Here is a 70,092-nt window from a genome sequence, read left to right as displayed (position 1 = left end):
TTGCATTTGTACTTGTTAGAATGGCCGTTCTGATAACAGAGACTTCAGAAAGAAGAAAATGCCAAGGCGAAGGTGGAATATGCATAGACATATATTTATTTATTTTCTAACAGCAGCACAGGTATGGCAGCAAACCATAGGTGAAACCTAACCAGCAACAACAGCAGATTTAAAATTGGCCCCCTTTGATACTGCGTTCTGGTAGGTGTGATTGGGTGCATACATCCCCATGTGTTCCTAAACATACATTCATAAGCATAATTGACTTATATAAAAAAAAAAATGTGAATACTATATTTAACCAAAATATTTAAAATAACCTGCCTGCTGTAACCTAAACCCCAACACAAACACCATAAATATAATTACAATTAAAGCTGCAAGCAGATGATCAAAAGTTATAAAAGACTTTTCTCTAAGTTAAAGGGCGTGGCCTCTGTGGCCCGCCAAAGTTTGGTGGCGTTTCATGAATTTGCCATGACATTTTGAATAGCTCTCACGTCCACATACTTTATCCAAACATCTTCAAAATTTATGAGCATGATCAGGGCTCTGCCCTGAACACCTCCATATGTCAAACTCCCACCTTACTCGTGGCGTCCCCTGCTGGTAACAGGAAATGACCTATTTTTACTCTGAAGTGTACTGCTCCTTAATAGTTGACACCATCGGCTTGGTTTCTGCTCTACAACCTTCCCAACTACTTGGTGAAGCTACATTATAAAGGCCGTGAAGCTGGGTGCAATGGCATCTGTGTGGCGGCGCAGCAACTGTCGATCCCTCGCCGTGAAATTACGTTTGTATTTGTAATGACCTTAACGACCTCCTATGATCATAAAAATTCATACACACGTTCTTGGGGGCTGGTCCTACACTCTGATGGGGTTTTTGTAATTGGGCGGGGCAAAATGGCTCAACGGCGCCCCCTTGAAGATTTAAAATACCCCTCTCCATATGGGTTTTTTTGGAGTACAAAGATGAAAATCAGTACACATAAAGAACACTTCCGGACGCACAAAAAAGTCTCTTGACACCATGACCTCAACCCAGCAGGAAGTCGGCCATTTTGTTTTTGGCGGCCAAATTTCAGTGCTTTCCACCATTGGTATGCGGATGAACTCGTGCTAGGGATTTCACCCAATCAACTTCATATCTGGTGGACCTCACCTCAAGACCATGATGATCAAAAGTTATAACAGGCTTTTCTCTAAGTTAAAGGGCGTGGTCTCTGTGGCCCGCCAAAGTTAGGTGGCGTTTCGTGAATTTGCCATGACATTTTGAATAGCTCTCATGTCCACATACTTTATCCAAACATCTTCAAACTTTATGAGCATGATCAGGCCTCGGCCCTGAACACCTCCATATGTCAAACTCCCACCTTACTCGTGGCGTCCCCTGCTGGTAACAGGAAATGACCTATTTTTACTCTGAAGTGTACTGCTCCTTAATAGTTGACACCATCGGCTTGGTTTCTGCTCTACAACCTTCCCAACTACTTGGTGAAGCTACATTATAAAGGCCGTGAAGCTGGGTGCAATGGCATCTGTGTGGCGGCGCGGCAACTGTCGATCCCTCGCCGTGAAATTACGTTTGGATTTTTAATTACCTTAACGACCTCCTATGATCATAAAAATTCATACACACGTTCTTGGGGGCTGGTGCTAGACTCTGATGGGGTTTTTGTAAGTGGGCGGTGCAAAATGGCTCAACGGCGCCCCCTTGAAGATTTAAAATACCCCTCTCCATATGGGTTTTTTTGGAGTACGAAGATGAAAATCGGTACACATAAAGAACACTTCAGGACGCACAAAAAAGTCTCTTGACACCATGACCTCAACCCAACAGGAAGTCGGCCATTTTGTTTTTGGCGGCCAAATTTCAGTGCTTTCCACCATTGGTATGCGGATGAACTCGTGCTAGGGATTTCACCCGATCAACTTCATATCTGGTGGACCTCACCTCAAGACCATGATGATCAAAAGTTATAACAGGCTTTTCTTTAAGTTAAAGGGCGTGGCCTCTGTGGCCCACCAAAGTTTGGTGGCGTTTCGTGAATTTGCCATGACATTTTGAATAGCTCTCATGTCCACATACTTTATCCAAACATCTTCAAACTTTATGAGCATGATCAGGCCTCGGCCCTGAACACCTCCATATGTCAAACTCCCACCTTACTCGTGGCGTCCCCTGCTGGTAACAGGAAATGACCTACTTTTACTCTGAAGTGTACTGCTCCTTAATAGTTGACACCATCGGCTTGGTTTCTGCTCTACAACCTTCCCAACTACTTGGTGAAGCTACATTATAAAGGCCGTGAAGCTGGGTGCAATGGCATCTGTGTGGCGGCGCAGCAACTGTCGATCCCTCGCCGTGAAATTACGTTTGGATTTTTAATGACCTTAACGACCTCCTATGATCATAAAAATTCATACACACGTTCTTGGGGGCTGGTGCTAGACTCTGATGGGGTTTTTGTAAGTGGGCGGTGCAAAATGGCTCAACGGCGCCCCCTTGAAGATTTAAAATACCCCTCTCCATATGGGTTTTTTTGGAGTACGAAGATGAAAATCGGTACACATAAAGAACACTTCAGGACGCACAAAAAAGTCTCTTGACACCATGACCTCAACCCAACAGGAAGTCGGCCATTTTGTTTTTGGCGGCCAAATTTCAGTGCTTTCCACCATTGGTATGCGGATGAACTCGTGCTAGGGGTTTCACCCGATCCACTTCATATCTGGTGGACCTCACCTCAAGACCATGATGATCAAAAGTTATAACAGAGTTTTCTCTAAGTTAAAGGGCGTGGCCTCTGTGGCCCGCCAAAGTTTGGTGGCGTTTGGTGAATTTGCCATGACATTTTGAATGGCTCTCACGTCCACATACTTTATCCAAACATCTTCAAAATTTATGAGCATGATCAGGGCTCTGCCCTGAACACCTCCATATGTCAAACTCCCACCTTACTCGTGGCGTCCCCTGCTGGTAACAGGAAATGACCTATTTTTACTCTGAAGTGTACTGCTCCTTAATAGTTGAAACCATCGGCTTCGTTTCTGCTCTACAACCTTCCCAACTACTTGGTGAAGCTACATTATAAAGGCCGTGAAGCTGGGTGCAATGGCATCTGTGTGGCGGCGCAGCAACTGTCGATCCCTCGCCGTGAAATTACGTTTGGATTTTTAATGACCTTAACGACCTCCTATGATCATAAAAATTCATACACACATTCTTGGGGGCTGGTCCTAGACTCTGATGGGGTTTTTGTAATTGGGCGGGGCAAAATGGCTCAACGGCGCCCCCTTGAAGATTTAAAATACCCCTCTCCATATGGGTTTTTTTGGAGTACGAAGATGAAAATCGGTACACATAAAGAACACTTCTGGACGCACAAAAAAGTCTCTTGACACCATGACCTCAACCCAGCAGGAAGTCGGCCATTTTGTTTTTGGCGGCCAAATTTCAGTGCTTTCCACCATTGGTATGCGGATGAACTCTCGGATTTCACCCGATCAACTTCATATCTGGTGGACCTCACCTCAAGACCATGATGATCAAACGTTATAACAGGCTTTTCTCTAAGTTAAAGGGCGTGGTCTCTGTGGCCCGCCAAAGTTAGGTGGCGTTTCGTGAATTTGACATGACATTTTGAATGGCTCTCATGTCCACATACTTTATTCAAACATCTTCAAACTTTATGAGCGTGATGAGGGCTCCACCCTCAATGCCTCAATATGTCAAACTCTCATTTTACTCGTGGCGCATAAAGTGGTTGACGACATGCTTTACTATGACATTTTTTATGACTTTTTGAGGCCATACTAAAGTATAGTATGTATAGCATGTTATAGTATGTCGTCAAAATCGGCCAAAAAAAGTCAAACATTTTTTTGACCTCAAAAAGTCATAAAAAACGTCATAGTATAGTATGTCGCCAAATCGGCCAAAAAAAGTCAAAAAATTTTTTGACCTCAAAAAGTCATAAAAAACGTCATAGTATAGTATGTTGTCAAATTAGGCCAAAAAAGTCAACGTTTTTTTAACCTCAAAAAGTCATAAAAAACGTCATAGTATAGTATGTCGTCAAAATCGGCCAAAAAAAGTCATACTTTGGTACGGCCTCGAAAAGCCATAAAAAACGTCATAGTATAGTATGTCGTCCAAATTGGTCAAAAAAAGTCATACTTTAGTATGGCCTCAAAAAGTCATAAAAAACGTCATAGTATAGTATGTCGTCAAAATTGGCCAAAAAAAGTCAAAATTTTTTTTGACCTCAAAAAGTGCCAAAAAACGTCATAGTGTAGTATGTCGTCAAAATCGGCCAAAAAAAGTCAAATTTTTTTTTGATCTCAAAAAGTCATAAAAAACGTCATAGTAAAGTAAGGCGTCAAAATCGGCAAAAAAAGTCATACTTTAGTATGGCCCCAAAAAGTCATAAAAAACATTATAGTATAGTATGTCGTCAAAATTGGCCAAAAAAGTCAAAATTTTTTTTGACCTCAAAAAGTGCCAAAAAACATCATATAGTATGTCGTCAAAATCGGCCAAAAAAAGTCAAAAAAATTTTTGACCTCAAAATGTCATAAAAAACGTCATAGTATAGTAAGGCGTCAAAATCGGCCAAAAGTCAAAATTTTTTTGACCTCAAAATGTCATAAAAAACGTCATAGTATAGTAAGGCGTCAAAATCGGCCAAAAGTTTGGATAAAGTATGTGGACGTGAGAGCCATTCAAAATGTCATGTCAAATTCACGAAACGCCACCGAACTTTGGCGAGCCACAGAGGCCACGCCCTTTAACTTAGAGAAAAGCCTGTTATAGCGTTTGATCATCATGGTCTTGAGGTGAGGTCCACCAGATATGAAGTTGATCGGGTGAAATCCCTAGCACGAGTTCATCCGCATACCAATGGTGGAAAGCACTGAAATTTGGCCGCCAAAAACAAAATGGCCGACTTCCTGCTGGGTTGAGGTCATGGTGTCAAGAGACTTTTTTGTGCGTCCAGAAGTGTTCTTTATGTGTACCGATTTTCATCTTTGTACTCCAAAAAAACCCATATGGAGAGGGGTATTTTAAATCTTCAAGGGGGCGCCGTAGGTCATTTCCTGTTACCAGCAGGGGGCGACACGAGTAAGGCAGGAGTTTGACATATGAAGGTGTTCAGGGCAGAGCCCTGATCATGCTCATAAAGTTTGAAGATGTTTGGATAAAGTATGTGGACGTGAGAACCATTCAAAATGTCATGGCAAATTCACAAAACGCCACCAAACTTTGGCGGGCCACAGAGGCCACGCCCTTTAAAGAGAAAAGTCTGTTATAACTTTTGATCATCATGGTCTTGAGGTGAGGTCCACCAAATATGAAGTCGATCAGGTGAAATGCCTAGCACGAGTTCGTCCGCATACCAATGGTGTAATTCGCCAAAATCGCCAAATGCAGACCACAATGGCGGACTTCCTGTTGGGTTGAGGTCATGGTGTCAAGAGACTTTTTGGTGTGTCTCGGTATGATCAACATGTGTACCAATTTTCATGCACCTATGACAAACTAAGCCCAATGAGAGGGGGGTTTTGAAAATTTCAAGGGGGCGCTGGGGGCGCCTTCGCACCACTTGGTGCTCGGGCCCTAATAATAAACATTAGAAAAACAATAGGGCCTTCGCACCACTCGGTGCTCGGGCCCTAATAATAATAATAATAATAATAAACATTAGAAAAACAATAGGGCCTTCGCACCACTCGGTGCTCGGGCCCTAATTAGAAAAACAACAGGGCCTTCGCACCACTCGGTGCTCGAGCCCTAATAATAATAATAATAAACATTAGAAAAACAATAGGGCCTTCGCACCACTCGGTGCTCGGGCCCTAATAAATATATACATAAGGCGATTTCCAGACTCCCTCCTTTCTTGTCCTGCCACTTGGTCGAACCCGGAACGTTCTTAACACGGTCCGCTGACCTACGGGACTCTTTTCAGCAAAGCACCCCAGAGCGAACACAAGACAGGTAAAGGTAAGTGTTAACCATAACTTAAACAATGTCTGTTCTGGCACTTGCACTAGTTTCATCATCGTTCACATAACTGCTTGAATATATGTTTCACAAAACTGCATTTACTCCGGTGTCCATCATGTAATAAAGTGAATAATATCCTCAGGTTGTGCAAACGCAGGTTTGGTACCTTGGTTCAGGTCTTCGTGCAGAGAACCGTGACTGGGGCTGGATGGAGCTCCATCACAGGGACGGTCTCCGTTTGGGGTCAGAGAGATGTGGCAGTTCCAGCCCGTCTCTAAACCCATCTTCTCAGCAAAAACCTGCACAGACACAAAATGAGCCACATAAACACATACTCTCAAAATGACTGTTTCTTTTTTACAAGGACACATTGTTCTATTGCTAACAGTGATTTTAGTTTTAGTTTTTATTGTCATTTTGCTCTAATGACAACAACAAAAATCACCCAGTCACCCAGTGTGGACTAGAATCATCAGATATGTCACCAGAGGGCGGTGGTCGGTTTTGTGGACTGGTGTGAGCTGAACCACCTGCAGCTCAGCATCAGCATTCAACATTTACTTCTGACAAATTCATCTGTTCAATTAAGCTATTTAAAGTAGTTTCTCTGATTAGCTGATGTTTCCTTGGTCTCTGCAAACATTAGCAAGTTAAGGTGCAGAGCAAGACGTGTCCATGTCTGTAGATTTCTCTCTTCTAGGTACTGACTGTTTCTTACAGGGCAGCACAGGGCATGTGATTTCCAGAGCAGATATGCAGAAAATTTAACTTTAGTTAGACTTTAAGAAAAAAATCATATGTAATCCCACCAAACAATACTGTTATTGTATGATGAGTAAGCAGGTGTTACATCAAGTCCTGTCATGTATTATCTTTCTGACAAGAGCAGTAAATTTCTGCTCCTGTCATTTTTTTTCCAATTATGGCTCACTTGCAGTTCAGCCAGGTGCAGTACTCCCACACCAGTCCATCAATCCAACATAGCAGCAACTTGCTTGTAGCCTTAATTTATCACGAAGACCATGTGAGAAATAGATCTTCTCAGTGTATCACAGCCTGCACTTCCAACATTCACCCTAGCACTCTCTCTCTCTCACTCACACACACACACACACAGAAATTAATGCATGCATGTGTAGAAATACTAAACAAAGTTAACCAACAGGCAACGTCTCACCTGGTCTCTCATGGCCCTCCAAATAAGCTCTGCCATCCTGCAAGAGAAACAAACACAGAAATTAATGCATGCATATGTGTAGAAACACTGACCAACATGCTCTCTCTCACCTTGTTTCTCATGGTCCTCTGGATCAGCTCCTCCATCCTGCACAGGACAAACACACTCTACATCAGATCCAGGTACAAACAGTCAAACCTATTTGAAACATTCTGCTACACTTCCACATTCAGCAGGGGGCGTACCTGAGCTCCACCCTGGATATGGCCTCATCCAAGTTGGAGCCCCACTCAGCCACACGCAGCTGGAAAGAGAGAGACATTAATGGATATGTGTAAAAACACTGAACATTTGTCACTCTATCACATCTGGGTTTAAACTCAGCCTGGCGTCCACACACCACAGTCTAAAAGTCACAGTGCCAAACTCTAACATACGTGTGGTCATACCAAACAAGTCAAACATATAAAGCCAACTATTACACACATCTACTTATTTAATTCATGTCTAAAGTCAAAGTGGTACAGCTAACAGTTACCCATAGGTCTTACTATTGCATCCAACAGCTAATAGTTTAAACTCTTATACTGTGGCACCCAGACACCACAGGCCAACAGCCAAAGCACACAGCTCTCTAACATAGGTTTGGTCTGTTTAAACCAAGAGTTTGTCAAACTGTCAAGTCTAAGTGGTGCATCTAACACCTCACAGGTTAAAGTCTGAGAATCTGACATCCACACAGCACAGCCTGCACTGTTTCATCAGCCTATTAACTATTGGTCTAAAAATTTTCTGTTACCTTCAACTGAAAATATTACAACTACATTCACACTCTGACAGTCCTCACAGATGACTCTAGCCACTTAAAGAATGAACTAAAAGTCCTAAACCTAAGGTTGAAATGTTAAAGTGTGGAGCCAGTCAACAAGTTTAAACACAGCACATTCTCCAAACTCCATGCAGCCTTCAAATCAGTTTGTACATCACAAAATAAGCACAGCCAACAAACAGACAACTGCCACTGGGTACAAATCAAACCTTTATTTGCAAACACACCCTCCACAAACCCACCAGGAGACAAAGCTCTATACAATTCATCCTCTTCATGGCCCAGGACACACACCAACTGCCTCTGATCCAATGCTTCCTGAATTCAACACAGAAACAGAGACAGTGAGACACACATGAACCCTTAAAGGTTTAAAACAAAACAAGACTGAGCGATACTGACCAACATGATTGCTCTTACCTTGTCTCTCGTGGTCCTCTCCATCAGCTGCTCCATCCTGCACAATGCACAAAGAAACTAAACATGAGCCACAGGAAGAAAGAAAGTCTAACCTTGCATTTTCAAACATTTTGCAAAATGTCCAGATGCAGCAGGAGGCCTACCTGAGCTCCACTTTGACTGTGACCTCCTCCATGAGCATAATTCCCCAAAATTAAAATGGAAAAAACGGAATTTGGGGAAAAAATAAAACAGATTTTATAGGGCCCTATATATGCTTCCACCTACAAACGACACTGACACAAGCACAAAGACTCTAAACCTACACCGACCTCAAAGCTTTTCACACACACTGAATCCATCCACAACTGAGCCCTGACAATACTCAGCCAGACCCAAACTCCAATGCACCTGGATACAGAACAAAGCCCATCTAAACTGAGCTGAAGACAGGCCTGCACTTCCAACACTCACACACTCAAAAGAGAGACAGACACACACACAGAAATTAATGCATCTCAACCGAGCTAAAGACACAAGCCTGCATTTGCAACACTCAGATCTCACACATACACACACAAGTGTAGAGCCGATGAGCGAAGCCAAGCTCGGTGCTTTCTCCCAAATGGTCTCGGCTGCTCCGCTGGATCCCTTCGTCCGTCCTGCGGAAACCCGGCACATAATCAAACATGTTATCCTCTGGTCACAAATCAACTCAAGCTCTGCATTTTAAACGTTCTGTGTGGGCCTTACCTGGCCTCCACGTCCGCCATTTTTCCTCTGGATTGCTCCGGATACGTGGACTTCCTGTCTCGGGCTCACGCAGAAGTTCCAGCTCCACTAGGCCTGAATCGTCTCTCTGCTCTCAGCCACAGCTTTCACTGTACACCAGAAAGTACAATAACAAATAACCCGTTAAACATGAACACACAGACTTCCTCTGTCTATAGGTAACGAGTTCAGTTCGCTCCACTTAACAGAAAAAAAATTGGACAAAGCTGAACGTTACCGAGGCATCCCGTATTCCACGGGAGACTCGAGCCAGCGTCTCCCCGCACCTGCAAATGAAATTCTGCCCTGCTATTGGCTGAGCCCCTCTCCTCCCCCTCACTTTCATTCTGACTCCATGGCTTTATGCATTAAAGACTTCAATCAGAATCAGTTTTATTGGCCAGATTTATGCATACACCCAAGGAATCTGACTTTGGTTTCCCTTTGCTCTCAGGCACTACAGAACGACAACACAACCAACAGAACAACTGCTTTTTTTCCCCCACAAATACCAATAGTGCAATGGTGTAATGGGTCAGTCTGAATCTGGATAATGCAAACTATGTATGTCATATAAGGTGTGTTCAAAAGCAAACATAGTCAACCAGTGAATCTGCTGTCAATTATCTTCCAATATGAAGACAATATTAAGACTACAGTATGAAGTTTACCAAAAGTTCCCTACTTCAAACGGGCCACAGTGAATTTCTTTCAAAGGTGTGTGTCACCTGTGGCCTTCCCAGTTAAGAGATATCAAAAGAGGCAACACAACAGAGTTTATTTGGACTTTTACACACATAGTAAAGAGTTCAAAACAAATCAAAGCTCATTAAAAAACATCAAACATAGGTGACAACAAGCCACAGACACAGAAAGTGACCCTGCCCAACAGAATTTAACTGACATAAGATAAGATAAGATAAGATAAGACTTTATTGATCCGACAGCAGGGAAATTCACTTGTTAGGCAGCTCACAAGCACAAACAGGAGAAAAGAAAAGGATAAAGTGCAGAAATGTGCATGCGATTCAAGTATAAGGAACAATGTGCAAAAAAAAATAGTATTTACAATCTAAAGAAAAAAGAAAGTAAAGTTACAAAAAACCAGTACACAAAATACAAAAACAGTAAAAACTAGTAAAAACTGGCAATATACAAATTTACATGATGATGGAGGGGTGAAGAGTAGGATCCTGTGGGAGAGAGGAAAAAAATTAGATAGATAGATAGATAGATAGAGAGAGAGAGAGAGAGAGAGAGAGAGAGAGAGAGAGAGAGAGAGATAGACAGATAGATATGCACAGTCCCACATGGACCACACAGTCTGACAGCAGAGGGAATGAAGGACCTGCGGTCACGCTCCTTCCCCATTGTGGATCTCTAAGTCTGCCGCTGAAGGAGCTGCTCAGCACTTCCACAGTCTGGTGCAGGGGGTGAGAGGTGTTGTCCACAATGGATGCCATCTTGACTAACATCCTCCTCTAACAATTGATGTTCAGCTCCTGCCACTCCAAGTGTAGCGCTTGAGTAGATGAAATGTGTTCCTTTCCACCACTGATTAAAGTTTCTAGATTTATTCACTGCATTGTTTTTATATCCATAATGTCCTTTACACTTCATCAACAATTAAACACTACTGTCAGATGTAGTATCTAATACTGAATATAGTTTTTCACAGTGTGGTTACTGTGTGACCATGAACCACACTCTCAGTATCAGTGGGGACTTCTCTAATGAAACTTCAGACTCCAGAAAAGACGCTGCTCACCCAAACCAGTTTGATTCATATTTTTATTGTTGAAAAAATAATGATCATCAGGTCTGTAGCTGCAGAGGGACTTTGAATGGTCAGGAGTTCCTCTCCTTATGTTCACTCATGATCTTTTCTCTTCTGTTTCAGGCTCATTTTATAAGACATGTTTAATCCAGTATATATATATCAAAATTCTCTCCAAAGGTTTCCGTCACATGGCTCCACAGGGCAGATCGGGTCCGGGTTGGACACCTCCTTTTGGGAGGAGGAGTCCCGACAACTGCAGAGAAGCTGAACCTGCAGGTTGTGTTTTCAGGATGACAAAGCAACAACAGCAGCGCCTGGCATTCACACCACGTGACACGGCATTCCACACTAACTGTGCATCTGCACCTTAAGGTTTGACATCAGGCGTCACATGAAGACACTTAAGTGGATCTGAAGTCATCGCCTGGAAGGAAAAGGCCTCAGGGTATCTCAGCCAATCAGAACGCAAGGGAAAGCAAATGATTGATTCTGATTGGCTGAGAAGACACTATTGTCTCTTTAAAGCCCTGTTACTTTTTCCCTTTTTCTTCCTGGATCCCATTAAAGAACCATACAGCTGGTTTTTGCATATTTTACCCCATTAATTAGATTTACATCACTGATGTTTATATTTCAAAGCATCCAATGAGGTTTGAGATTGGAGTCAAATCTTCCAGGCAACAGCAGCAGGTTGCTGGTTTCAGTGTGAGGTGAGAATTCACTCACGTTTACTTTTCTGATTTTCTTTTGCATCTCTTCATTGTTGAGTTTTAATCATCATAAAATGGTAAATATCAACAATTTTAAGTTGAATTTAAATGTTTCAGTGTCCAGTTTACAGCAGGGAGGAGGAAAGAAGAATTGATTTCATGTAACTGATGAGGAGAAGTTTTACAGAGCAGTGATGCACAGTCACACATCATGTGTGGTTAATGGTCTAACACCTGTCAAACCAGCTCTGTGGTTCTTTAATGCAAGAGCGACTGGTTACTTTGTCGACGTTACAGGAGTTATGAACTGGATCTGCGGTGCATTGCACGACAAAGCCAACAACCTCAAGTCCCCGGAGTTAAAGAATATATTGTAAAGACTGGTGTTCCGACCTCTGACTGACACTGGAGTGTAAACAAACGCTTTCGAGCTGACTGAGCTTTCATCTCCACCGACCACAGCTGGACTGACGCAGCACAGAGTCACGCTGTGTGTCCACGAGTCGGTGAAATGTCCTACAACTTGACTCCAGGTGCCACACTTTAGTCCTGGTGTCAGTGTTTATTTCCAGTACAGGCTTAAATTTAAAAAAAAAAAAAAAAAAGGTGCATCCAGAGATTATCCTGCGACATTCTGAGGCAGTGCAGAGGTGACTCCTCCCCCCTAACTTCCCATCATGCAACATAGTGTCTGTCCATTACACTGTGATCCATCCCAGTGAGCCTGGAGTGTTTAATTACAGTCAATTCATAAATTATTCTTTTATCCTTTATTTTATATTGATTTGCATAATAAGTGTATTAGAAAACTCAGAGTATCATTAATGATTCTCTGTCCTTATTCTGTCCTTAAATGACTGAATGAATGCGCTGACATTTACAGTCAGCAGCAGGAGCTCTGACTGGTCAGATTTCTGCCAACACAACAACAACCCCAATCCCAGGCTAATGAATGAATGAATGAATGAATAAAAACTGTAAATGAAATGTTAGAGTGGAACCCTGTCCATTAAAATTCATGTTCCGGTTTCATCTTTACCTCCAACCATTATGACATAATTTAATGACAGAATAAAGTATCAGGACCATTAATTAGCAAATGATTTTTTTTCACTTTAATTTTTATATTAAACCATTTAAATGAAAATGTTATTAATCTGTTTGGAATAGTTCTTTTAAAATTGATCGTTTTACTAATTGATATAATTATATTTTATTATTACATAAATATAAGACTATAAAAGCCTGTAATTAGTCCAGTGTCCACCTCCTGGCTCCACACTGAGCATCATGTCTGCCTTTATCTCTGTTATCTTTCTGTATTCTGTCTTCAGTGATTGTAATTCACTGATTCAGTAAGAGAGGGAATAATCAGTGACCACTGGGATGGACCTGTCGTCCCTCAGCTGTCCCTCACTGGCTGGCTGGCTGACTGACTGACTGAAGCTTCGCTGTGAGTCGATTTAAACCCAGTTCGGATCAACAAATGCCCCATATGCAAATGCATGATATGCTTTTTGTTAGTGAGTTAGCCATAACACAACAGGCTAGAAACACAGAGTGGAGATTCACAAAGCTGCCGGAATCATCAATAATCCATACTGAAAAACAAAACAAAACACAGAGACAACACAGAGACATGAACAGAAAATAAGGCAGTGATTAAAAAAAAAAAAAAGTAAAAGACTCCTGAACTTTCACATTGATTATTTCAAACTAATGATTTAGTTTAAAAAAGGGAAGAAAAAAACGAGATAATATGATAATATGATACTCTAATAGTTACTTTTGGTTTCGATTAAAATCATAATACAAGTGATGAGAATTCCATATTGTTGGTGATATTCATATATGACGTGCTGAAGAGGCCTGTGCATATTATTTTAGCGTTGGGGGCAGTGGGGGTTTAGCCTTACAGCTTAGAGCAGCTCCACCCACACAGTGGCACAGATGCAGAGCTGACTCTCTCCAGCTGAGCTGTCCAATTGTTTTGTCCTAGAGTGTGAAGACAGAGAGCTCAGAGACGTTTCCTGTCCTTACACTAGACAGTAGGGTCAGACATCTTTCCAGATGTTCATCTGTTGTGCTTTACAGGTGCATATTACTGAGCATATCTGGACTTTTTTAAATTCTCCTACGCGGGAGTAAAAAATTAATAAAATAATTCCTGCAAACCAGGGAATCTGGGGCCTTATTGTCAGAGTGACAAGCTTCCCATCCTTTTGCAAACTCAAGATCATAATGTCAATAAATATTTGCACACCCTAACAGAATTTAAGCTTGAAAGTTCAACAAAAAAGTGGAAAAAATTTAAAAGGTCTACTTACTAGGTTTTGTTCAGCCACATCCTGTGTACACGCACGAGACGGCGTGACCACGTGGCCTGTGGCTGAATTCTTCCAGGATATGGACGAGGCTTACAGCTATGGGAGTTTGATTGGGGAGTGCTGGTCTTTACACAGTTTCACTAAACCTTTAACACACCTGGTCTGAGAATATTAGAATCAGCGTTACACAGAGAATCAGCCTGTATCAGAGTAAAAAAAAAACAAAAAACCCAAAAACCCCACATCAATCAATCAATTAAAAAAAAAAGTTAACCAGTTAAACGGTTGGCTCCAAAAATAAAACGTCATCAACCCATAAACCATTCAATCGCTGTCCTTCTCTTTAGCTGTGAGTTAGTCCGACTCTCATTAAAGCAGCATGTCTCAAATATCTTTTTACGACAATCTTAAAAAATCCTTAGAGAAGTTAAATCATATTAGCTAATATGATGTTAACCAATCACAGCACATTAACATGTTGCTTCTGTCAACCCCCTGCTCCCCCACCCAAAAAAAAAAAAAAAAAAAAAAAACCCACATCCTGATCCAGACTTTGGGAGGGAAATGGTGGGATTTTTCCAATTGTTTCCCCAGTTCTAAAATCAAATGGTGATATTACAGTAACTCCAGGTTAATATGTGAACGCTCGACGCGATGGCACTGAAGTTCACAGCAAACGGCAAAAGAGCGCAGACTTCTCGGAAAGAAGAGGGAGTTTGGCAGCCGAACATGTACAACAACAATTAAAGTAGCCGTGGTAAAAGACAACACAACGTCTGTGTGCGTGTGTGTGTGTAAGATCACCGTGAGGTTAAGAGGTCAAAGGTCAACATCGATGAGATAAGGTCAATCATGAGATAAGACTATATAAAACAATCATTTGGAGCTGAACGACCAGACAGCATGAGGATCACCTTGTAGGACAATAGTAGTAATATTAAACTTTTTTTTTTCCTTTCAGTAAATTTTCCTGAGTTAGATAACCTGTAGACAGTGGTTCGAACAAAAACACAAAAAAAATGACAACCCGACTTAAACCCCAACACTCTCCAGGCTTCTGGATTTACGTGATGCTCGCAGACTCCCGGCGAATTGCCGGGATGAGAGAAAAGGTCTGAGCGCAGCAGCAGCAGCAGCAGAACAAAGCTTCAGCTGTGCTATGTGTAACAGCTGCTGTAGTTTAGGTACTTTTCTAAAACAAAAAAAATAAGGTGTACTGCTTTATCTTAACCAAAATACACTGACTTCACGTGAGTGGACAGTGCGATTGCTGGTAATGATGCTTTCCGCTCAGACTCTGAGCCCAACAGGATTGAATGCACCAGCATCCTGTAAAGTAGTGGCTGCAGAGGCCGCTGCTTAGCAAACAGTTAGGTAGTGTTGCTTTAATCGAAGCGTTGCATGGATATGGATGAAACTATTTCAGCTACTGATCTGAAACACCCAGAATTATTAAAGGGACAGTTATTCTGGTATAAAATGATACAGACAAATCAAATTCCTTTCATCTCACTTTCAAATTTCCTACCTCCAGTTTCAGATGTACTGATATAAAGTATTTTAAATGGACTGAACGTCAGGCAACGAGGAGCATCAGTGAATCGTGCAGCTGAGGATGTTGTGTTTAAGTACGGGGTTGTAATGCCTTCATGGATTTATTAGTGCATGTAGTGCCGCTGAGCACTGGGAAACCAGCTGTCAGCCTCTACCGCCTCCACTCTGCTCGCACACAGACAGACACACACATGCACAAACACAGACGCACACATGACCGATGGAACCATCGCGATCAGGTGAGATGAAGATGATGATGACGACGACAATGATGGTTCAGTTTTAATATTCACTTCTTTGATTCTTCCCTCTCTGCTCTGAAGGCGTCTGTCCTTTGAGAAGAAAGAAGGAGGGTGGGCGAGGGAGGAGATGGAGGTCAGCTCGGAGCAGGCTGAGAGGTTGAGAGGTTCGGAGGAGGTGGGGGAGGAGGTGGGAGCTCTAGGCGTCGTCGCAGAGGATCTGCTCCAGCACCGTCAGCAGGTGTTTGAGGCCGTAGATGTAGCCGTGATCGTGGCTCTCGCTGGAGAAAACGTGGGCAAAGTCGATCATCCTGACCTCCACCTCCGTCTCTCTTCCGCTCCCCTCTGTGGCGTCGTCTCCTTTCAGCTCCTCTTCCTCCCTCCTCGTCCTGCCGTGGTTCTCCCTCTCTCCTTCCTCAACCTTCCTTTCCAGTTGTGATTTGTTTCCGTTTCCGTTTGGCGGCTCCTGTGACTCGCCCCTTCGTTTCCACGCGGAGTTGTCTTCCTGACACAGTACTGAGGTGTTATCTCCAGAAACCGAGCACGCCGTCGTCTGCACGGCCTCGCTGGCGCCGCCTTTGCCGTGAAGATGACCCTTGGCGCAGTGGTGGTGGCCATGTTTCCTGTGGTTGGTGTAAATGGTGGACAGGCTGTAGTCCCAGGGCACCGCCACCTGAATGTTGTTATTGTTGTACTCGGCCAGCTCCTCTTCCTGCCCTTCCCCTTCCTGTCTCGCTTTCCCCTCTCCCCTCTGACAGCTGTCGCCCGTTGATGACAGCGTGGCAGTTTTTGCCACAGTCGGGCTGACCGACGGGGTGCTGAGGAGGGAAGACAGGGAGGATGAGGAGGAAGATGAGGGGAGACCCTCATAGACAAAGAGAAGGGAGCTGGCGTAGAAGGCCAGCTGGTGCTGAGACTCGAACCAGCGGAGGATTTGCTGCACCCTGTGGATACTGGCTGACACTGCATCCTTTCTCAGACAAACGCCGTTGTGGAAGAATTTAGCCAGGCCTGGAGGAGGGGAGGGGAGAGGAGAGGAGAGGAGAGGAGAGGAAAGGTTAGGGGAGGACAGGAGAGGAAAAAAGAGGGGAAAGGAGAGGAGAGGAAACAAGAGGAGAGGTCACGAGAGGAGAGAAAACAAAAGGAGAGGAGAGGGGAGGAGAGCAGAGGTCATGAAAGGAGAGGAGAGGGGAGGAGAGCAGAGGTCATGAAAGGAGAGGAGAGGAGAGGAAACAAGAGGAGAGGTCAGGAGAGGACAGAAAACAAGATCAGAGGAGACGAGGAGAGGAGAGGAGACAAAAAGAGAGGAGAGATGTTTTTAGTCTTTTTTTGGGAGGTAAAATATCAGGATACATCAGATAATATTCTACATGTTTCTGTCTCCAGACCCACTGAAAGCAGGTCATCAAAATTCCTCTGACTTAGAGGCTCAGTGAGTGTCGCAGAGAAAAGTCTCTTACACTGTACATGTTATCTGAAGGATTGTTTATCATTCAGTAGGAGACTTCTGTAGTGTACCAAACTCTTCAGATTCATTTTTCTCTGATGTTTCCTCGCCTACTCGGGGGCCTCGTTTTTCTTCGTGCTCCACATTACTTTCCTTTTTGTTTCCATTTCAGGAATTTTCCTATTATATCACCTCTATTTATTTTAGCTGTCTCACAACTAAAATGAGCTTTTGGTAAATGTAGGGCCCGTCCTTGAGTCTGACTGGCTGTTCTTCACAGCGCACTGATTTACATAACATATGACTGTAATCACTGGTGAATTATTTCGAAAGGTTCTTCCTACACTTCACTGTCAGTGCTGGTGAAAACTCATCACACACACACACATACATACCATCTTTAATAGTATCCTTAACCAGTCCCCTTCCATAGTGCTGGTCATAGGAGTCAAACGTGTCACTGCACACCTTATATACCTGAAACACAAGAAAATACATTATGTTAAACGGTGTGTAGGTCCTGGTCTCTAAAACACAAAATATGGTAATAGTTGTTTGTTTACCTACACATCTCCTGTGCCATGTGGTGTTCATGATAGCAAAGAACGCCGCTCAGCGAAGCCCCTCATTCAGCACCATATTGTTTTCATTTATAAACAAGAGCTAAATTCATACTGAAGAGACCAGGAACCACAGCTAAAGTGCTGGTTCCCTCGAACACTTCCTCCACCTAGTGGTTCACTGCTACACTCACACCTGCCTCCATCAAACCAAACACTGCAACACGCTGCAGATTTAATGACCGAGATGTTTGACAGAAATTTACATACGTCAGCTCATTTCCATTTTCTAAGGTTTATAACAAAAGCATGTTGATGCGATTACGATTTTAGACTAGAAGATGCTTGAATCTAGCTTGAATATAACTGCAATCACATGATCAGCACTCAGCCAGTCATATGGATACTGATCATGGTTTCAAATCTCTACTCATTTTGCCTTTATTTCAAAATAAGAGTGCACAGTTATTCGAGGCAACTCAAGTGGGATCAGCAAGTCAGTCTCCGCACTGCTTTCAAAGAACCAAATTAGCTGCATGAGAACGTCTGAAGAACCGGCCTCTCGATGCAGGGTGAGGGGCTTCAAGGTATTAGATCAGGAAGACTCTCTCCTCAGCCCTGCTCTTAATCACTTCTTCTTTTTTTTTTTTTTTTTTTTTTTTTTAACCGTCCCCACCCCCTCTATCACTCCATCAGGAAGATCATTACCACTAATTAGTCTCCCCTCTATCTAAACAAACATAGCAGAGATTAGTATGGAAATGTCCCCACCTCAGTGCCAGGCACATTCTGTACTAAACCTTCTTGCTCTAAGTTACATAATAGAGCAACTTTACAGAATTCTCTCTGTTTTTTCCCAGCATCTGATTAAACTGCAGCTTGGGCTGGTACTACACACACACACACACACACACAAAAAAAAAAAAAAAAAAAACACTGGCTGCCTTTGAAAACCTCTGCATCTCCCTTCAAACCCACTTCTGGGCCTGTTTTCAAAAAAAAAAACAACTGAACTGTGCTGGCAACATAACTCCAACCCTCAGAACTCGATCTACTGAAGACCTCAAACTCCTCAAAGACACCAACTGATGTAAGGCAGGATAACGTGTACATCGCTGAAGCATTGCTCAAACACTGTCCTTACAGCTGAGATAAAATTGTGATATGGTTGTGAGGGCTCTGATTAACGCTTCATGGCCAAAGGGGACAGCATATGGCAAATTAATTTAAAATCAACATATGAAGTTGATTCTTAACTGTTTCCTGTCCTTCCTAAATGCTCCACTATGTTCACCGGCTAGTCAAATGTCCGTTGAGCGGAGAGAAACGGCAAAGTAGGTGATAATTTATTTATTTATTATGTTACATTCCATGTAACTCTGTCACTTTTCAGCCTATGGTGCAGTAACATCCATCAAAACATCAAACAAGGCTATCTCCTGTTAATTAACCTCCTCTGCTCTTCAGATCATACGAGCAAACATCAGAGGTCTAAGCTAAAGTCCACAGGTGTGCAGTACATTTATGGCTGCTTTACAAAGGGTGGGGACATGCTGCCATAAAGCTGCCGTCCCAACAGCGACTGTCATTTACCATGAGGAGCCGGTAAGAGGAACAACAATCAGGCCTTTCAGGAGAAACCATCAATCAATGGCCTGTTACATCCTGTGAGTGAAGGCTGGCAGTTCAAATATATCACTCATTTCCTCATAACACAGTTCATGACCTGCCCTTACTCTGAATCACACCCAGCCTCTCCCTCTGCTGTTCCCTCTGTCCCTTTTACCATAAGATTATAGTAAGTTATGTGTAGAGCCTGACTGATATGTCCATCGTACTGGTCTATTGCCGATATATATTGCATCAGCATGTATGTTGTCATATATGTGCTGATATGAATGAAAACCTTTGAAACTGTCTCTCAACTTTGTTTCTATTATATTTCATTTTAAGTACAGAAAACAGTTCATTCATGTCATTGATCGTCTTTGGTGGGTTTCTTGCTACAGGGCAGGAAAAAAACCCCAAACCAGGACACTTACTGACGACACCGACTGTAGGTCGTAATGGAAACTGATCGAACTGATAAAGGTTTCGCTATTTGGCTCTCTTCCTTTCCAGAAGATAAGAAGTTCTCTCTCTCTCTCTCTTTCCTGTTATCTGTCTATCTCAGACATGTGGACAAAAATAATGAGACAGGGCAGGATGTGTTTTGTGTGTGTACTCAAACAAGAGAGGCTGAATTTTGTGCTGCACAGCTCAGTCAACACATATTTCACATATCACGCAGGTTGTTCAACAACACCTCATGTTATGATCAGCTGCTTCTAATATTGTGTTACTAGTGCTGGGCTAATATTAATAAAATTTGATAGAATTTTGAAATCATTATATTTGTAGATGAAAGATCCTCCGCAGCAGCAGCACAGCAGGTCAGACTCACCCTCATGCCAAGGACCAGGAAGCCAATCTCCTCCATCAGCGGGTATTTTCTGATCTGCTGCTCCCGTTTCTCCTGCGAGGCGAAGGGATCGTAGCTCCGCTGGCCCAGCTTCACGTCCATGATGCACGGCTTGACGAAGCGACGAGTCACGTCCTCCAGCTTCAGGTACAGGTCTGAGTGAGAATTGATGTCATGAATTAAAAATTATATGAACAAGTCAGTATTGCCTGCAACGTGCTTCTTATATGAGGTTCTTACTAGGCTGTTCTCGACTACTGGCTGTATATATATATTTTTTTATTTATTTTATTTTTTAATGTCTTGACCAGAAATGTACAGAGAGATGTGGGAGGACTTTGCTCAACCGTTTGCAGCAAAAACCTCCTTCGCATCACATAAATATCCCATAACATTCAGAGGAAGAAGAATCATTTAGAACTCTCATCAGCAGCAGAGCCGATGTTAGCTTACTGTAGATCATAAGAAACGTCAGGACAGAAAGGCTGAACGAGGTTTGAGTTTGTCCACTGGAGCGTCAAAATATTTTGCAGGATGCATCTTGGTCACAAAGGTTGTGAGAGACACAAAAACTAGCTTCACACAGTCCTCTTACCATTGGGGCTGTCCGGAGAGGACCAGGTGCCATAGTACTTGGGAAGGTGGTTCTGGAGCTCCAGGAGACACGGATCACAGCAGTCCTCTGCATACACCTGTGAGACACAACATATACATTGTCATGCTACACTGCTCATAGAGGTAGATCCTATTTATCTGGTGTCTAACCAATCGTATCATTACAATTTAAATATTTTTTTCTTTCTGAGGCTTTTCCTTTGGAAACTATACAACTAGAATTTAATAGCATCAAACTAGTAAAGGTTCAGCAGAAACAGTTTTAGTGTATCATGACAGCCCATATTGTTCATCCAGCCATGTGCAGGAAGCCAGGTCACTGTGACATGTGTGTGTGTGTGTGTTGCTGGGACTGAGTTCGACTGGTTTAGTCAAGAGACTGACGGACGCGATGCCATGACTCACTCCTGTTTGTATGAGAGTTGCTGAGACTGACAGCACTGCTAAGCTCTTAGACAAACACTGAGGCTCTGAAGCAACAGACCCGTGTTCCTCTGTGTGATCAGACGGGCGCGTTTAAATGTCTGGTATCTGTTCCAATTGTTAAGATATTATTTTGTCAATATTTTACATTTATTTTTGATGACGGATCTGATCTTCCTGTTCATTCAGGTCAGAGGTCACAGTTTTCACTTTGTTCTTCTTTAAAAGCTCTTGTGTAATTGTCTCCAGTGTGTTCAGGATCACTGTCATGTTGGAAAATTCCTCTCCTGCTCCCTGAGACTGGGACTCGTCTTTTCATTCAGTATTTGGATACAAACCTGTCCTCACTGCATCATCTGTAAACATCATCTCTTTCCTACACCTTTAGCTCTGCTGCAGCTCCACATCAGCACACTCCCTCCTCCATGTTTCGCAGTCAGCACTGTGCAGTCACGGTGGTGGTCCTGGTCTGGTCCACATCAACCGTGCTGGACTCAACCTGATCTGAAACCGATTCAGTGTCCTTCACTCTGTCTGACCAGTCGCTGAAACATTTTCGAGGACGTCCACTGTTTGGCTCTTCCTGTACGCCTGCTGATGCTCTTGTTACTAATGTTCCTCCTCTTCCATCTTCATGAAGACCCACAATCTGGTTCAGGCAGCTCCTCACCATGTGGAGCCATGTGTCATTAGACACTGCTTATTTTACAACCTTATTCATGCATCTATCTTTAATTAGAAATCACAGGTATAATCACTTTTGTTGCAGTGATCAGTCTGTCTAACCTGCAATGTGATGCTGAAAAATGGATTAGAGTCAGCTTGTACTAAAAGGATTACTCGATTAGTTAGCTGACAAACAAAATGTGGTATTAGATTATATTTAAAGCTCTTTTTATTAGTCAGCTGCAGTAACTACAGAAATGTTTTTTCAGCAAATTGTATTGTTATGATTTGATTTTCACTTCAATTTTGAACAAATTTAAACAGTTTATTCAAAATAAATAAGGAATCTTATAAATATGTAAACACTGCTTTTGATATTTAAGACATATAGAGTCAGCATTGGTATATTTCAGACTGTTGTGCCCCCCCCCCCCCCCCCCCCCTTCTGTTTGTTCATGTGTGAGAGAAGAAAGGTTGTGAAATGCATTATGAATGTGTTACCTTGCTGTAGAACTCCATCTCTCGTGGACCTCTTGGTGGAGGCTGAAGCTGCTTCAGGACTGTTCCATCTGGATGCTGCAAAATACCTGCAACAAACAGAAAGAAGGCACTGAAAAGCAAAGCAAAGCAAAGCAAAGCAAAGCAGTCATCTAGCTTCAAGTCTCGTTTTAGCATTTCAGTGTTACAGTACTGGAGTACAATAAAATGATGATTTTTCAGACACCTCAGTTTCATGGTTATTAATCTCTTTGTGGGAAATATACCTGCTCCATCAACAAGTTCACACTTGTAGCTGTGTGTTACCGAGTGAAACCAGATACAAACAAGCAGCGTATACAGCTCGAATGAAATTAGATGAATCAATTGTATTAGTGTCAACACTGGACGTGGACATCAAATGACTAGAATCATTTCAAACAGCCGAGTCAAATTTCCTTCCTTAGCTTTAAGCATGGCTCCTGAAGGATTCTGAAATGATGAATAGAGCCTGTATCACATATCTGCCCATATCACATATCTGCTTTTGTGATTTTATTATGAACACAGGCTGTTATGTTTGAGCAGGCAACACCGCATTCTGTTATGTGAGCCTCAGCCATAATCTGACCATCACCTGAATTAGACTAAATTAGACTAAACTAATTTGCTCATCGTTGATTTGCTTTGTGTTTTAGCAGAAAGTTAAATTTGGAGCAGGGGAATGGTTTGGCTCCCTTTTTCATGTCCTACTTCCAGTGTAGAAAGAAAGCTGATGAGTCTCCTGTTACATCATCGCATGCTGACCACAGCTGATTACAGACAGACCGAATGGACACGCGGCGGAGAGGATTAGTCTGCTCTTTGGCTGATCACTAGATTCTTCAAAGAACGCAAAGACGCACACAACACGCAAAATGCAAAAACCTACAAACACACGTAAAAATAACCAGCACACAAAGGGGTGTGGGGGGGGGAGAGACTGTAGGTTGGACATCTGTCCTGTGTCTGTGAGGTCGTGCGTCTCGATCCTGAGATGAAGCAGGAGGCAGCGTCATCCCTTCACTCTGCAGCTACTTTCCCACTTCTTCTTCTAAAGACAGCAAAAGATTAAAACCTGCTTTGTGTGAAAACTACTTATCTACACCATGTGCAACAACACCTGAGTGTGTCGCCGTCTTTTGACAGCACTCAGCCCAGTACACAATCGGAGTAGCATAAAAGGAGACCTTTAGTTGCGGGTTACATGCTCACAGCACGAGTGAAATCTGTTCCGAGACCTGCGTAGACAGCTGGATTGATTAAAATAGCAGCGCATCTGTTCCGCCCAATGTGTCCGAGACACACAGCTGAACACAGCCGAAAGGCCTGCTGTGCAGACAATCGCTATCCTGGCTACCTTACGTTTTCATACTGGTTTAGAGGCTTTTATAAAAATTCAAAAATGTAAAAAATATAAAATGTAAAGATGTACAAAAACACACGAATATTGAATATTTAAGGAGTTCATATGTAAGAAGGATCTGTATAGAATTAATAACTGTGCAGATCTTTGTGATCTATGTGAACAGCTTTCAGAAGAGTTGAGTTTCACTATGAGTCCCCTCTGATGCTTCAGCATGAAAGACAGAGGGGACGGCGTGTTGATGTGTGTCATGTGAGCATCATATACGAGACTGGTACGGACTGAACTTCTTGGTCAATCCATCAGTCTGCTGACCAGCCAACCACCGAGTCTGTCACTCTGTGAAAATATCCGATCACCATGTGTGTCCGTGCAGCCTGATTAGGCTGTGGGTTAGAGATGTGTCATTTGTGTAAGAGACCAAATGATTTACGAACACACCACCCCACACACACGCACACAGACACAGACACACACACACACACACACACACACACACACACACACACACACACACACAGTCAGATGACCTTAGACACTGAACTTGCCTCATGGAAAGATGGTGTGAAAGAGAGACAGAATGAGAAAAGTGGAAGTCAAAAGAAAAAAAAGGGAAGACATGTATTATATCTAGCCCTGTGATTGACTGGCGTCCAGTCCAGGGTGTACCCCGCCTCTCGCCCATAGTCAGCTGGGATAGGCTCCAGCTCCCCCGCGACCCTGACAGAGGATTAAGCGGTAGAAAATGAATGAATGAATGAATGTATTATATCTAGTATATCAGTGTAACATAGGATAATTAAACTGAAGGTACAGTCAAGTGTAACCGAACCATAATGAGATGTTAACTAATGTTGATGGAATTGCTTTAACTTATTACCAGTACAAATTTATGACTACTTGAAAACCTTGTTTTCAGCAGCTCTATTCCTCTCAAACCATAGTGACCACCCCCCCCCCCCCCCCCCCCCTCGGTTTTATAACACAGAACTGACTGGCAATCAGACTGAAAGTTGTAGCCTTCAGTGTTTGAGTGCTGCCCTGCCTTTAACATGAGGCACCAACACGGAGCAGCTGACAGGGGAGGTCTGCTGCTGAATAACACAGCTGGACTTTCACCTTTGCTTTTCTGTCTTGCATCAGACACTGGAACTACATTATGATCTCAGCACACGCGCACACTCACACACACCACCAGAGCTCTTCTGGAAAATAACTCAAATTTGCATGAACAATTTCATGTTTCCTGACAGTGTCAAGTGAGTTTCATAACCCTTTCTTCTTCCTTATCAAAAACAAACATATAAGCATTCTTCTCTTTTGTGCTATAGAATGCAGGTTTGCTTATGGTTCCCAGAATCTCTGAAAGTAAAATGGGAGGCCGAGCCTTTAGCTATCAGGCCCCTCTCCTGTGGAACCAACTGCCAGTTTGGGTTCGGGAAGCAGACACCCTCTCTAATTTTAAAATGAAGCTTAAAAGCTTGTTGTTTGACAGAGTTTGTAATTAGTTGTAGTTAGAGTAAGTTTTAGTTATTATGATTAAACCTATTGTCACAATTATCTCTATAGACACTGTTACAGTTAAGGATAAAGCCCAAAGTAAGGCTGGCTCAGGCAACTGAACCATCCATCCCTTAGTTATGCTGCTATAGGCCTAGGCTGCTGGGGGACTTCCCATGATCCTCTGCGCACCTCTTTTCTTCTCTCTTTCTCTCCTCAGACCCACTCTCACATTTATTAACCTTTATTACCTGTATCCCACAGCAAGATCAGTTAAACCCAGCTATCTGTGAGTTTAACACATGACATATACTTGTGAGGAACAGATCAGAACTTAGCTGTGCAAGTACTCACCCCAGATCAGATCACTGCAAATAACAAAAGTATGACCACTATCACCTTTTATTAGAAAAAAAAATCCACCAGCTGTTAATTAGCGCAGCATTTCTTTTGCCAGCCGTTCTTTACACTATGTATTTTTGTTCTCTGCTCAGGCATCTCTTAAAACAAAACGCACCAAAATGTCACTAGTCACACTGAAAATGTCGACCATACTTAAAAAAGACATATATAATTACTCTCACTTATTTATAGCCTTAGGCTTATCGTATGTAGGCTATTTTACCTCATTTCATTTCATATTTTTTACATGATCATGTAAAAAAAAATTCCCCACGGGTATCACTGTTTCATCTCATGCCATATTAAGCACTCCAGTCATAGTTCTACTGATGCTGCAGGCAGCTGGCTTGTCATTAAGAAACACTTCATGTGACCACAGTCAGAGCTGGACTCAAACAGTTTACTAACTATTGATGAGTTCACTAAGCCAGCTGATAACCCAGTGACAGTACTTATGCAGTGCTACAAACCAAGAGAGAGATTATGATTCACAACCCAGAGCTAACACTCAAAGCCTGTCTATGCTTGACAAATTACAGCTATTATAGCCCAGCGGATAATGTTATCAATATACAGGAGTCTTTAAAAAAAAATTACATAACAATACATCATCTAGAAAACAGATGACTACATCAGATCACTTGTATGAGAGAAACCACCTGTTTTAGTCAGTGAAGCACATAGCTGCCCGTACACTAACTCTGATGGTGGAGGAGCAGACTGGAGGCCTCAGGGAACGGTGGGAGGAGTGAGCAGGGTCATTGTCAGTCAGCAGCAGTATAAGCTGAACAGGATTCCACTGCTTCTTCTACAACTGCTGTGGAGACCGCTGGTTGAGTCTAGGTACTGTGCCAACGCTTGGCAGCTAGTTTTGAACTCATGTGGCCCTGTGTTAATGATTATTCACTACCAAACCCAAAGGAGGGACTGAGATAAGATTATTCCACATTACTGTCACATATACTTGATCACTGCTTCACTGTATGCTTCTCTGTGCTGTCACTTGGAAGTGGACACAACACAACTATTTTGCAGGATGCATTACAGACATGGACGCCTTCGCCACACTGCACACATTTAGTTTCCATTATTGATGGCTTATAAAAATCGATACTTTCTTAATTCCTTTATCATTGCTTTTGAAATAATATGAGTCCACACACATTTAAAGCTGTCATGTCTTTTTCCATGATGTGACAAATAAGCAGCTTTAAAAGACATGAAAACAACAAAAAAGCATTCATAAAATGCGTTAATTAACCAGTGGAATTCTGAAACTAAATGGGCTAAATGGCTCCAACTAAAAATTATTTTCATTATTAATTCATCTATCAATTATTATTGTATTTATCAATCATTTACTTTATGGAAAGCAAGAGTGAAAAATGCCCGTCTGAGAGCCCAAGGTGATGTTAAGTGACCCCTTCGATAATACACTGTTGCCCATAAAGTTGGAATAAAATATATTTTATCTCTTCTCATGAAATAATTGAGACAATGTGGTTGATTCTTGATAGATAAAGTGTATATCTTCTCAAAACTTTATTGATCAGTCTCTTTCAATGTGATTACTGATGTGTATAAATAGGAATAAAAAGAGGAATGTGTCTGAAAACAAAGTGATTCCAACTTTATGGGCAACAATGTATAAGTGAGTTCCACACAGAGAGGGACACAGAATTTAAATTAGGGAAAACAGAATTAAACCTCTTGGTTCACCTATATAAGAATGCACATTACAGTGATAAGAAACAATATAGGAAAGCTCTGCTCCTAAGCTACCAGTTTCTTTCTCAATTAATCAGAAATAAAGACAAACATATAAATATAAATGAAAATGCCCAAGTGACATCTTCAGATTGCTTGTTTTGTCTGACCAACAGCCCAAAACCCAAAGATATTCAGCTTACTGTGGTAAAAGGCAAGAGAAAGGCAGCCCGTCCTCACAGCCCAGAACCTGAAACTAGATAATGTTTTGCATTTTTGCTTGAAAAATAATGATTTATTTTCAGCCCATCACCTATTTGATTAATTAACTTACAATTTTAGCTCTAGGGGGAAAAAAAAACAAACTTTATTGCCTTTTACGTTCTGCCCCATTTTGTGTTCACACTGTAATAGCTGATTAAGAACATTATTAGCTGAGCCTGAAACTGGAGCTCATGTATCATGAATAATGATACGTGTAGAAACAGCACTAAAACGAGGCGTCTTCCAGTGTCATATCAGCAGAGAACAAGTCAATGTGTGCTCACTACATCTCACCCAGTTTCTCCTGAGGAACTGGAACAAATAAACGGTAACATGAAATACGACAAAAGGTCAACACACACCTGTGTCACAGCTGACACGTATACGTTACACTTATTTCTGAGTTATCTTGCATGATAATACAGAATGTGTTGCTAATTCAGGTCACCTGAGATCACTTCTGTAGCAGATCATGATCAGCAGATGGATTAACGAGTAGTTTAGCTTTTGGAATACATGCTAAATAAAACGTAACAAAAACATAAATAGTACTATCACACCATGCTGAAGGCAGACCTGCTCCCTCTGTCATCTGTCACCAGAATCCTAGGCCAACATGTCTGACCTCATACCACAGTAATTAACAAAACTCTGAAAAAGAAACAAGCTACTTCTTCATGCGATCATGTGACTTTTGGTAAGAATGTGTACGTTGCTGCCTCAGGCAAAACGTAAACGCAAGCCAGTCTTGACTGCATCCTGGCAGACTGTCCCCCCAACGTAAAGATGTGTCTTACACGAAGCTGCAATTCAGCTTAACTGACTAAACAGAAATGACTCATCCATCTGAGGCTATACTGTAACACCAGCTGCTGACTGTATCACGCACAATCGATTCTGCTCAACACCTCACCTAATAATGCACAATGGAGGCTTTGATAATGTCAGGTGTGCTGTGTGCATGAGTGTGAGTGTGTGACAGCAAAGACGAGAGAGAGACAGAGATATCACGGAGCAGGGATTCTCAGTGAGCACAAATTTAGAACCACAGATCTCTGTCTGATCAGTGCAAGGACCCATGTGTGAACTTGCAGCTGGTATAGATAAATAGTAAAACAGAACTTAATAAAAAAAATCTATTTAATCTTTCACCTCTAGATGAACTAATCTGCCCACAACCTTTTTGATAATACACAATAGGTGGCAGGCACAAGCAGTGTGAACAAAGTTGTGTGTTTATACTGATGAGAAACTGCTTGGGTGATTAATTTTACTTTGAACTCAAACCATTCATATAATATCCTCAGTCACATGTAGGCGTGATGAGCAATAACACATTCATTTGTCTGGTCTTAATAACATTTTGAGGGAAGGTGGTTCTGTTTTGTGACAAGAGGTTCTATTTGCAGGTACATAAGAAAGGATCTGTTGTCCAGTTTACTTACCCACTTTGTCCACTCCATACTTGTGCCCGGCCACCTGATGTGACAGCGGGACGCAGCCGTTAAGATGAGCCTGGCCCGGTGGCCCCAAAGGCCAGTGAACGCTCTTCTCTTTAGCAGGGCCGCCGCCGGAGAGACACGGGGTCAGGTTGACCCCGACAGCGGCTGAGCCGGGGGTCAGTTCCAGTCTACCGAGAGCTAGAGAGGACTCCATCATCACTTGATGGTGAGTTGTTGACATTTGTAGAAATAAAATTTAAAAAAATAAAAAGAGGAAAAAGAACAATGCTTTCTGTCCAAAACAAAATAATTAAATGAATAATTTAAAAAAAATCGACGTGACTGTATCGATTTACATACTGTTATTACATAAGCACAGAATACAACCCCGCACACAAAATCAACAAATTATTTGGGCGTGAGGTTGAGAAGCCTTCATGGAAACGGTCCAGTCCAGACGAAACCAGCACAGAAGCCTCGGTCGTGTTCGCTGTTTTCGACCACCGACAACAACCACTGTGACGGAGGGCAGCACTGTCGTTACCCCCGCTGTGCCCGGTGGTGAAGCAGGGCTCCCGAAGCAGCACCGATTCAATGATTTTCATTTCTTGAACAGCAGCATAAATACATCCTGGCCACATCCCCCTTCCCACCAGTCTCAACAATAGCCGAAGCGAAAACTATTTCCGTTCGCAGCTTTCAAAATAAAACAACCTGGAGATGAATAGATAACGCAGCGTAAGAAGGTAGCAGTAGAGACGTTATACTCCGTTAATAATAAAATAGTCCGCCGTCGTTTTGTTCTTTTCGTTTTACTGTTCTGTCCAACCCCAAAGGTCTTTATTCAAAGTCAAAAGTAATGCATTTGGTGCCTTTATTATTAAGGCAAAATCGCCCAACCTCCGGTCTTATCTTGGTCAAGTTATGCTAGCTTGACAAGCCTCACTTCCTCGCTCGAGAAGTAAATACTGTTGTGTCTCAGTAATGTTGATGTACACGACGAAGTCAAGAGTGAAATCCAGTTCCAGCCAGCACCCAGAGAAGCAGGCGGGGCGAACGGAGACAATAAAAACCCCGAAACTGCACACAGAGGCTACCCACTCCAGATTTTAATTGATAACTTATCGATACTGTAAGGCTGCTAAACCAGTCCTTCCGCTCGTCACCATTCAGCAGATAGGAGAGACATCACACTTGCCGTGTAACCGCCTTCAAGACGAAGGCCTGTCCGTTGAAGAGGAGCACAAAAGCGACGTATGGTGGTCCTAAAATCCATGATATTAAAAGAGGTCGGCGGAGTCCTCCTCAGCCACAGATATTCAGGTCAGTGTAGGCGGCTACTTCTCTACGTAACGAACAACGCCCAAAGCTTCCCACACGTTTGCGACATTTGCCATTACTGTCGCAAAGCATACCTTTTCAAACCTTTGCGGCAGCAGCGTTGACTTGGTTTTCATTGGATGTCAGCGCGTTTATGTGTGAAACAGATGTTTAGATCCATTGGGCCCCTTATAGTTTCCACTCACTGTTAAATATCCTTAACATGTGACTAAATAAATACACAAATGCCAGAAGTTATTTCAGATGTTGCCCTGTGCGACACTTTAATGATTCACATTAAGAACAGATCAAGATTAAAAGACAGATGAAAAATGAGGAGCAACATGACAATTCATAAAAACACAAATGAGGATGGTATAATAAAGGATGGTATAATAGCAATGATTTTAAGACATCTACATGTCCTTCACTCTTATCCCATCAGCATGACCCTTTCCCCGTGGTATAAGACCATCATTAAACATATATACACATATATTGGATGGGAACCTCCAAGCATCGAGATGATTCAACTAAGGAACAGTTCTTTGAATATACTTAAACAGCTGCTCACTACAGTGATCTTTAATTGGAGCCTTTAAAATGAACAACTCTGGTTTACTGCAGTGAAATCTTTAGTATGGCTAATTTATTATTTTGATTTTTAAGATCTGATTGCATCGTAATGTTCATGATGCTGAGCTGAAATTGTTCCTGTTGTACAAGGAATTATGGTCTGTTGATGTTTAGTGCTATCCAAAAAGTCATGAACATACTGTCTGTTGATAAACAGTGTAGAGTCTTATGTGAGGCAGAATTTAAACAGAAGTCAAACATCTCTGTGTACACTGTTGTATTTAGGTACATTACCATCACCACAACAAACAAGTCTCTAACTGCTCCCTCTGAAGAGATAATGTTTTGTTTGTTATGTGATTTAGGTGAGACTGAAATAAAGTTATTATTTCCTTCCTCCTTTATTTCCTATATTTCCTTAATTTCTGATGAGTTCCGCTCAATGACATAATAGTTAAATATGTTACGACACCATAGTTATGTTATAACTAACTATGTATCGTAAGAGTTGATTGAAGGCAGCTGGACTTCTTGTTTGAAGCTTGAAGACATTTCAAATCTCATGCGAGAAGCGTCTTCAGTTATAGAGACTGGTTAGAGTCCAAACATCTAAACTCATCCCTATCCCACCTAGTGGGTGCTACCTCTGGGAGCAATAGAAACCACTCGATGGAACGTTCACACCTTGGGTGGCGCCTGCTGGGCTGCCCCAAGTGGAATCATTACTACCTGAGCGTACCTAGGTTGATCGCAGAAACTACATCATGTGAGTCATTCCACTGACCCAAAATGCATTATACAATGCATACAGTATTAGCTAAAGTTATTAGTCACACCTGTGCATTTCCTTCTATGATATATCAAAATGTCTGCTCAGGATAAAAGTGGGATGTCTGTGGGCAGTTGGATTTGTTGCAAAGGCAGTGAACCTCAGAAGGTTTAAAAGAGAAAAATATACAGAAATTCACTGCGGTGTGGCTCCAGTAGGCACTGGATTATCTGTGGGACCCTGAACCTTGAGTGGCTGTGAAATACCAAAAGACATTTGTGCATCAGCAAGGAACAAGTCCCCAGCAAAGACATACCGCTGTTCCTGTGGGTTGTTTCTTTTTTTTTTTGCGCCCACACCAAAATTTGACAGCTTCGTTGTTCCATATGTAGGATGTTCTTTCATGTGTATAGCATGCAGAAAATAAAGAATAGACTGGGTACTGTAGGCGCCCTTCCTAATCTGTAAGATTTGCTTAAAGACAACAGCCTTAATTGGAATTATAAAATATATATTCATGAGGGCAACAGGATATGTGTTATATTATTCATCAGGATGGCACAAAACATACCAATAATAAGACATGATAGTAAAGTTGAACTCCAGAGCATTAGTTCACTTACTTTATTATTTCAGGCTCTTGATAATAATTCTATCATTATCAAGATAAGAACTATTATTGATAATATCTATTATTTACAATAATTCTATAATATCCCTATAGTATCTTATGCTCATGTATCCTTCATGAGCATAGGAGACATGAATTGAACATATCTGACAGCATTAATTGACTCCACAGTACAATACAGTACTGTTACAACCAACAACTGTGTCTGAGGCAGAACACAGACTCAGGAGAACAGGTTGAACTGATTATATTGTAAATAGAATTATGGTGCAGCTGGTAAGGTGAAGGCAGGAAGATGAATAAGATGTGGGCAGGGAGTCCGTAGGAGGGAGACCAGGCAGGACAGACGAGTGCAACAGGCAGTGAGGTAGAAGTGATCCTGTAGCATGAGATGATGATGAGGAGCGGGAGTGCTGGTTGGTGCAATCAGCAGGAGGAGACGAGTCGATGAGTTGAGGTGTAGAGATGAGGACTATGCCCAGAGACAGCTTTATTTGCTCATAGAGTAACATATGTTCGGTTGTAGCTGCTCAGCAGTGAGTATGAGTATAATTAGAATATTACACTAATTGAAAGTCTGTGCCATCTATCCATACACTTGTTGCATTCTATAGTGTCAATACACAGTCACACACAACACAGTCCAACTGTCAGAAGGTCTCCAGTGATAATTTGAATATCATGTTACTTTCTGAATAGGAAAAAGTACAAAATACTTGTATATGATCATAATTTGTGGGAGACAGGATTTAAATCTTCTCAGCTGTCTGCCTCTGGTTTGTCTTTGCTTTAGACAATTTATTGGCCTGTGTATTTAACTGCGATCTGACCCACCAGTAATAAATCAGTTAGAATCACTGTTAACCATGATCATATTTAATCATATTTAACCGTAGGATGTTAGATGTTTCTCCCCGATAAAAATGTGAGACGTGAATGCATGTGACACAAATCATTTAAGGGTCTGACATTGATATACTCCCCTTGAGAAAGTCTCTGTCATACTGAGATTTACAGTCTCTCGTAGGATAACTCCAAATGAGTCCATGTCCCTAACTGCGCTGACAATTACACTTATCTGTTGGAAAGTTCATGCTATCACTCTAATTGGCCTAAAGTCCCATAAACACAAATACTGGGAACAGTAAACAGATTGCAGCTCTGTTTACAGTGAAATGAGGTGCTGCTCAGGCTGTTCACTTGCTCATAACAACATAATGAGAGTGTTTATGCTGTAGGCCTACATCTGTCTTACATAATGTACAAATGGCAGGATCACTGTTAAGATTTAGCACACGATTTCTGCCTGTATTATATAAATTCAGCGTAGACGCCCAGACCTCCACATCCTATGTATTTTACTAATAATAAACCTGAGTTTTGTCAGTCCACCTGTATCATGGTGGAGACAGGCATTTCATGTCCAACAGAGTACTGGCCACTATGAGCTAAGAAGTAGACAGGCAAGACAAGGGTTGTATAAATGTTAATGAAGAACAACCGATAGTATGGAAAAGTTTTTGTTTTTTTTTAATGTTGTACACATTAGCTAATAATGACAATAGTGTAGTTCACTCCCTCACAAGCTCTGGTCTTTTCTCTATTTTAATGGTCTCCTTGTGTCTGTGTGATAGTAACCCATCAGGTGTGCAGTATTTACACTTAGATAAATAGTTGGTGTGGTGGGTGTGGGTGTGGGTGTCCTGAGGTCAAATTCTGTGAATGTGATAGACTGCTGTTCTAATATTAGTCTGTGAACACGCTCCTTTGTTTTTTAAACTTTTTTTTTCAATTTAACTTTTGTCTTTTTGCAAAAGGGTTTCAAAGGGCTCACACGAGTTTACCTCAGACGCCTGTGGATAGACACAGTGGAAACATTTTTTTTTTATCATTATAAACAGCACCACCTGTTGGAAGACAAGCAAAATGACACTATCAGTGTTTTCCAGATTACAGCCCCTTAGCTGCAAATCATGGGCAGCCATCAATTTCCATTAATTCAGAAAACTCATCAATCAGTTCATTATTTATTTAGTAAAAGTGGCAGTATCTTTGCAGAGTAAATCAGTGCAGACATTTCAAATCAATCTGCAGCTAAACTTTAGCAGCAATGTTGACAAAACTTAATGCAGACTTGATGTTAACTGTGATGGATTTTCACTATTGAAGGAAGTTTCAAGAGTCTGCCATTGGTAGTCCTGAATGGAACCGTTAATAAAGTGTCATCTATTACTACTTTAGAATGAAACGCCTTAACCTTGGATACAAAGAATATAGGTGAAAGGACTTGGCCTGGGAAAAGCATGAAAGAGGTCCACAATAACTAATAAACTTAGAGAGCAATATAAAAAATAATAGCAATGGCAGACTTTTTGTCATTCCAAGTCGCGTACTCCCCGGTACACTCTATTACAGTGGTCAGAACTACGTCTCCCATGATTCGCTTCGGAGGAGCAACCGTAAACAGAAGAAAGCGGAAACAAAGGAGGTTCTATTAAAACACAAACACATCCCTGGCTGTGGAAGTACTCAGGGAATAAACTACAGCCATTGATTTCGCCAGCAATAATATTGAAACTGAGAAATAAGGAGTGAGTCGAAGTGAGCCGGGAAGCGAACCGCATCAGTCAAGATGGCACTGAAAAGAATACAAAAGGTAAGTTTGACTAGCTAGCTTTGTTTGCTAGCTAATGGTTGCTAAGTGGCCCGGCAGAGGCTAACGTTGGAGTTCTTTTCCTCAAAAATGTTTATTAACATAGATTTCAACGGTGTCCCTGCAGTCAAACAACTTCTGGCGAACTTTGTAACGTTTCCGGAAATATGCTTTTGGCTGACACCTCCCAGAACATACACAACGACAACTTCAAAGTTTCGTGCTAGCTCGCTAACAAATAGCCAGGTTAGCTTAGTAACTACCCTGTTTGGCTTCCTCCATGTCAGTCTGTTACTGTTTTCAAAGCTGTCACTCTACGAGTTGTCTTGAAGTAACCGAACAACAACCCCCTTGTACTTGTACGTGTCCTCTCTGCGGTGGACAAGTATCACATTGACCAGGAAAGTTTCCACTTGACAGTACCATTCATTACTAACTGCTGTCTTTTATTATTATTATTATATTTTTTGCTATCACACTCCTGCCATTTACCTTGTGCTGGTAGGGTTAGCTGCCTTAATAGAACATTAAAAGTGGACAGACAATACGAAAGCGTTAGGGGAAAGAAACAACCACAAGTCCTCATGAAGTCCACAGTTAGCATGGGAAAATATGAAATGTACACACACACACACTCATGTAAGTTAGCTAACTTTTGTGCACTTCATGACAGCATAACATGGGTGTAAGCTCCCAGGGAATATCTTGAAAGCTCTTCCTCTCCCTCCTGCCACTCCTTTCCAACCAGGAAGTATCCCGATTCAGACAGTGGATGAGAGGGGGAGGCTGAGGTAAAGTGCAGGCCTCCAGGGACAACCCAAGGCCTCCAAGTTATTAGCTACTAAAACATCAAGAAGAGCTCTCTGCTAATTAGTGAAGTGGCACTGTGAAAACTACTGAGGGCCAGTATCCCTGTGTAGCCAGACAATTTTTAGCCACCATGCTGAAATCACTTTACATCCAATAACTAACATGAGTTTTAAGTTAACCTTTTTTACTTACATCTACAGTGTTATGTTCTCCTGCCATATTTTTAATGCTTTGTAAATGGTGGCATGTTTTGGCAGTAGCAACAATGGATTTCATCTAAAAACTGAATGATTTCCTGGCAAAGGGTTAGGGCTGTTTTGGGTATTGTTTGAATCATTTTATCACCATCAACATCACAGTAGAGCCCACAAAGTTTGATTTAAAGATAAAAATGAGTGTTAACATTTGGCCAGTACCTATTAAGCCAAATAACTAACTTCAGTATTTCTGCTGTGTTGAGCAGGAGCTGCAGGACCTGCAGAGAGACCCTCCAGCACAGTGCTCTGCTGGACCAGTGGGGGATGACTGTGAGTTCACACACACACGTCATGTCATAATAGTTTATTTGAAAGTGGCAGCTTCCTTGTGCCTGTGGGCTGTTTGATGGCTAAGGTGTGGTAACAGCATTTATGACACTGTTTCAACTGATTCGCGGAAAACCAACAATTAAGGCAATTGTAGGTTTACACTGTGTCCTAGAAATATAAACAACACTTTGAACAGGATGATTGGTTTGTTATTTTCATCTATTTTGATAAGAGAAACAAGTATAGTTGCAGGAGAAGGAGGGGTTGGAGGATTCCAGTCCAGATTTCAAAAGCTTTGCTTAATTATGAGCTAATTTTATATCACAACTTATTTTGAAACGGTTAATGGGGCCAGAACTGGGAATAAATTGCAGTCCCAGAACTGAACTGTAACACAGCAGTTCTGACATAGAGGTTCAGTGAGGAAGATCCTGCAGTCAGTTATCAACTGGATACTTCACCTGTTCCAAACTGTGTGTGTTGTTATGGATGGATGATAACTGATGAACAATTGTGTCTGTGACATGTGCACCTTACATTCTTCTGTGTTTCTCTCTTTCTCCCTTAATTGCTTCTAGTGTTTCATTGGCAGGCGACCATAATGGGTCCAGTGAGTATCATGGCATCATTTAAGCCTTTCAGTCCTCTCATAAAGACTCCTGTGGTGCACTTAGTAGTTAAATGGACTTAAATTGTGTACCATAGTTTTACACACACTACTGGTCAGAAGTTTTAGAACTCCTTACTTTTTCCTGCTCTTATTGTACACAATGCAATGTATCAGTGTTTCTGAAATTAAAGCAGTAACGCTACATAATTCCATATGTGTTCCTTCATAGTTTTGATGTCTTCCGTATGAACCTACAATGTAGAAAGGTATAAAAATAAAGAACAACCATTGAATGAGAAGGTGTGTCCATCCTGCTTTAGTTGTGTGTTTATAGTCTACATATTTTACCTTGCTGTTTATTATTTTCTGCAACAGCAAAGCTATAATTTCCCATGGGAATACTTTAAAAACACATTTTAATTTACTGCTCTTGATCAGTCTTACATTGTGTGTGATAGTCATAATCATGGTGACCAGCTTTGTGAGAGCATTTAACTAAAATCATCAACGTAAGGCTTCAAATTCCAGATAACTCACAGAGAACCTCTTGATGTAGGCTCCCGTTGTCTTTTAAGGTTGCTGTAATTTTCTTAGAGTCAGTTGTTTGGTTCCAGCTGAATGATTTTTAGGGGGAAACGTTTTACTGATAGAGATGTCTCATGTATTTTTATGTCAGGGTGATAGTCCTTACCAAGGAGGAGTTTTTTTTCTCACAATCCACTTCCCCACCGACTACCCATTCAAGCCACCAAAGGTAAGAACTGGTGTGGTTACTCAAAGTCCCATCATACTGTAGAATTTATCACAGTACTGTAATGTTTGGCACAGAGGCCAGGAACAAGTGCACAACTTATATTTTGCAAACTTATATTTTTTTAAATCCTTGCAATCTGGGCAGTACGTGTTAAAAAGTCATAAGCCTCCTCAAACAAAAGCTTATACCTGGCAATTAATGTTTAATGTAGTATCCATTATTTTATTTGAAATTAAATGTGCTGAAACACTGATACTTTTCTCTACTCATACCAGCTGTTATTAATAAAATGTGTGTGTGTGCTTTTTTTACAGGTAGCATTTACAACAAAGATTTATCACCCAAATATTAACAGCAATGGCAGTATCTGTTTGGACATTCTACGGTCACAATGGTCTCCAGCACTAACAGTGTCTAAAGGTAACGACCGTCTCCTGTATCACTATTGCTGTTGAAATGTTCTATACAAAACCTAAAGTTAACTAATGTGATTTTTAAAAAAAATTCTCTTCATTCCAGTTTTATTGTCCATATGTTCGTTGCTTTGTGATCCAAACCCAGATGATCCCTTAGTTCCAGACATAGCGCACATCTACAAGAACGACAAAGACAAGTGAGTGTACACACAGGCTCAGGTGATACTTCACTCTCCACTACTGTCAATTTATACATCAGGTCACTCTCTTCTTTTCTCTTCTCAGATACAACAAACTAGCAAAAGAATGGACCCAAAAGTATGCCATGTAAAGAAAAAAAAAACATCAAAGATACAAAAAAAAAAAACCATGCTGAAAACTTTTCTTTTCCGTCCTTTTTTAAAGTCACGACACACTGTAAATTATAGTATGGGATCATTAAGTAATGTTTGGTAACTTGCATCAAACTGTAATGTCATTGTTATTAATCTGAGACCATGGCCTATACATTATTTGTATTATTTTTAAAAGGAAACAGAAGGTTTTACTTTGAGAAAGATTGCCTGTGCTCATTTAATGGATATCCTGACATTTTAAAGTTTGGCATGTTGTGTTTGCATCAAGGACACTTTTATTTATAGAACCCAAATTTAATACAAACTGTTTTACAGCATTCTTCATTGTTAAGTCAAACTAGTGAATTGTAGAACACAAATCCCACCACATGCCAGTCAGCATCAAGAGAGGAGCTGAGTCACAGAGCAGCAGGATAACGTACTTATTGCACAAGCTGCTCCATCACTGGAAAATCCCAGCTTCAGTCACTGCTGCATCAATCAGCAGCCAGCAAGAAACACGCGGAACCATGGGAATGTTGGAGTGTGAATACCAAATATGAAAAATAAAAGAATACTGACAACATCATGATATCCCCTTTAACATTGCAACTTCACCTCACCTTCCTGTAGTGGGCGATGGAGGCTCTTGTTGAGTTCCTCTGCATCTCGTTGCAGGTGAAGTTGAATGAAAGAATGTACCGTTGCAGTTCCTCTGAAAATGGGAGCAATTACAAGTCATGTATTACTGTGTTCTTCATCTCTCATCATTATTATTATTATTATTATTATTATTATTATTGATAATCTTATAGTATTAAAATCCTCTGGAACTATATAATTGTTTTTTCTTTTTCGTTTAAAGTAGTCATTACAATGTAAATCTGTCATTAAAATGATGTGCTCTTTTCCCCTGGGAATACCTATGATGTTGGGTTTTTGGCTGGATTTACACAGGCACAAAGATCAGATTTTTAACCCAGTGAAGGGTTGAAGATGTGAATACATTCTTCTGTTTGACCTCCAGTCTGTCTGTGTATCTATCTATGCTATTGAAAGGGTAAAAATCCCACTTTCTGTTCCTGTGTAAACAGTCTCACTTGTGACCTTGAGGCCTGTGTGGCACTTTTTGTACTGAATTAAAGAATGGTACGGTTTTTTATCATGACTTTATGGTCTAGCTCAGTTTTTATCACAGTGCTTAATGTTGATTTGTTGAGGGCAGCTTGTGATCTCTCTCTCTTGACATGAGCTAATTTGGTGATCATATTGTTTGGTATTAATGTGGTCTAATTCAGTTGTAACTTCTACCTACACCATGGTAGCTAGCATGAACTGGTACAAAACTATGCTCAAAGATGATAAACAATAATCATCACTTAGAGAAAGAACAAGAACCTCAACTTGTCTTAAAGCTAGATTTAGACATGGGCACAAGATCAGGTAATAAATAATACCTGAATAGAGATTGTGTATTTATTGTTAAGATTACAGTCTGCTCAATAATCCCTCAAGAATGTATTCAGGTCTCAGTGAAGTTTTCCAGTCAGTTTCTGTAGGTTTCATAGCAAACAACGCGTCTACTCTGGTTTAAGAATAATGCCTCAATGTGTTCCTGACACGGAAATCTATTGTTTGCAAGAACACCTGCTAAAAAATCAACAAATTTAAACTTCCTCCTTCGTTAAGATATGAAATGACCACGTTCTGTTTCGTGAAACTGACAGACTGAGACGAACAACACATTCCTATCCTTCCACAGGGGGTGAGCAAAGACCCGCCCTATTGTGCCTCTGATTGGCTTGGCTGGTGAGGTTTAAGCAGGAGGGGGGGGGGGGGGGGGGGTGATTGGTATTTAAAGAAAATGCCAATCAGAGGCGGGTAGAGGCGGGTCTTCTCTCACCTCGGATTGGGCGAAAAAAAACCAACTCAAACCAACAGGACTTTTACCGGAAACGGAACTAGACACTGTCAAGCTGCCTCGACATTTTTCCCACAATTCACCGGGACGGATTGAGGGCGCCTTTTACCGTTGCTGCATGTCAACAAGGAGGAGGGAGCAGGCTCGTATTCAATTAAGACATCTAATGCAAGAATTTAATAATACGCTGACTTTGCGGGACAATACGCCTGTCTTTCATTACTCAAGTTAACGGCGTTTTACGTTAATTAACAACGACATGGCTCCGTTCAGCTTATTAACAGCAAGTGTTAGCCTGTTGGCTAAGTCCTTCAGTGTCTTGTCCTGCACAAGCACACTGGCAAGGTAACTATCTTAAAGTTGTTCCCTGTATCAGCTAGCTTTAGCTAGCTCACTAGGCATTCCGCACACTAAAAGTTTGCACGTATTTTTATTTTTAGAAACAAGAAACATTTATGGAAAATAAAAAGATATTACTGCATGACCCTAAGTCAGGTGTTGAATAACCAGTTACTCATGGCCGCGGCTGGGTATTTGTAATAGAGCATGACTTCAAATCATAACATACAGATGATCCAGTGGGTAGTACTTCATATGAATGTAACCAAAATACATCTCCACAGTGGATTTTAGTGGAAACGGATTGTATGAGCAAGAGGAAAAGAAGCGCTGCTTATGTGTGTGGGATGTATGCCAAATACATTAATTAAAAAAAAAAAAAAAAACGTTTTAAACATTGTGTTATGTTGCCGTTCAGTAGGCACCATTACATTGCCACAATTGTGAATGGACTTTTGTGTGCAGTTCTCTCCATAAGAGAGAATGGATGGTTGGGTGTTCTCTGCTGAATATCATGTTTGTGTGCATGTGTACACATGTGTTGTCTAGGTGTACCAGTGTTGCCCCCACTGCATACGTCAGCCAACTGAAATGTCTGACGACTCAGGCCAGCGGCCCCCCAAAGAGACCTCTGAATGGATACATGAGATTCGTTCAGCAACAAAAGCCAGTCATAACCAGGCAAAACCCAGGTACATGTGCAACACTTGAAACTTGTAGAAAGCACCTTGAGTAATTGATTCATTTACTTGCTGTACCGATATGGAAATAACTGCTTGTAGTTCTTAACAATAAGCAGCGCAAAGGAAGTGTATTACACTCACACGGAAATGTAATTTCACAGCACATGCCTGAGGTAGATCAGTCTGTGAATTTTTTTTTTTTCTGTCCCAAGTCGAGGAGTCAGATCGTGTAATTCTGTTGTTAATTATCTTGTAATTTTTACCTTTAGAAATCAGATCAGTGGATATCATCAGGAAGCTCGCCGAGCAGTGGAGAGAGATGAGCCCAGAACAGAAACAGGTATTTCCGTCACCTTACTTGTTGGACAGTATAAACTATGCAGTATGCTTCTTAATATATCCTACCTTTAATATTGTCCTGTGTATACATTGTACAAACATATGCACAGTATCTTTTTCTTTGTCAGTGTTGCTGTGACCAAATTTTTTTTTCTCTCTCTCCTGTAGCCATTTGAGGAGGCCTCTCTGCGGGCCAGGGAGCAGTTTAAGTTGGACGTGGAGCGCTACCAGGCCCAGCTGACCCCAGCACAGGTCCAGCAACAAGCCCTGGAGAGGAGGCAGAAGCTGGCCAAGAGGAAGGCCATCCGCAAGAAGAGGGTAAGATAGATCGATAGTGCTCTGTCGTCAAGCTATATTTTCATTTCTGTGCTCTTAGCAAAACATCTTGATATTCACATGATCTAGAAGTTTGACTTTTCTGACAGTAGCTTGTCCTGTTGAAGCCTCATCAACACTGTTGAACAGTAACTATGGCTCCTCCCTGTGTGTGTGTGTGTGTGTGTGTTTTTCTGTGTGTGCGATCCAGGAGTTAACCAACCTGGGGAAGCCCAAACGTCCTCGCTCTGCATTCAACATCTTCATGTCGGAGCACTTTGAGGAGGCCAGAGGAACCACCACAACGGTAAGTAACCACAGCACCATGACGTGACATGTAAAGGGACAGCTTGGGTTTTTTTGATGTGAAGTGGCTTGAGGTAATTACTGTAGTAGATGCATGGACAGGTCATTGAGTTTCTCTTGTTGAAACACTTGCTGTTTTCTCCTCACTCAATCACTGTGATGTGATTGAGTGAGGCTGCCAGTTTTCTGAGAGGTTTAATGTCTCTGCCATAAGTATTTTGGCAGAAGAATTCAAAAGTTTTAAGGCAGATGCTTCAACACCTGCCTCGGGGATGACTGCTTATCAACCCCATTGTGTGCATCCTTGTGGCCTTTTACTATATTATTATATTTCATTAAATATTAAATATATTGATATTGGTATTGGTGTATATGTCAGCAGATATGTAACAAGAAATTGCCAAATGTGGTTTGTAGAATTTAGAGTTTCTCCATTACATAGTTTGGCCCCCAGGGGGCACTAACAAGACGGCTTTTAAACTGTAAAGTGTTGCTGTAAACAAATATAAGGAATCCGCATAAACCTTCTTGTTTGTTATGTTTATGTTTAGAAAACATGACAATTGGCCTCAAAAATCTATTATTCATCTGCTAATTTCTGACAGCAGGACTTCACACATGTCAACACAAGGAGCAGAACATGGAGCCATATGTAGAAATGTATGGGCTTAAATTATGCTAGTGATCACATGCCACACACACTCCTCCTCATCAAGAGGTTGAAACGAGTGATTTAAGACACGTTTGTGTAGTAGTTGTGAGAGTTTGGTGGGTCTGACATGGAACTGTTGTGCTCCGCTGTTTGACCAGCAGGGGGTGGAAGTGGTGTTTAACATAGTCCTGCTCCTGGGTCTTGGTCCAGTTGAGGGGTAAAATGACATGTCTGGGTTATGTTATGAGGACTTTCCATGGCTTTGCATAACAGTCACTGATATAATGATATATATATATGTTCACTCAGGGCAAGATGAAGTCACTGTTGGAGGACTGGAGGAATCTGTTCAGCCATCAGAAACAGGTTAGTCCCACCGTCCACACACACACGCCCGTAGCGTGTAGTTAGAAGGCTTTCACGCAAAATGCTCTGTCTTTGTGTCCCATCTCAGGTCTACACACAGCTGGCTGAGGACGACAAAATCCGCTACAAGAACGAGATGAAGTCGTGGGAGGACCATATGGTAGATATTGGACGAGAGGACCTAATCCGAGAGCAGACCATGTCTAACAGGAAAAAAGCTGCAGCGGCCAAGAAAGCAGCAATGAAAGCCAAAGCCAAAAGTAAAGCGAAGAAGGTCACGGCCACAGGGAAGGCAAAACCCAGCAGCAAAACAACGAAAAGCAGCTCAGCAAAAACTGCCAAGACCACCAAGAAGACATAAGGTGTTTGTTTGTGTATCTACTGAGGCTAGAGGAAAAAAAAAAAGTGTTGATGACAACTGAAGGTAGGAGTTGTGATGACCAAGGACTGTGCTCTGCTCGTTTCTTATCTCAAACTTTAAAGTCACAACTGTTACCAGTTGTCATGAATACTTTTTAGGTTGAACAGGACAAACCTTTCTTTCACAGCGTTCAGACAGATTAAGATCATTTCACAGCACCCCTAGTCATGATGCCAAGACACCAAGTGAATCCTGAAATCTAGATTTTTACCTGGTACAGTATGAGCTTAGACTCGTCCACTGTATAGCGACGCAATCCAGACTTTGAGTTTTTTCAGTGAGATGGATTGGAGTTTTTGCCAGACCTAAAAAGTGAGCGACTTGATGAAATGTAATGATTTTAAAGCATAGGTATTTGAGTGAGGCATCGAGGTGAATACAGGAGGCACTGAGAATGTTTTCTGACTGCAGTGTTTGAAGGTTTCCACAGCCCTGAATGCAACCACAGTATACTTGAGGGAACTATAAAGGTTATTGTTGCCGTCCCAAGAACAGCCACACTTTTCTATTTTTGGAGTGTCATACAGAGTGTTAATGTAAAGAATAAATCTGATGTGACTCCATGTTTTTCTTGTCAACAAATCCCTCAAATGACTTCCCTATGGAGAAAATGGAGAATCTTTAAAAGCGTTTAAAGAGTCACTGAGTTATAGTTTCATTTTTGTAAAAGGTTCAGTAAATTTCCTAAAACAGTTTGTAACTGTTTTTTTTTTTTTTTTTTTTTTTTTCAAACAAGGAGGAAGAAATGTGTAATTAACAGTGGAGCTCTGTGACATGACACATGACGACGACTGTAGACTTCTCTGAGCAGAGAAGTCTGACATGTTGCTGGTTATGGGATTTGTTGATTAGAACGTTTGAGAGTAACAGCAGCTTTATCCTTTCCAGTGTGTAAGTGTGTGAGAAAAATTTACAGACAGCACTTACTACCGTACCACAGTTCCCATGATGCAACCTGACTGAAGTTTTTTTTTCTATCATCTCTGTTGTTAGTGTAGCATAAGCTTGTACAGTCGCAACTTTAAACTGTGAAACCCTGCTATTTGTCATTCATGGCAATAAATAACATTATCAACTGACAGTTTTGGTTTTTAAACACACAAAGGTCCCAAATCATGCTTCGTTCCAGCTTTAACTGAGACGCTTTCTGTTCTGCTCCCAGCTGTAAAAAAAACCCTGTCATGGCTGAAAATAAAACCTGCTTTTTTTTTAAATTTTATCACAGCACCTTCATCCAGATGATTATGTTGAGCTGACATGTTGTTTATGCTGACATGAGACATTCAGCCAGCGTCTGTTCATAAACCTGGAATCTGGATTCTTTCTGGTGTTCATGTTAGTGAAGTCACAGACCTGGTACTTATGAAGAACACGCTTACTTGCCTGTATTGACAGTTCCTTTAGCTTGTATTTAGTGCTGCCATACATTCAGACAGAATTAACTGCAGTTTATTGTGTTTGTATTGTGTATTTACTGAATAAACTTTTACAAACACTTTTCTACAAAATGACCTTTTATGGTCCCTAAAGAAAAGTTCCACCTGAAAGCCACATTGTTAAGAGGACTACACTGTAAAAAAAAAAAAAAAAAAAAAAAACATCAAGGGGGGAGGATTCTTCTTATATCAGTATACAGCACATCTCCATCACAGTGAACACATGAGAAATGTCACAATATTAATAATACGACCCATCGACCTCCTGGTTCAGGAGGCAGAGTTGGGCAAGAGTCTGAGCCTCTAATTGCCCCCAATGTATCATCGGTGCTTAGTGGTTGATGACACTAGAAAAGTGCCGTATAAATTCAGTGAGTTTATCATTTTCCTTTAGTTCAGATGGCAGAATCAGGACTTTCAGTTCTACTTGGGTAGACTCATTAGAATCCAGCTTTGCTACAGATATAGATATATAGATAATAAAACTAAATTTAATTTAATAATAATAAAATTTATTTTCATTGCATTTCTCAAAACCATGTAAAAAGGACTTCACATATAAATAAAAACGAAGATTCCGAAATTGAATACAGGCAGAAACCAGTCACTCAGAATCTATGTACAGTTTATAAAACATCTCAGATGATTGATAGTCAGTAAGACAAGAGTTTTAAAAAGTGATTTAAAGCCAGATGTGGGGAGCGTGAGCTCCTCAAAGCACAGCTATGACACCTCAACATGAAAGAGTCAGGATCAGCCGGCAGGTTTGTGTCTGAGGTCTGACACACAGGAGGGAAAACCAGGAGGTGAAGCCATCAACGACCTTAAAGCAGTTTTTTTTACATCCAAACCCACTGAAGGTTTTGTAACTGAAGATTAGATATATATGGGTTCCGTTTATGATCTGTGATGTAAGAACAAGTGTAGATACCTACAATGAACATTTCCACTAGTAAAACATCAGCTGCTGAGAAATGAACTGTATATTATGAATAACTTTGACTTCTAACTAGTCAAAAAGCAGCTGTTAATTTCTACAACTGCTGTTACTTATTAAATGTTAACAGTTAACAGTTTGCCTTGTACTGTTCAAACGGTGAGGGCTTCAACCACTGCAGATCAGCAACATCTGGATTTACAGCTGCTGTTCAGCTGCTCTGTGAGGCTGACCTCAATTCAAATGATCTCAAGGCACATTCCATATAGAGCAGGTCTACACCGTACTCTATAATCTAAAATGATATAGCAAATGATGTTGAGACAAACATGGTAACATATCAAATACATATACAAATGTTACATGATTAATGCAACAAACTACAGACGGTGCCACGTTGCTTCACACAGCCCAGGTGTCACCTGTCCTGAGGAGCAGCCTCAGTCACGTGAGAACAAGCCTGGTTACTGACCTTTGACCTCTTCCATCTGGATACTGTGATGGACCAGGATGTTCTCTCTTGCTGGTGTTCAGTCAGTCTGAAGCTCACCATCATGTGGGCTGTGTTCTGTGCTGGTGTGTGTAGGACTGAAGGTGCATGCTCCTCTCACATCTATACGTGTGTAACCAGTGCTCAGGTAACAGTATGTGACTGAGTCATATAATAAGAAGAACAGGTTTATGTAGTAGCTGCCTTAGAAAGTTCTGTTTCAGAGTTTCAGACCTGCTGAGTGTCATCAGGATCCTTTCTGCTGCTGTGCTGAAGCTTGTCTCAGTAAAGCCTGGAAGTCAGGGGATAAGACCAGCTTGTGGTTGACATTCCCCAACACCATCATGTCTCCAGTCCTCCCATCGGACAGACGCACGGACACCAGTTTCTGCAGAAGGAAGAAGAACAGATGATTTCTTCAGTGACAGTGACAGTGAGTAGCTGTGCTTTTCTAATCACATATTGATTATTAGCAGCGTTGTTGCAGGTTGAAACAGCGATGTGACCTGCAGGAAGGAGAAGGCAGCTCCCTCGGAGACGTCCATGACGATGTCGCCCAGCTTCAGCTCCACCTTTCCTGACTTCCTGATCTGCAGTTTACCCAGAAATCCCTCTGGGAACTGTGACAGCACGGGACAGTCCTCCTTCACCACAGCCTGCTGAGGAGAGCAGGAGATATATACGCAGCCCGTCAGTAAACCTGCTGACTCTGGCACTTCTGGACTGTAAAGGCCAGCAGCTGATGTAGCTGACAGACTGTGATTCAGTGCCAAGCAGCACAAACACATTTCCACCCTGCACTGCATTGGTATGGCAGCAGACACACGTCTCAATGTCTGAGCAAGTGAAAGAACAAAGAACGGTACGAAGAAGAAAAGTCAGGAGACGCTGAACGCCGAAAAGTAAGAACCTGCCATCTGCTTAATATGTGCACAAATACAGACACTTTATGACATTAGGGACAAAAAAAAACTGGACGGACAGATCCTCTGGATACCTTGAATGTGTGAAGTAGTTTGCAACACACCACAGACCATGCTGCAGTTTTAGATTTCCTTCTGCTAACTCACTTGTGATTGAAGACACGCAGGCCTCCTGTCTTCAGACTTGACTTCCTTCTTTGCAGGTTTCTCCGTCGTGGATCCACCAGCGGGGTCCACCACCGTCTGTCCAGACGCTCTGCCTGGCATACAGTCAGGTAGCTGCATGAAGAAGAGCTCCTCTCTGCCAGACAGGCTGAGGTCCTGCAGCAGGTCTACTAGAGATGGGTGCCCTGGTTTGGGCAGCTCTGTCCCAGCGCTGTGACTCACTTTACCCCGAGCTCCACATACTGGGGGTCTGGACAAAGGAGGGTTCTCTGGACCTGCCGATAACCACAAACACTTCAACCTGAAGAATGGACTGAAGCTGAATACTTACTGATGAGCGCACAAACATTGTGTTTCTGCAACGTGTATGTTCATCAAATGTTGTATATTTCAGGTTCCTCCAGGTCAGTTTGAGAAATCAGGGACAGGGATTTGTTCCACAGCATCACATCAGGCTCACACCAAATTAAAATGTCTATTTCTGAATGCCTGGACTGTAATGAGCTCCTTGTTTACAGGGATTCTAATGACACACTAGCGCTCAGTCAGCAGCAGCAGCAGCAGCAGTAGTAGGAGCAGTCAGAGGTGGTGGTTTTCTCACATGTTGTGGTCGACAGCGTTTCACTCTTGAAGCTGCTGGACTGACACAGAGGCAGCTGGATGGGCTTGAGCTTGGCATCGTTCCTCAGGTCTGGGTCGTCAATGAACTGCAGGTGCAACACATAATAGGAGTTATGAGCTGAATAGTTATTAGTGATGAGGGCAATTATTAGCAATAACAATACTATTTAAACTGATGCTGTAACTAGTTAGTGCTGTACAGAATCAAGACTTGGTTGTAGATCCTGAAGATCCTAACCTCTCATCCAAGAGGTTTCTTCAGTTCTGACTGACTGGTGGGGAATCACAGGTATTTAACCTGTGTGGGGTCGTTACCATGGCCACTGATGTCACTTGGTTTGACAGTGTTTGAATCACTGAAGAAGCTTCAAACATCTGCAACCAAGTCCAGCAGCCCTCATACGGGTACCAGACCTATCCTTTATCCTCATCCTACCAGGAAGTAACTCACGTCATCCCTCTGTAGTTTCTTGAGTATCTCATCTTCCTCCTCATCCTCCTCCTCCTCTGAATGCCTCCTCTCTTTCTTCACCAGTTTACACACAGGAGAGGGGGTGGAGTCACGGAGGTCTGCAGCGCCACGCCAACCTGAACGCGCGGGGGGGGGGGGTGGGAGGTTGATTGAGAGGACACAGATGATGCATCAGAAACTGAACCTCTGCTTTTCATATCTAAATTCCACTGAAAAAAAAAAAAAAAAAAATTAAAGTAAAAGAGATGACATGCACCTGTTTTGCATACAACGCCAGCGGGACCCTGTTCAAAGATGGAGTGAGACTGGATGGTCTGAGGCCTCTCTCTCCTCTTCCCTCTGTTTTCCCTCGCTCCTTTCCTCTCATCCCTCTCTCTTCTCTCCTTTTTTGGAGCCACGCTTATCTTTTCCTTCAACCTGGGGAAAATTCAGACACAGCGTTCACAGACATTTAAACGTGACACGACACATCACTGTGAAACAGGAGACTTGGAATCATCTCGTTGATGTTCACTCACTCATTTTTGCTCTTCCTCACAGCGTGGACATTCGGCTCAAAGGTCTTCTTCAGAAAAAAAGAGAACATGAGGAGGAACATGAAGCGTTAATACGGAGCACATCTTTACTGGGATTCAAATCTGCCACAAATACATTACAATATTAGCCCAGGCCTTTGTTCATCTTGAATTATATGTTTTGACTCCCGTTCTGTGCAGGCCTGAGCTACAATACCTTGAACTACAACAAGGCGCACACATTGTTCCTCTGATACAGAGGCAGACGTGATGTTGTCCTTCTCGCTCAAGGAAACCAGCTATGTGTGCATGTTTAGACTTTATGACTATCAGCTGGAGAGGAGGTGGGCCTCCTGTGTGTATAAAGAAGGCACAGAAATTTTTCTCCTTTGAGTATTACAAAGATACCTTTTTAACCCATGGTTGATGTATGCTCCTTCTTGCGAGAATAAAACACTGCAAACTTTGATCGTCTCCAGGTCCTGGCTGATTTGGTTAGACTTTTCTAACATAACTTGGGCCTTCGAGACGGATCTCAATATCTCCCTCTTTTCTCCGGATTTACAAGGAGCAGTTTTTGGACATAGGGAGGCCGGGGCCAGCTGGAGAGCAGAGGGGTGATGAGATTCAGGGAAAATTGAGCAGGACCGGGACAACTCAGGTGCAGTATAGATTTAAGTCTGGGACTTAAGGGGGAAAAAGCTTATAGAGAAGCTTAAAAGAGTCTGTAGGAAGACTACCACGTGCGTTAGAAATAAGAAAAGAGCTGAGAATAAGTCAGGGACTTACAGAGAAAAAGAGATTTACTGAGGACCTCTAGAGAAATAAAGTTTTGAATGCTGACGAGCATTCCGATAAAATAAGAACAATAAAATAATAAAAACAATAAAAAATAAAAATTAAATAAATGGGGCAAAGTCACAGTGTTTGTGAAAAAGGGGAATTAGAAGGTGATGCTAAATATATGCAACAATGTAATGACCGTAATGTAAAACATCTTAAAAAGTGGAGAACAAAATATGGGTTTATGGGGAGACTACATGTTGAAGCATGTAAAAAACTTGTTGAGGACATAGAGAGAAAGTGTAGAGAAAGTAAGGGAAAGTTGACAAAGGAAGGATACGAGGCAGCAAAAGAGTGGTTGGAGGAAGCTGAAAGGAGACAGGGAATGAGAAGGGAAAGAGAGAGAAGAATAAGAGAAGCTCAATCTTCAGCACCTAACGCGTGTCTTAATGTTAATTTTATCGAGGATGACATTGACCTCGTAGTGAGGAGACGACAGAGACCAGCTCCCCCGCCCTATTCAGATCCTCCACTCCAGCCGCCCCATCAGTTGCCAAAACCAGACCCAGAACTCCAGCCTCTCCCATCGGCCTCCACTGCCGGGCCATCCTCTGACACCACCCCGCCTTCAGCCGCATCAACTCAGGACACGGACATGAACCTCCAGAGGGGCCTGTACAGCGATGAAAACCCGCTGCCCATTGGAGAATCTTCACATGCAAGGTCAGGTAGGACCTATGATGATCTTCACTTTGTTGAAAATTTCCCTATGGTACAAGTACCAAATCCTAGAGCTGGTGAACAGGGTCAGGAACATGTAATGTATCTATACCGACCCTGGACTGCTTCCGATGTGGCCAAAGCCACAGAGGGTGTACCACACCCCAAAAATAACCCCAAAATTTTTGGGAGAAATTCTAGATTTTTGTTTGACAGTTATAGACTGAATGGTGTGGAATTTGAAAACTGCATGAGACGCATATTGACAGTGGACTGGTGCCAGGTATCTGAAGGGTGGAATGCTCTGGATGCTGATAACCAACCACTGCAGTATGATGATGTAAATCTGAAAGCACGTGTAGAGGTTCTGATAAACAAGGTTCTGAGACATTTTGAACAAAGACGGGATTGGACGAAAATCACTGAATGTACTCAGGGTCCAGAAGAGAGTGTGGATCAATACTTTGCACGTCTGAAATCTGTTTTTGATGCTAACAGCGGGATAGAAATCCCAGATTCATACAATGATGATGATGGACCCTATGCACAACACTTAAAATATGCATACCTGAATGGCCTTAAGCCCCAAATTAGTAGCTTTGTTAGAAATCAGATCAATTTCAATGTATGCAAACTCGCTCAGACAAAAAATTATGCTCAACGTGCCGAAAGGCATTTTAAGAGTAAGAAGGAGAAGAAGGATTCTAAACAAATAAGTGTGTATCTCCTGACTGACACCGAACGCTTTGGTGTTTATTACCGAGGGGATCAACGCAGACCAGACCAGAACCGGTGGGGTGGCCGTGGTGGTGGCAGAGGTGGAGGCAGAGGCAGAGGCAGGGGAGGGAGAGAAGGAGGACGATGGGACGACGGAGCCTGCTTCATGTGTGGAAGGCGAGGTCATTGGGCACGTGACTGCGGATGGAAGAATGGCAGGGCTGGCGGTGCAGGAGGAGGATCTGGAGCGGAGCTGTGGTGCCCCTGAGCAAGGCACCGATCCACCCCAGCTCCCTGGGCGCCTCACTAGGCAGCCCCCTGCCCCAGCGTTTCTAGTGTGTAGAGAATAATTTCCACAGGAGGGATCAATAAAGTAAAAAAAAAAAAAAAAAAAAAAAAGGAAAAAAATGGAATGGTTAAATCTAAACTTAAGAAAGTTATGACTGAGACAGGCAACACTTGGATTTATTGCTTACCATTAGTCATGATGAATATGCATGTGACAACTAACTCTACAGGATTTACACGTTCTGAGATATTATACGGCAGACCTTTCATATTATGTTGAAAAGGAAAGAAATGATGTCTGCTGCTCTGTCACCCACACAGAAAGCGAGTGACCAACCTATTCATCAAGGTGATTAAGAGGAAAAACCTGGAGTGACCCCAGGTGGGAAGGCCCATACCAAGTGTTGCCATCTACACCCACTGCAGTAAAGATAGCTGAAAGAACCTCCTGGATCCATCTCACACACTGTAAAAGGGTAAAAGAGCTGCCTGGGCCGGAGCGTGCGGACACTGCGTCTTAAACAGGAAACCTACTTCTCTGTGGTAGAGCCGCTACAAAGGGGGGTGAATCCAATAGGGGCACCCGTCTCAACCCGGTGAAGACACACATCTCACTACCCAGAGGAATTAGAGGCGGTACTGTATTGGGAGGAGTGTACTGCAGCGCTGTCCAGGAGCTCAGGTAAAATGCCTCTGCACAGACCCACAAGCAAACATATGGATACAGGGGTTTACACTATGGGAACAGACACTCAGATAAAGCCATCTATCAATCCTGTTACACCTGAGACACCAATTGCCTTACCTACACCACCTGCCAATGTAAATGTAAATGTAACTGACTTAAAAGACACCCTTGCCATTGAGACTGGCTTCTCTGATAATAATGTATGGATTGACTGGATTTATTATTCCGTAAAAACAACTTCATGTTTTCTAGCTGTATAATTTGTGCTGTGTTTCCAGACCTACTCCTGGCACGACCCCAGTCAGACTGAATCCTGATAATGACCCGGAAGGCTTCGCCTGTCTGTTGCAACTGTTCCTCTCTCCCACACCACCCACTGATGTTAATTGTGTCACGCTACATTACATGTTACCACCAGCGCCTGCTCGCCGACATCCACCACATTTCACACCTTACAGAGCAAATTACACTTGTGTTCTTAGACACATGCACAACGGCCTTGTGGTGTAACTCCACCTACGATATCACAGGAAAGGGCACGGGGTTTGACCCCACCTGGTTTAACAACCAGACCACGGCCAGGGGCGGATGTGTGGTGGTATTGGGGCGGAAGACGCCTGCTGTCCATATTCCCAAACACCTGGACTGGTACTTGTGCACCTGTACATAGATGCTAGTGGTGCCGAAGGTGTGAGTACAAGGCCAGAAATCAAATAGCAGCAGGTCTTGAGTCTGTATTTTTCTGGTGGGTAATGGTTAATAAGAATGTTGACTGGATTAATTACATTTACTACGACCAACAGCAATTCATTAATTACACTAGGGACGGGATGAGAGGACTCAGTGAGCAATTGGACAGGACAAGCCTGATGGTTTTTAGATAATCCATTTACAGGACTCCTGGAGAAATGATTTGGTTGGTTGGAAGAATGTGGCACTGTCAATTTTCACATCACTTTGTCTTACAACATCTTTATTAGTTCCCTGTGGTTGTTGTCTCATTCCATGCTTACGAGGCCTGTGGCTAAGACTGATGGACACTGCACTAACAAAGAATCAGCTTTTGTTTATGCAGGTACCTGAGCTGGAGGAAGCCGACAGCTTCACAGCAGAAGAGCGAACATCACTGCCTGATTATGACGACACTGACCCCCGTGCTGATGTTAGGGTATTATATATGACCTAGCACTGTTTTTAGACACTGGACAGTAATGCCACAATGAGTCACATGTCGAAAATGGTGGCAAGTGATATGTTGATGAAAATGATGGTCCTTTCAGGCAGATAAAGACAGTTTCACTCTAGCATTTATTTTATATAATCATATGGTAATGGCAATTTTCTCTGTTTTGATTTGCTACATATACTTGTTTAGCTGTACTATGTCTATTATTACTATGATTATTTTTCCACATTGATTTGTTATACTTTGTATAGACTTGAAAAAATAATGAGCATACTCTCCTGTTTAACCCATCTATGGATATACTCTGCCAGATATTAGTCCAGGCCTTTATTCATCTTGAATTATATGTTTTGACTCCCGTTCTGTGCAGGCCTGAGCTACAGCACCTTGAACTACAACAAGGCGCACACATTGTTCCTCTGATACAGAGGCAGACGTGATGTTGTCCTTCTCGCTCAAGGAAACCAACTATGTGTGCATGTTTAGACTTTATGACTATCAGCTGGAGGGGGGGGGGTCCTTTGAGTATTACAAGGATACCTTTTTGACCCATGGTTGATGTATGCTCCTTCTTGTGAGAATAAAACACTGCAAACTTTGATCGTCTCCGGGTCTTGGCTGATTTGGTTAGACTTTTCCAACACCCTGACCTCTGACCTCCCTCAGAAAGAAGGAAATATGTGCTTTCATTATGTAAACAGTGTCAGAATATCTTTTTAATACATTAAGAAGGGACAAATCTGGTCTTTTATGGTCTTATTCGCCTTCAACTAAGGAGCCTTTAGGTTTAAGTATGGACACACATGAACATCATTTTGTGTGCTACCCTCACCTGGCCTACTGGTTCCTGTCTATATAGAGAGCCGCCTCATCTGGATCACTCCTGGTCTGAACAAACCTGGCTGGCCTTATGGTGGAGGTCTCATCCTGCAAACCCTGTACTGTGTACATGATGATTTAGATCATGATTAAAGCAGTGTGAAGTTAGGCAGCTTAACTATAACATGCCTGACACACAGACATACTAAACACATCTTTTATTAGGAATGGTTAAATAATTATCCATGGACAAGGACACATAATCTTTGTCACTGGCTCCCAGCACATTACAAGACAAATGCTGCCATCTGCTGGTTCTCTGCTGGAACAGACTGAGCCTGTAATAGGAAGTCTTGGGTGTTTTACTTGATAGCAATTTCAGTTTTGAGCAGCATAATACATGGCCTCTCTCCCAGCCACATCTACGACCTCTTACTACCATATGAGCCAGTATGCAGTTTGAGATCCTCAGACAGGGGTCTTTCATCTGTCCCACAGTCTCAGGAAAAAATATAAGACATCTATCACAGCTCAGTTTTTGTTAAATGCCCAATATCAACATATGAGAGCGTTACATGTTTAATTTATTCAGTTATAATGTGATCTAAAGTGTTAGACACGTTTACAGTATTGGGTTCCTTTCTTTTCATTCATACTTCTGTAATCACCTCTAGTCATTCATTCATTTTCTACCGCTTAATCCTTATTATATTCTTCCCCTCCTGTCATTCATTACCTTTGGTTTTTTGAAGGTTCCCCCCAGAGTCAAGTCCCTGGTCCTGAGGGACGTCAGTCTCCCAGGGGGAGTCGGGGAGGACAGACTCCTGACCGTGCCTGAGAGTCCTCTTCCCGTGGTGACACTCAGCCCGGCGCCGCTGCAGCTGGAGGAGCCGGAGGAACAGGGGACACTTCCGGCATCCCCCGAGTCAGTCATTGTGTGGTACCCTGGTCCTCCTTTTAATGCTTTACCTTGCTAGCACCCGTGGGAGAGGCGTTTCCCATAACAAAACACTTTACAGTTAGTCAGGGACCCACTCTGGGCTTTTATTCTGAAAGTAACGGCGTCCCAAATCCGGTTTCTCTGAGCTGAGTGAGTTAATGTTATTCTTTTTTTCTGTCGGCGTCCAACAAAATCATTCTGACGACAGTTAAGTCACAGTGAAAGCCACGGTGAGCACACAGTCTTAGCCCAGCTCAGGTCCACACACACTGCGCAGCTTATTACCCTCCATTTTGTTCGCACTCGCAATACCAAACCAGACGGCGCCAGAATGTTAAGCTGCGCACTAATGAAGACAAAGATATGTCCGTCAACCGATAGTTCGAGTACGTCTCGCTGCATTACATAGTTTCCCTCCTGACACTTCGTCTTTGACACATCTTCTCGGTCATGCTCCAGCGGGATTTCTGGGTCGGTGAGGGTAGAAAACGCACAGCGCTGAGTAGAAACGCAGAAACACATTCAACCTGTGTTATTATTCCAGCACTTCCGTTTTGCCGCCTGATTTATTTTGGTCAGTTTAAATCTAATCTAATTTCCTCCTGTAACGCGCTGCTGCCGCTGCTGGTGTTGCTGTTGTTAAAACGGTGTTTTCCAGGTGGAGCCACAAGAGGGCGCCGTTTGTCTGGTGTGAGAGAGTGTGTTAGAAAGTGGGCGAAGAAATCCTCAGAGCTTTTACTCCAGTAGACATTGATGGAATTAAGTATACCCACCTCAAGTTCATTTAATTAAGTAAACTTAAGTAAAGTCCAAGTATATTCCTCAAGTATACCTTATGTATTAAGTATACTAATATAACTGTACCAGGAGTATACTTGTAAGTGTACTATTTAAATACTTGGGCCACTTTCAAGGTTATAAAAGTAGAGCTTGGTGATCAGATTGATTGATCAGCCTCTTCCTATGTGATTACTGATGATGTGTATAAATAGGAATAAAAAAAGGAATGTGTCTGAAAACAAAACTTTATGGGCAACAGTGTATCTAAAAAAGACATACTGAGGATTAAGAACAAATGTCTTATCTTTATAAATCAAAGATTTCAAACAAAAATTGTTAGATCAGTCTTATATCAGTATATGTACAGATGTTATGTATTGAGTTATATCATTAGGCTACTACTGATGCATTTGTGTATGCACATCATTTAAATGTTGCAGTAGTATACTACTGTTCATACTGTTGTGAGGTTTCATCTGTTGTGTTATCTATATGTTATGTTATGTACCATATTATTGTGTGTCCATTCTTAATGATACAATATGTAAATAAAAATGCATTCATTCATTCATATATCAGTGCATTATACAGTTGCAACACAATTTATCTAGTATGGATTAAAAAATACATTCATTTCCTCTGACATGTTGAAGCATTGAAGTATTAAATACTATATACTGTACACACGCAAAGTACAACTGCCTCAAAATTGCACTTAACTTTCTGCAGCAACCCTCACATCCTCCTGTTTATAGATACTCCTATGTATGAATACTTTCAGAATTCAGGGCAGAGATGTTGTGTTGGATTGCATTATGTACAGGTATAGCTAAATAAACGGCCAGTGAGTGTTTTGCAAATTCAGTAGCTCTGCAAATTGCATTTTAATGTAGAGTTGTGCATGCTGTCATCTGATTTGATTCTTATTAACTCACCCGCCATCACCATCTGCTGTTAAAAAGTTTGTTATTGTTGTTATATTTTTGCAAAATGAGGCACATCACCTGCAGCATATGACTGACTGAGAGTAGGCCTGTGACTCATGAGTCCTCTGAACTTCCTCTAACTTTTCTCAGACTGAGGAGCTGCTTTTAGTGCTAAAATGTTAGGAATTATTCTTAGACCAAAAACGCAGGAATCCTAAAGTTCACCTGACATGAAAATAAACAGTAACTGTGAAATAAATGCGGTGCAATAGAAAGTACAATATTTTCCTTTGAAATGTAGAGTAGAAGTATAAAATCACACAAGATAGAAATACTGAGGTAAAATACAAGTTCCTAAGTGTATATAAGTGCAAGTAAGTACTAAGAAATACATATATGTGCAGTGAGCAACATTTTTCAATGATTTTCTCTCCTACCTAAAGAGAAGTGTATCAGTCCATTTTAAGAGTGATTACATGATTGATCACATGTATCCTCAGCTTTATTGTGTTGTAGATTTCAGTTGTAAATGGATAAAATTATCATGTTTGTCCATCAGTTTACACTCAATAACAGAATATTTGAATTGGTTTATTACCACTTTAAGCTGACATAACCAGATAAATGTTCGTTTGTCACAACCTTTACTTTCACTCAGCTAAGTAGTGTCTATTGTACAGCAATTTATCTGTTCAAGTCATACTGAGCAATCATTTGGACACATTCACTCATAAACAGAGAATGTCTCCTCTTCCGTCTTCAGCAGGCCTACCCTAGTGTACTTAATAATACATGCTAAATTTGAATGTTCATTTTTCTTTGACTTTTCACAGAATTTTGAGATTAGTTTCAAACTTCATTATGCTCTAGTCCTTTTCCACATGTTGTAAGAAGTGGTAACGATGAACACAAGTACAAGAAACCCAGTCGCTGCTGACAAGCCAATCACCGTCTCTGTTTGAGTATTCTTCTCTGGAACTGCAGACAGACAGAAAACATGCAGACAAAAAGATGAAGTGCGGAATCAAATACCAGACTAAAAACACAGAACAACAACTTTAGATTTACATATTTTCTTTGTGATCTTTGATCTATGACTTTACAGCAGTTAGATAATGTAATATAGCCCATATGATGTCGGGGCTGAAGTCAGCTGATGGCTATCACTTGGCTAGATTAGCGTCTCTTATCTTCCCAGTGTGAAATACTGTAGGGTCACCGTGGATGCCAGATCTTTATGGCAAAAGTCCAACAGATGTACGATTTAAAGGTTGGACACAAAATCAAGAAAAGCTTATAGTTATAATACAATCAAATAAAAGAGCCCTGCAGTAAATGTTTCCACTGTGAGGCTTAAAAGGTTTGGCTTTGGCTTGTCTTTTGTTGGTCCAGGTGTTGTCTTCACTGCTGTTAACACTTCTGCCACTGGAAACATGCAGTTATTTTGGAACTTTCAGTCACATCTCACAGTCTAGAGCAGTAAATGAAGGCGCTGGCTCACCTGTCATGGAGATAGTGTATCATGTGACCAAAGTACAGTACTGAACTTCAGTCTCATGATAACAAGGGGTTATATCTGTAGTGAGATCAAGCCCCTCATGAGTAGCACAGGGCTGTTCACAGTATTTGGAAGGTACATTAATTATAAAAATAAATTTAACAAACTATAAATATGTATATACCACATTGAACACGCATTTTCATTTAAATTTTTCATCGCCTTCTTGTTTTTAACATAATTAATTACAGTGCCAGACTCTGGACGGATGCTTTGACAGCCCAGTCATGCAAGGGAGACCCACTGGGATGTTTCCCCGTTGACTTACCAGGATCTCATCATCCTCCCTGTTTACCTGTTGACCCAGATGGCCCCTATGGCCCTGGTGGCCCTATTGACCTGCTGCACCTTTTTCTCTATTCTCCTCCTCACTGGTAAGATGTTGTGTTGATGTTGTAAGTGGTGGTTAGAGTTTAAATGACAATATTGGTCAGTGTGAGTGCAGGTTGGTTCTCTTTTGCCAGCTGAGGTCCTATTCTTTTATCCATTCTTACTTACTTATTATTCCACTGGTTTTACACATCAAGATGTGTTAAAAGGTGTTGGGAAGTGCTTCTGCATTTGTGAAATAAAGCCTTTTGTGGCTCCAGAAGTAGCTGTTTGAAGTCTGACAAATATCCTCAAGGGATGTCACTTGAGTCAGTATCAGTTGGGGCTGAGGACTGCAAGTCTTGAAAAAATAAAAAAGGTCTGTGGGTTTGGAGTTAAAAAGAAGTGAGCTTACCAGACCTCTGTAGCCCTCTTCTCTACTTGAGGCTAGAAACTCCAGGCTACATAAAAAAAAAAAATCTATGGCTGAACTGTTGGTAGTGCAATTGTATTGCGTGTAATATAGGGACCAGACACGGAGAAAGACTGCGTGTAATATAAAAGATAATAAATCTTATGCTGCTGCAACAAATGTGATGCTTTTGGTTTTTAAACAGTGTTATAGGAGTGCAAGGTTAAATCTGTACTCTTTTAATATGATGTTCTGATGCATCTCAACAGGCTGAGCCAACTCTCATATGAAGTCCATCAATTAATGGGACAGTTGCACACTTACGATTGTTGTCTTCTCCTGTGTTTTTCTTGGGGACCAGCATGTGTTTAGTTCTGTCCAAGTGTCCGTCGTGGATCTCTGGGTTTATTCCCAGTAGATGGCACATCAGTGCGTACACATCAACCAGATCGAAGGGATCTACCACCAGGTTTTTTTGGAAGTCAGGCCCCACAGCTCTGAAGAAGGCTTTCATGTCCATGACTTCATTATCAAATCCGTGGTCTCCTTTGTTGTCGTTCAGAGGTAAAAACTGTATGGACACAGAAATGAGACGGTTTCATGAGAATCATGGTCCCCAGCCACATTTAAATCTGGATATTTTGGTTCAGTGGAAAGTTTTTTTAGACAACTAAAGACAACTTTTAAATGAAGAGCTGTCTTAAAGGGCAACCAATTCATCATCATCATCATCATCCTCATCACCCCACTGAACACAGGATAAATACACTCACAATGCGCAGTCTCTCACCCCATTGACAATGAATCCAGGGTCAGCGATGAGGATGAGGGGCAGGAGTCGAGGATGCTTACTGTAGTGCAGTCTAGCTGGCATCTCCTCCTTTTTATACACGTGAAGGTGAGGGTGGCTTCCTTTCAGAGCCTGGTACACCTTCTCCAGCATCCCTTCTTTAGGAAGCAGCATCCCAACAGGACCATAATCCAACAGCTGGAACTGAATATCTCTGAAGCTGAAGCCAGGGATCTTTGAGAGGACGATCTGCTCAACCAGTCCACCCCTTAGAACTGTAGTCATACCGTGGTCAGCAGTGATGATAATGTTGAGCTGGTCAGTAAGGCCATGGTCTCGGATCTTGTCTCGGATGTAGCCTATAGTACGATCCACTTGCTGGACCATCTCTTGCCGTTGTGGTGAATCTGGTCCATATGAGTGCCCGGCCAAATCTGGTTCTCCGAAGTACAAGGAGACAAAGTCCAGGTCCTGTTGGTGGAACCAGTCTCCAATCACCTTGTCGATGTTGAGCCTCCAGTCTGTCTCGTTAGAATGATCATAGAAACGAGGCTCCACTTGCCTCACACCCACAGTCTCTCCTCTGTAGGTGGCTGCTGTGCCAGGGAAATGCAGAGATCCTGCTTTCAGCCCCTGGAAGAGGGTAAGACACAAGGTGAACATGAAGGAAAAGAGAGTCAGTTTTTATTTTGTAATTTTATAGAAATTACTTCCATAATTGTGATGCAACAGGGAATTTGATTTTGTAGCTAGGTAATATAGGACATTTCTCAGGAAAACAAATAGATGGATCTACAGAACCTGTCTCTGTGCTGTTATCCAGATGGGTAAGCTGCCATTGTCCCAGTAGGAATCAACAAACTGAGTCATGTAGTACTGCTTCTTTTCCTGAGTGGTAGTGTTGAACCAGATGTTGTGGATGACTCCGTGATTCTCGATGTAACGTCCTGATAAAAAAAAGAAAAAAAAACGAAACAAAACTTGCAAGTTTAAATGTGACCTGTGATCCAGCAGAGTTCTTAAGCTCCTTCAGGGGGATCCCAACAGGCTTCTGGACATGTTAGAAAAGTAACACCCCCCCACCCCGTAACATCCACAATACTTGATGTACTTCGACCATCAGTGCTTGATTTCAGGTTTAACATGAGTTTCAGAGCACTGTCTGCTTTGAGCAGCAGGTAAATGAATCAGTGTATACGTTCTTAAACTGACTTCTATCCAGTAACATGAATTATAAAATGCAGCCACCTGAAGGCTGTAGGCTGTTTAGTACACAGTAACAATTCCAAGTATAAGACATTTCTCTGTGTTGTTAAAACACTTATGCTTTGAGATTTATATTTAATATATGGCACAGCTTACAGACTTAAATATGCAACTCTTTAGCATCATAGACCGTTCACATTAATAGCTGGCATGCAAACTCAGTTTTAAGCACTACTTTGGGAAACATGAGTGGAAATTCGAGATTGTTTGTGAAACACTCTGAGAAAATGCTTTTGACTTTCGAGATCTATCATTTTTAGGAAACAGGGTCAGAGGTAGTGGGAGTAACAGGAGCTTGTGCAGCCACAAAGGAACAATCACAGAAACTCTCAGCTCATATCTTTTTTTTTTTTTGCATTTAAACAAAGTTTTAGAACACAAAGCTGCAATGGTCTCTGTTTAAAAAAGGTTTATTATAGAAATAGCCCCCTAATGGACACCAGAGATGAGGGGGTTACTGACTGAGGTGGAGAAGTTCAGGGAAGTCCAGGGATCTTTGGGTTTGTATTCATGGGTTATGGGGTTCATGGGGCATTGTGGTGCAGAAAATTCTGGGTTTGAATCTGGGCTGGGGCTTTTCGCTGTCGAGTTTGTAAGTTCTCACTGTGCTTGCGTGGATTCTCTCTGAGTTCTCCAGCTTCCTTCCACAGTCCAAAGACATGCAGGTTATTTTCATTGGCAACTGTAAAATTGTCCTGTGATTGACTGGAGACCTGTTCAGGGTGTTCCCTGCCTCTCACCCCAACTCAGCTGAGACTGGCTCCAGGCCCCCCGTCCCCCCATGACCCTTAAGAGGATAAGCAGTATAGATAATGCATTAATGAACTCTGTACACACAAAACTGAGACTTACTACAATTAAGACATGGCCTAAATTGCCATACCTGAGTGTGGTCATCCTACTGTTCAGCTTTGACTAGTACAACATTAAAAAACACTGTGACCAAACTGTACATACCAAACTCCAAACATATTGTCTGCCATGTTTTAACCCCACATTGGAGTCACACCTCACTATGTTACTTGTAGTTAAGTATTAAACTGTTGTCTTTACCTGTCAGCATTGTGAAATGAGAAGGGCTGGTAATGGTGAGGAAGGCCGGAGTAACATAGGCTGCCTTCACCCCATCCTGAGCCATTTTATCCAGGTTTGGGGTTTCGACGTCTCGGTCATAGTCCCAGCGGAAGCCATCGAAGGAGATCAGCAGCAGCTTGTTTCTGGCAAAATGACGAGCAGAGACGTAGTCCCTCGGCGGTGCAGCAACACAGGGAGACCTGGCAGTTAGGCCGAGGACCGCAAGGCAGACCAGAAGCATGGCTGAGGATTCAGACCTCGTTGCAGACCTTTTTGCAGCTGTGTCGATTTTGTCTATTTATTTCTGGCCAGTATAACTTGCAATACTTTACAAGAAGATCTAATAGTTCCTCTGCTCCAGCTGCAGCAGTGTGACATTGCCCTGAGGCAAATATGAGACAGTGTTGCGCAATGTAGTGAATGCACCCTAAACTAATGTTAGTACTTAATATACGATATTGTTCAACCCTTATCTACCCATAAAAAATAAGACAAGTTTTATGCCTTTATTAGTATAATGCAGTGATATGACTGTGAGTGTCTCTCTCTGTGTGTGTGTGTGTGTGTGTGTGTGTGTGTGTGTGTGTGTGTGTGTGTGTGTGAGAAATCCTCAATCCTCAACCCGCTGAACCTGCAGCAGGTCAGATGGGAGAAAACACGAGCAGGTGTTTTCTCCCATCCAAGAAGCTGTTACTTTACAGCTTCTTTCAATGGTTGAATCTTAAATCTTTTACGAAAACAGAAAGGTAAAGTCAAAATTCCATCATACAACGCTCATTTGTTTGTTCCTTAAAGTAAATATGTGTGCAGTTTTTTTTAATGTGAAATTATTCTTCTGTTTTATCCTGATTTTTCTTAATGAAAAATGAGACAAAAGATTAACAACTGTTACGACTCAAATTTTTCTTTGATGGCAAGTCAAAAACCTGTGGACAGAAAAAGTCAATGAGGAATTTAAGATGTGTTTTGACTGAAAACATCAAATTACAGAGCTGAAAATTCTGCTAACTGAAGCTAAAGATTATACAGTTGAGAAACCAGATTTTCCAGTCTGTAGCATAATGACTGATGATAATAATTCTGTGTGGTCTGTGATTCTGCAGATTTGATGCAGTGTTTTGTTTTGAAGATTTCCAGGCCCACTTCACCCATTTCAATCATTTAAATGTCTTGCAAATGAATGAAACTTTGAGATGAATCTCACTGAGCCACTTTGTGCCATTGCAGTCTGGGCTGTGAAGGAGATCCCAGTCAGTACAAGAAAAGCAACCTCTCAGAGTCTCAGAGACATGAATAGTTTTTACTTCTTTTAAACAGACAGTTGTAGGAGGGAACTAAATGAACATCATAGTCTTGGCTAGGTGGGGTTTAGCCATGGCTCTGTGAGAAACCATATCACAAAGCCAAACCAAGACTGAGATCATTCACCAGGACATCAAATTGGAACTCCAACGGGAACACGCAAGTGATAAAACAAGTCAGACTAACAATACTTTCAAAGGACCAGCAGGTGGCGACTCCACTTCATGATCCAGTACTGAGGTCCATGGATTTTTCTTCCTATGTCTGTTCCTTCCAGCTTCCAACCACTAAGTCCTCTCTGGCTCTCTCGCTTTTACCTCTCAGATAGTCACTCAGGCAGGTGAATTTGAAATGATCAAAATATAATAAAGATGTGTTTTCATGAAAAATGTTTAAATTCATTTGTAAAGATGACATGATTTTGTTTATCTTTGTCAATTTTATTTGTTCATCTTCATTTGTTTTTTTTATTGGATGTGCAATATTAATTATTAATTTGTTTATTTGACTATGAGGGCAGCACAGTGGTGTAGTGGTTAACACTGCTGTCTCTATATGTCAGCCCTGTGATAGACTGGAGACCTGTTCACCTGTTTGGGGTGTACCCCACCTCTCCCTTAGTGTTGGCTGGGATTGGCTCCAGCTCCCCCCGGTGACCCTTAAGAGGATAAGCAGTACAGAAAATGGATGAATGGATCTGACTATGCAATACATCCCATAAAAAAACACAACAACATATCAGTCTGTCTCTCAGTGACAGTCAAACTTCCCTGTGTTGTCTGTAGCTCTTGGCTCCAAGTCCATTGGTTCTGACTGTTTGTTTTTAATAGTTTTTGTACAGAAATGGAGCTCTGTGGCACAGACGAATGCTCAGGTTCGAGGACTTGTTGTCTCATGTCCATATCAGACAACATTGAGCCAAACAGCTTTTTAATAAAAGCTGGTATCAGCTCAATACATCCCTTTTCCTCAGGTCCAACGTTACCAGGCTCTTACAGATCCCCAACACCAACCCAGAGGTAACAGGCCTTTGTCAGCTGCTGCTCCCTCTCTGTAAAGAGACCTCCAGACTCTTTACAGAGCCTCTTCAAAGAGGTTTGTTTTAATTTTGGGCGACCTCTAGTGGATCTAATAACTATGAATGGAGCAAAGGAGTATCCATGACTGTTCCACAACCTTAACCACGTGTTTACTGAGTATGATGATGAAGGTCTTCAATGCCTGCAGCTGGTTTGCTCCTGCAGCCAAGACTTGGGACAAACAACCTGCATGGTTATTTAGTTTGGAGGTCTTAAATCAGATTAGAAGGATGAATCTTTTGCAACAATGTAAAGATTATTTCCTCTCCTTGAAGTATTTATAAGGCATGAACCAGCTCTAAAGCATCACCGCAGGTGCTTCAACTCCATTATCTCACTGCTCTCTGTCGCCCTCTGCTGCACATCAGCTGTAACAATCACTCAAACGCTGAACCAAAATCTGCATAGATGGCAGTATGTGTGTTGTACGTAGGTGTGTGTGTATTTGCATACTCTCAAAGTGGGTGTTCAGCGTACGTTCCACATCTCCTGAGATTCTAATTACAAGTTGAGTGAGAGGAATAACCGGAGAGATAACCAAGCGACATCCATCCCGGTGCCGACCATCTGCAACCCCTGCTAGCGGTGTAATGTCTCAGTGTTTTATTGCCGACACATATGCTGCTAGCGCTTCTCCTGCTTTGTAAGCCGTGAGCAGTTTAATTACCTGCAATTAAGTTCCAGTTTGTTAGATGAGGAGGAGGAGGAGGAAGAGAATGCCAAACAGAAAGGAAAAGACAGGAGTGTGGAGACAAACTGGCCAACTGCTGATGGTTCTACAATTATAGTCATGGCTTAAATATGATTTTCTGTTTATGTATTTAGTTGATAAATGAATCAGTTACATCTTGTTTTAGTATTAGTCTCCATATTTCCATGTTTATCCTTTCTGCATGCACGTACAAGAATGTGTTTAGCATGCATTGCAAAGCTGTGTGTTTGCATGTCAGCATGGGATTGAGCGTGTTGAGCAAGGAGGAGGAGCAAGCGAAGGTGTGTATGTGCACACATGTATGTGTGTGTGCGCTCACAGCACCGTCGCCCCAGTCTGTGCCGAGGTGACAGTGATGTATGGGTAATTTAAAAAGTCGTTCGTTTCCACAGAGCGGTCTGCAGTCAGGCCAGCCAACCGCAGCCCATTCCCCTACAGCACTGAGAAAACTCATCTACATCCACTCTCCAGCACACACACACACACACACACACACACACACAAGAGTAGCACACACACTTACATTACAGTGAACAAACAAATACAAAATTCTCACATTTCTCACACAAACACTGTTAATTAACTTGGATTTGGTGCCAGATTTTTTTTTTAACTCTCATTTGTTTCCACAAATGTTGGCACTTTCCTTCAGTGTGAACTTGCGTGTTGTCATGTGACCTCAGTGGCTCCATTGTGGACAGCAAGTGCCAGAGGTCAGCAGCGTTGTCCTGGAAACCACTTTTCTTGTTTGTGCTGCTCCTCAGCCTCTGGCACTTCAGCCCATTACTGAAGAAGAGGATTTTTTTTTTGTGTGTGTGTGTGTGTTTGCCTTTTTGTGAGTGTAGATGGCGCCACATGATTCTAAGAGACTGGCTACAAGCCTAGACATACAGACCTGACTGCCTGTCTTTCATACACTCATAGATAACCATTCTGCTCTGTACTGTCACATTCTCCTCATTAATGTCTGGAGCTCATACAGCTTTATGAACAACAAGTGAAACTTCCACATGAGGCAAGTTTCATTTAAGTCTCACTGATCATACCCTGACAGAGCTTTACCAGAATATTCAAAGAACATTTGTTTGTCCAGTGTGTGAAGCTTCAACTAAAAGTATGGTTGATATTAAAGGATCAGTTCACATTTTTTCAAAGTTTCAGAGGTTTCCCAAATTATCCAATCAGAGAGCCATAGAAATCAAACCTGTGACTAAAGCGAATTGAATAAACACGGACAATATAACACTGACTGTAGAAAGGAATGGAACCTACACATCAAAATCGCCAGTGTTAAATTTAACACTTTGAAAGTGTGTATATGTGTCCACTCTTTTGAATGTTAAATTCATTTTTTTTGCACTTACCCAGTGTTAATACGTCACTGTGTGTTGAAAATGAACACTGGTGAAGACTTAGTAGTGTTAATAGTACACTACACTGGGGTCTGTGTTAGAAAATCAACACCTGCAAGTGTCTTGCTCCAGGACTAGGGACTATCTGCAAGGTCTGGAACTAAAGCTCAGGAATCCAGACTGGAAAGGTTCCTGCACTGCAAATTTTTGCAGCTAGAACTTGGTATGCTATGTGACTCTTTGTGTCCTCGTGTCTCTCCACCAGTAGCAGTGGAGTGGATGAACAGACAGTAGAGCTTCCTTCCTGTTGGGTCTGTGATGGATGAGGGTTGATCACTCTGCGATGACACACACCTAATCCTCTCCTTTCTCCTACTCTCCCACACCATTCCCCTCTCTTTTCCTCTCCTCTCTTGGTTCATCTCCTCCATTCCTATGTCCTTTCTTTTCTTGTCTTATCCTTTTTCCTTACATCTTTTCCCAACTCCCCTTTATCCTAGCCTCTCTTTCGCTCTCCCACATCCTACACTCCTTCTCTTCCCTTTCTCCTTCACCTCATCGTTTCTCTCTTTTCCTGTCCTCTCCTTTCTTTATCTTTTTTTATATTCCTGACATTCCTGTTTTTTTTCATTTGTTTACATCTCCATCTTTCTCTCTCTCTCTGTCTCCTGTCCTGTCCTGTCCAGAGGAGGGATGGGGGTAAATCTGGGGGTTAATGCTTTGTGCTCTGGTGGTGTGATCCTGACAACGGTGTTCATGGGAATTGCAGTATGTTTATGCTAATCTCTCCCTGCGTCCTAACAACATGCCTGGGAGATAGAACTGTCACGATTGCCTTGAAGGACACACACAAACACGCACACACAGACACACAAACATTATTCAGAGTCTGCGGACAATGCTGAGGTGTCTGCATAGCAAATGAATCCTGAGCAATCTGCTGTTTCTCATCCTATCCAGTGTTTTCTTGTCCTATTAAATACAGTCCCATCAAACTCAAGGAGACAGCTTTTTTCATATATGCAGACATTCAGAGGTGATACCTTCAGTCACACATACACTCTTGTTCCCTTTATTAGGAACACCACACTAATATTGGGTAGTTCCTGCCTTTGCTCTCAAACAGCCTCAGCTCTTCTTGTCATTGATTCCACAAGATGCTGGAAACCTTCCTTTGAGGTTCTGCTCCATGTTGACATGATTCATCACATCATTCAAGCTGCCAATCTCCTGTTCTACCACATCCCAAATGTGTTCTGCTGGATTCAGGTCTTTGGTCTCCTTTCTAACTGGTGCATATGCACAAAATGTGGTGTGAAAGCTTGATCTGGTTGGCATGAAGAGTCACAGGTGGATTTTTAAAAGAAGGGTTGAATTTACCCAAAAATTAGAAAAACAAATTTAGAAAAATACAAAAAATTAATAATAAGTTCTGGGCCCCACTGAAGGAGTCAGATGAAACTAACTAAACTCAGGCTGACAAAGTAACCTAACAAAGCAAGTGACTTAACAAAACTGATCAACCGATCAGGTAAATCACAGCCATGTCACTGGAGATGAATGAAATAAGGACATAGTTTCCTATTTCTTATACATACATGTATTTTGGGCAATCAGCTCTCTTACAAAAGAACCGAAAAAAGTTGCTTCCTTCCATAAAGGCCTGACTGATGGAGATGAATTTGCAAAAAATCTTTTTTTGCATTGGTCATTGTTGGTTATTGAGTGTTGATTGATGGGGAAAATGGCTTTCATCATAGAGCAGTAGACACTACACAGGAGAGCCAGCTCCTCAAGGTCAGGACTCAGCAGTCCACCTACACCTGAAGGACAAGGGACATGTTTTCGAGGACAGCAATGTTCACATTTTGGCAAAAGAAGACCGATGGTTTGAAAGAGGAGTAAAAGAAGCCATCTACATCAACCTGGAATGACCATCACTCAGCAGAGGAGGTGGTCTGTGACACCACTTATCAGCCACATTACATTACAGTACAGGGAGCATTTTTATAGACAGTTTTATGACAGTTTTATAGACATTTCCAAAACTTCTGACAAAGTCCCACCTGCGCAGTATCAACCTGAGTTTGCCACCTCAAATTACTGCCACAGTGCTGAAATGGGGATTCAAACCCTAATGTCCCCCTCTAGCCCTCTGCTATCCAGCTGTATTACTGACAGTCTGACATGCCAATCATTGCTCCAGCTTGGCTAGAAAATGTCTGCAGCACGCAGCAATTTTACAATTCCAAGTCAAGACATTTTAATCCTATGCTTTACTAATTTTGGTTGCTTAGATTTTGACTTTTTGGTTGTCCAGTGCAATATGACAGGGTAGTCCCCAAGTTCCCTCTCTGTCAAAATATAAAACTCTAAACCACAGCAGAGAATCGTTGATTGTTTGGCTGTGCTCTGTCAGACACTGCCATTAAACCAGGAGGCTGGCTCTTTTCACACTTTTTATTTCCCCTATTACTGCCACAGTTTATACTTTTTAAAACAATTATTATTCTCTGATTGAAGTCTGTCATTTTCCATTACAGTGGAACACAGTTCAACTGTTCTCACTGTGCTGATCAGTGGTTAGAACAACTACTCCCATGCCAACGGTCGTAGGTTAACACTGCACAGTCTATAACACACTTTGCCTTACAAACTTCATATCACCCAATACAAAGACACTGGCTTTACATTTCGAACATGAGAGATTCTTATACAGTCATGCATTATATAGTTTCACCCTTCACAAAAAAGCATTAGACGCTGACTGCAATATATATTTTTAAATGTTATTTCAGAAAGATAAAATTTTACATTAATTTTACATTTTAAATCTGCAGTGATTTCACATGCAAGACAGCAGCTCTGTCAGTCAATCAAAATGTATGGATTGTACGCAATAATCAATGGACACAGTGG

The 70,092-nt window shown here is 41.8% G+C and overlaps 6 protein-coding genes and 1 long non-coding RNA gene across 8 annotated transcripts in view; 2 read left to right on the top strand and 5 right to left on the bottom strand.

Annotated features, from left to right (window-relative positions):
* LOC121175567 (transmembrane protein 94-like) overlaps positions 1–7,241 on the bottom strand; it is an 8,102-nt gene extending 861 nt beyond the window's left edge. The window contains exons 1-2 of the mRNA XM_041029380.1: positions 7,193–7,241; positions 6,182–6,314 (exon numbers count right to left, since the gene is read on the bottom strand). Coding sequence (XP_040885314.1) covers positions 6,182–6,314; positions 7,193–7,228 — 169 coding nt within the window. The 5' untranslated portion in view covers positions 7,229–7,241. The remainder of the gene's footprint in view (positions 1–6,181; positions 6,315–7,192) is intronic.
* A 1,794-nt stretch (positions 7,242–9,035) lies between these two features.
* LOC121175680 lies at positions 9,036–9,473 on the bottom strand. The gene is made up of 3 exons (XR_005892761.1): positions 9,430–9,473; positions 9,174–9,301; positions 9,036–9,082 (listed from the first exon to the last, which is right to left on the bottom strand). It is a non-coding gene; the product is annotated as an uncharacterized LOC121175680 (long non-coding RNA).
* Positions 9,474–10,964: 1,491 nt separating this feature from the next.
* On the bottom strand, positions 10,965–30,498 carry ipmkb (inositol polyphosphate multikinase b). The gene is made up of 6 exons (XM_041067336.1): positions 29,174–30,498; positions 22,475–22,560; positions 20,865–20,961; positions 20,252–20,424; positions 17,644–17,725; positions 10,965–16,812 (listed from the first exon to the last, which is right to left on the bottom strand). Exons 1-6 carry the CDS (start codon positions 29,409–29,411, stop codon positions 16,001–16,003), a joined length of 1,488 nt encoding a protein of 495 aa, XP_040923270.1. The 5' UTR covers positions 29,412–30,498; the 3' UTR covers positions 10,965–16,000.
* Positions 30,499–34,945: 4,447 nt separating this feature from the next.
* Positions 34,946–39,739, top strand: ube2d1b (ubiquitin-conjugating enzyme E2D 1b). The gene is made up of 7 exons (XM_041067341.1): positions 34,946–35,122; positions 36,393–36,456; positions 37,035–37,066; positions 37,743–37,820; positions 38,135–38,240; positions 38,340–38,433; positions 38,522–39,739. Exons 1-7 carry the CDS (start codon positions 35,099–35,101, stop codon positions 38,565–38,567), a joined length of 444 nt encoding a protein of 147 aa, XP_040923275.1. The 5' UTR covers positions 34,946–35,098; the 3' UTR covers positions 38,568–39,739.
* Positions 39,740–40,617: 878 nt separating this feature from the next.
* Positions 40,618–44,805, top strand: tfam (transcription factor A, mitochondrial). Its single transcript, XM_041067340.1, has 7 exons — positions 40,618–40,837; positions 41,381–41,523; positions 41,784–41,854; positions 42,022–42,171; positions 42,380–42,475; positions 43,436–43,492; positions 43,581–44,805. The coding sequence occupies exons 1-7, from the start codon at positions 40,752–40,754 to the stop codon at positions 43,851–43,853; spliced, it is 876 nt and encodes a 291-aa protein (XP_040923274.1). The 5' UTR covers positions 40,618–40,751; the 3' UTR covers positions 43,854–44,805.
* Positions 44,806–45,543: 738 nt separating this feature from the next.
* Positions 45,544–56,248, bottom strand: zgc:171971 (uncharacterized protein LOC569690 homolog). 2 transcript variants are annotated; one of them, XM_041067339.1, is made up of 8 exons: positions 55,410–56,248; positions 49,476–49,522; positions 49,214–49,374; positions 48,937–49,073; positions 48,466–48,571; positions 47,847–48,139; positions 47,283–47,432; positions 45,544–47,164 (listed from the first exon to the last, which is right to left on the bottom strand). In XM_041067339.1, the coding sequence occupies exons 1-8, from the start codon at positions 55,605–55,607 to the stop codon at positions 47,024–47,026; spliced, it is 1,233 nt and encodes a 410-aa protein (XP_040923273.1). In that variant the 5' UTR covers positions 55,608–56,248; the 3' UTR covers positions 45,544–47,023. The 2 variants fall into 2 exon arrangements, with proteins under 2 accessions (XP_040923273.1, XP_040923272.1); XM_041067338.1 differs by having other exon boundaries at positions 45,545–47,164; positions 47,283–47,435.
* A 1,930-nt stretch (positions 56,249–58,178) lies between these two features.
* On the bottom strand, positions 58,179–62,969 carry LOC121201483 (ectonucleotide pyrophosphatase/phosphodiesterase family member 7-like). The gene is made up of 5 exons (XM_041067337.1): positions 62,708–62,969; positions 61,190–61,335; positions 60,389–61,021; positions 59,923–60,169; positions 58,179–58,297 (listed from the first exon to the last, which is right to left on the bottom strand). The coding sequence occupies exons 1-5, from the start codon at positions 62,967–62,969 to the stop codon at positions 58,179–58,181; spliced, it is 1,407 nt and encodes a 468-aa protein (XP_040923271.1).
* Positions 62,970–70,092: the final 7,123 nt, after the last annotated feature.

The sequence above is a fragment of the Toxotes jaculatrix genome, chromosome 21 (genome assembly GCF_017976425.1).
Source record: "Toxotes jaculatrix isolate fToxJac2 chromosome 21, fToxJac2.pri, whole genome shotgun sequence".
Classification (NCBI taxonomy): domain Eukaryota; kingdom Metazoa; phylum Chordata; class Actinopteri; family Toxotidae; genus Toxotes; species Toxotes jaculatrix.
This window is presented reverse-complemented; position numbering and strand designations above follow the sequence as displayed.

Excerpts from the sequence above, each read along its gene's own strand:
- ipmkb (XM_041067336.1), bottom strand. The coding sequence starts at position 29,411 with ATGTCAACAACTCACCATCAAGTGATGATGGAGTCCTCTCTAGCTCTC. Across the intron at positions 17,726-20,251 it reads TCCTGGTCCTTGGCATGAGG|GTATATAAGGTGTGCAGTGA; the intron begins GTGAGTCTGACC and ends CTTGTGTTTCAG. Across the intron at positions 16,813-17,643 it reads TAAGGATACTATTAAAGATG|GCCTGGCTAAATTCTTCCAC; the intron begins GTATGTATGTGT and ends CCCCTCCTCCAG.
- ube2d1b (XM_041067341.1), top strand. The coding sequence starts at position 35,099 with ATGGCACTGAAAAGAATACAAAAG. Across the intron at positions 36,457-37,034 it reads TGGACCAGTGGGGGATGACT|TGTTTCATTGGCAGGCGACC; the intron begins GTGAGTTCACAC and ends AATTGCTTCTAG. Across the intron at positions 37,067-37,742 it reads AGGCGACCATAATGGGTCCA|GGTGATAGTCCTTACCAAGG; the intron begins GTGAGTATCATG and ends TTTTTATGTCAG.
- tfam (XM_041067340.1), top strand. The coding sequence starts at position 40,752 with ATGGCTCCGTTCAGCTTATTAACAGCAAGTGTTAGCCTGTTGGCTAAG. Across the intron at positions 42,476-43,435 it reads CCAGAGGAACCACCACAACG|GGCAAGATGAAGTCACTGTT; the intron begins GTAAGTAACCAC and ends ATGTTCACTCAG. Across the intron at positions 43,493-43,580 it reads TGTTCAGCCATCAGAAACAG|GTCTACACACAGCTGGCTGA; the intron begins GTTAGTCCCACC and ends GTCCCATCTCAG.
- zgc:171971 (XM_041067338.1), bottom strand. The coding sequence starts at position 55,607 with ATGACTGACTCGGGGGATGCCGGAAGTGTCCCCTGTTCCTCCGGCTCC. Across the intron at positions 48,140-48,465 it reads AACGCTGTCGACCACAACAT|GTCCAGAGAACCCTCCTTTG; the intron begins GTGAGAAAACCA and ends GGTTATCGGCAG. Across the intron at positions 47,165-47,282 it reads CTGCCTTCTCCTTCCTGCAG|AAACTGGTGTCCGTGCGTCT; the intron begins GTCACATCGCTG and ends TTCCTTCTGCAG.
- LOC121201483 (XM_041067337.1), bottom strand. The coding sequence starts at position 62,969 with ATGCTTCTGGTCTGCCTTGCGGTCCTCGGCCTAACTGCCAGGTCTCCC. Across the intron at positions 60,170-60,388 it reads CTGGATTCATTGTCAATGGG|TTTTTACCTCTGAACGACAA; the intron begins GTGAGAGACTGC and ends GTGTCCATACAG. Across the intron at positions 58,298-59,922 it reads CACAGGAGAAGACAACAATC|TTCCAGAGAAGAATACTCAA; the intron begins GTAAGTGTGCAA and ends GTCTGTCTGCAG.